The 72,089-nt window shown below is 35.0% G+C and overlaps 1 protein-coding gene across 1 annotated transcript; it reads left to right on the top strand.

Annotated features, from left to right (window-relative positions):
• The first annotated feature begins 14,098 nt into the window (after positions 1 to 14,098).
• LOC135103622 (piggyBac transposable element-derived protein 3-like) lies at positions 14,099 to 38,423 on the top strand. Its single transcript, XM_064010157.1, has 2 exons — positions 14,099 to 14,207; positions 36,748 to 38,423. Exons 1-2 carry the CDS (start codon positions 14,099 to 14,101, stop codon positions 38,421 to 38,423), a joined length of 1,785 nt encoding a protein of 594 aa, XP_063866227.1.
• Positions 38,424 to 72,089: the final 33,666 nt, after the last annotated feature.

Below are 72,089 nucleotides of genomic sequence, written 5' to 3'. Positions count from 1 at the left end.
TTATTTATTTATTTATTATTTATTATTCCAGCAAGTAGAGATGACTTGTGTAAGGAAAATACATACGAGTACATAGTAATTGTAATTATGTTATTCCATTAACAGTAAATGGAAATTCAGGTAGTTTGAATTCCTTCCAGTGAAAAAGAGAGAATATGGCTATTATTATTTTTATTATTCTTCATCCACATCTTATAATGATTATGATTGGTACTATTTTTAATATAGTTTTTTCTTCTTTTTTTTTCTTCTTCTTCTTCCTCTTCTTCTTCTTCTTCTTCTTCTTCTTCTTCTTCTTCTTCTTCTTCTTCTTCTTCTTCTTCTTCTTCTTCTTCTTCTTCTTCTTCTTCATATTATTATTATTATTATTATTATTATTGTTTATTATTATTATTATTGCTGTTGTTATTAATATTATTATTATTATTATTATTATTATTATTATTATTATCTGAAGAAGCACAAAAAAAAAAATTTCCAAAAACGTGTATTGTAAGTGTGTTTGAGCTCGTTAAGTACTAAAACGTCAAAATGCATGCAAGACATTACGAGAAGCGTGTATTATGAGTGCTTTTGAACTTTTTAGGTACCAAAACTGTAAAACGCGTGAATAGCACTTTATAAGGGGAAACACATCATCATCAAAAACATTTATTTTCATTTTTTTTTTTCAAATTCTTAGATACCAAAACGCCAAATTCCATGCAATGCACTATATTGAGGAAACGAAATGACATTACCAGAAAAGTGTCTTTTGAGTATCTTTGAGTGTGTTAGGTACGAAAATGCTTAAAAATATGTAAAGCACCCTGCATTAAAATGGAAAACATAAACAAAAACGTGTTTTTTGAATTTTTTTTTTTAGCTTCTTCCGTATCGCAACACTAAACGCATGCAAAAGAGCCTTTATGAGGAAACACAATAACATCAGTAAAAATTCATGTTTCCAGTATTTTTGAGCTTATTAGGTAGGGAAACATCAAAATACGTGGATATTACTCTATATTATGATGAAATAAATGATATCAGAAACGTGTATGTATGTTTTTGAGATTCTTAGGCAACAAGAGTAAAAAACGCGTGAATAATATTATATATGGAGAAACAGAACACCTTTACCAAAAACATGCATTTTGAATTTTTTTTTTTTTTATTGTTTTGACAATGTTAAGAATCAAAACGTCAAAATCCAGCACTGTATATGGGGAAGCGAAACGACATTACCAGACCAATGTCTTTTAGTGTTTTTTTTTTTTTTTTTTAGCGTGTTAGGCAGCAAACAGTAAAATCATGGAAAGCACCCTATATTGGAATACAAAACAATATTTCCAAAAAAGTTTCTTTTCATTGATGAGAAGCTTCTTACGTATCAAAATGCTAAAACGCATGTTAAAAACACTTTATGGAAAAACAGAATAACGCTACCAAAAATGTTTATTTTTAGTGTTTTTGAGCTTATTAGGTACAGAAGCGACAAAATGCATGCATATTACCCTATATGGTGAAAAGAACGTAATTACCAGACGCGTGTATTATGAGTGTCATTGACCTTAAGGAACTAAACTCTAAAACGCATGAAGAGCAATCTACATATAGATTGCACAGAAATGCAAAAATACATAGAAAACACCATATATTCTAATGCAAAAGAACATTACGAAAATTAAAATTTGAGTGTTATGTGTTTATTGACTTCCTACGTAGCAAAATGCTAAAAAGCATGTAAAACACTGCTCATATATAACAGGTGTTTGTGAACTTAATATTTAAACATGCATAGCAAAACAATAAAATGCGTGTAAACCACACCATATGGAGAAAAACATTGCCAAAGTTACCAAAAACTTCTCTTGTGAGTGTGTTTGTGCACATTACATACTAAAACGACAAAATGCACGCAAACAACCTTACATGGGGAAACGAAGGGACATTATGAGAAACGTGTATAACGAGTGTTTTTTTTTTTTTTGAGCTTCTTAGGTGCCAAAAAGTTACAACACATGAATAGCTCTCTATATCTAGCAAAAGAATACCACCAAAAACATTTTGTGTGTGTGTGTGTGTGTGTGTTTTAGTGGTATCAAAACGCCAAAATGCTAGTAAGGCCTCCTATATGGGGAAACAAAAAGACATTACCACAAACGTGTCTTTTACGTGTTTAAGAGTGAGCTAGGCAACACGATAAAAAGCATGGAGGGTACACTCTTTGGAAAAAAAAAAAAAAAAGATTACCAAATATGTCTCCTTTTAGTGTTTTCAAAAATGTATGCAAAAAAAAAAAATCTCGATGGAGAAACAGCATAACTTCACAATCAAAACGCCAAAATGGTTGTAAACCCTTCTATATGGGGAAACGAAAAGACATTACCACAAACGTGTCTTTTACGTGTTTAAGAGCGAGCTAGGCAACAACACGATAAAAAGCATGGAGAGTACACTCTTTGAGAAAACAAAACAGTATTACAAAAAAACGTCTCCTTTTAGTGTTTTAAAAAATGTAAACAAAATAAAAAAAAAAAACTCTATGGAGAAACAGTATAACTTCAGAAGAAGCGTGTATTTTGAGTATTTTTGAGCTAGTTACTACAAAAACGCCAAAATGGATGCAAGTAACTCTATATGGGAAAACGAAAAAAAAAAACACTAGAAACGTGTATTATGATTTTTTTTTTTTTAGTTCCTTAGGTGCTATATTGCTAAAACATATTAATATACTTCATATCGAGAAACAGAAGAACATTAACAAAAACGTGTATTTTGAGTGTTTTTCACATTTTTATGTATCAATACACAAAAAAGCATGCAAAGTTCCCTATATGGATAAAGGAAATAACATTACTAGAAATGTGTCTTCTGACTGTTTTACAGCGTTGTAGCCATCAAAACCCTAAAAAAAAAAAAAAAAAACATGGAAATCGCCGCATGTGGTAATACAAAACATTACGAGAAAAGTGTCTTTTGAGTGTTTTTGAACTTATTACTTACCAAAACGCTAAAACTGATGCAAAACACCCTTTGTAGAGAAAATAGAATAACATTACCAAAAACAAGCATATTTAGTGTTTTTGAGCTTTCTACGTACAAGAACGCCAAATTGCTTGCAAAGTACCCTGAATGGGGAAATGAGAAAACATTACAAGAAACATGTATTATGAGTATTTTTGGATTTCTTAGGAACCGAAACCCCAAAACTTATAAATAGCACTCTTATATGGAGCAAAAAAACATCACCAATAATGTGTACTTTGAAATTGTTTCATATTGTTTGGTAATATAACGCAAAAATGCATGAAAAACAACCTATATGGGAAAAAATATATATATATTTCCAGAAACGTGTTTTTTGAGTGATTGTGAGTGTGTTGGGCAGCAAAAACGCTAAAAAGCACCAAAACCATCCTATATGGGAAAAGAAAACAATATTACTAAAAACGTGTCTTTTTAGTATTTTTCAGCTACTTACGTACCAAAACACTAAAACACAGGCAAAAAAAAAAAACTTTTATGGAGAAACACAATAAATTACAAAAAATAAACATTTTGAGACGTTTTAAGCTTTTTTGAAACTAAAACTCGAAAACTCTGTATGGAGAATCAGAATAACATTACAAAAAACGTGTGTTTTTTTAGTGTATCTCACATTGTTAGGAAACAAAAAACCAAAATCAGTGAAAAGCACCCTATATGGAGTAAGGAAACGAGGTTTACAAAAAAATAAAACTTCTTTTGTGTGTTTATGAGCGTGCTGGCACCAAAACACTGAAAAGCATGGAAAGCAATGTGCATGAAAAAAGAAAACATTTTTCAAAATTGTTTCGTTTTTTTAATGTTTTTGAGCTACTTACGGAAAAACGTAAAAACGCGTGCAAAACACCCTTAATGCAAAAATGGAATAAAATAACGAAAAACAAGGTTTCGAATGTTTTTGTGCTCGTTACGTAAAAAAAATAAAAAAAAGACAAAATGCACGGAAATTACCAACTATGGGGAAACGAAAAGACATTAGTTGAAATATGTATTATAATTGTTTTTGAGCTTTGTAGGTACCAAAACGATAACGATCAAAACTCTCTTTGGAGAAGCAGAATAACATTACAAAAAAACGTTTTATTGATCTTAGTTACTAAAACGCTAAAACGCATGAATCTCTATATAGAGAAACAAAAAAGCATTACCAAAAAACGTAAACTTTGAGTGTATTTCACATTGTCAAGTAACAAAAACTAAAATACATGCAAAGCACCCCATATGAGGAAAGGGAACGGAATTTCCAGAAACGTGTATTTTGAGTTTTAATAATCGTGTTAGGCATCTAAACGATGTAAAAATAAATAAACAAATAAATAAATAAATGAAAAACACCCCATATGGGAAAACAAAACAATATTCTAACCTACTTATGTACCAAAACGCTGAAAAGCATGCAAAACTTTTTATGAAGAAACATTATAACTTTACCAAATACATATATTTTCAATGTTTTTGAGCTTGCTACGTCCAAAAATTACAAAATGCATGAAAACCACTCTATATGGTGAAACGAGAACAAGAAACGTGTATTCTGAGAGTTTTGAGCTTCTTAGTTATCAAAATGGTAAAACGCTTGAATAGCACTTTATTCGAGAAACAATAACATTACCAAAAACGTGTATTTTGAGTGTTTTCCCATTATTAGGTACCAAAACGCCAAAATGTTTGCAAAGCCGACGAAATGAAGTAACAAACAACTTTACAAAAAAGTGTCTTTTGAATGCAAAAACACACTTTAAGGAGAAACGGAGTAACAACACCAAAAACAAGTATTTTTGCGTGTGTTTCAGCTTGTTACGTACAAAAACTCCAAAATGCATCCAAAATACCTTGTAAGAGGAAACGAAAAGACATTACGAGAAACGTTTATTATGGGTGTTTTTGAGCTACATAGGTATCCAAACAATGAAACCGATAGCATTCTATCTGAAGAAACACAATACCATGACCAAATACGTGCATTTTGAGTATATTTCACGGGTATCAAGACCCTAAAATGCATACAAAGGATCCTGTATGGGAAAAGGAAACGAGATTTTCAGAAACGTGTCTTTAGAGGGTTTTATGAGCGTTCTAGGCACCAAAAAGATTAAAAAAAAATCATGGAAAGCATCATATATGTTAAAAGAAAACAATATTACCGAAAACGTCTCTTTTTAATGTTTTTAAACTAGATATGTACCAAAACGCTGTAAACCATGTAAAAAAAATCATGAAGAAACAGCATAACTTTACAAAAACGTGTATTTCTAGTGTTTTTGAGCATGTTACGTAGAAAAATGTATGGAAGCTACTTAAAGGAGGAAACGAAACGATATTCCAAGAAACATATCTTTTGCGTGTTTTTATGCATGTTAGGCACCAAAACGCAAAAAAAAAAAAGAAAATAACGCGAAAATGCATGCAAAATACCCTATATGAGTAAACGAAAACACATTACAAGAAAAGTATATTATAAGAGTTTTCGAGCTTTTTTATTACCAAACCCCTAAAACTCATGAATAGCTCTCTATATGAAAAAAAAAAAAAACATTACCAGAAACTTGAATTTTGTGTGAATTCGCAATGATAGATGCCAAAACACCTTATGTGTGCAGAGGAGTGTTTATGAGCGTACTAGGCACCAAAACACTAAAAAGCATGAAAAGCATCCTATGTGGGAAAACAAAAAAAACATTACCAAAAACGTCCCTTTTCAGTGTTTTTGAGCTGTTTATGTACCAGAACACTAAAATGCATGCAAAACACCTTTTATGGAAAAACTAAAAAAACATTACTCAAAACAAATATTTTGAGTGTTTCGGATTTTCGTATGTAGAAAAACGTCGAAATGCATGGAAGGTACCCTGTATGGAGAAACAAAAAGACATTACAAGAAACATGTACTGTAAGTGTTTTTGAACTTAGGAATCAAAACGCTAAAACGTATGAATAGCTCTCTATATTGAGAAACAGAGCATCACCAAAAACATGAATTTTAAATGTTTTTCACATTATTAGGCACAAAAACACCAAAATGCATGTAAAACCCCCTCTATGGGAAAACGATGCAACATAGCAAAAAAGAAGTCTTTTGAGTGTTTTTCAGTCTTAGGCAAAAAAAAAGGTTTAAAGCATGGAATTCATCCTTTATGGGTATAGGAGGGGGCAGTAGACACCTGCCGAAACGATAATTACTCCCAGTGAGGTCTAAAGCACTGTTCTGGTGGTGCTGTGAACTTATCTTTAAACCCAGCTGTGACCTCACTGAACGTTTCCCTTTGTGTCTCACAACACAAGGGAGCAGTCACAACCTGCCCTCTAAAGACAACTCTCTTCCTCCACACAAAACTACAAGCACCAAATAACACACACACCCTTCACTCAAAAATTTTAAAATCAACATGGCGACTCCTACACCAGCCTCGGAGTCCCCATCTGGGGAGGGGACCATAAATGTCCCTAGGTCGGACTGCCTTTCTGTCGACGACCCTAAGTGTCTTGACACCCCCCTCAACTTTTTCTTCATTAACTTCTGCAACATTCGCGGTCTAAGATCTAATTTTCAATCTGTAGAACACCACCTCTCCTCTTCTAAACCTCATCTTCTTTCCCTCACTGAAACTCAGGTGTCTGAGGCAACTGACAGTAGCCTCTTTTCTGTTCCCTCCTACTTTCTCTATCCTCATTTTCTATCCAAAGCTGGATGCTGCGTTTATGTGCACAATGACTTAGCCTGCTCTCGTGCCCACGCTCTTGAATCTTCCGAGTTTTTCACCATCTGGCTACGACTACAGAGTCACTCTCATACTAAATTTATCCGTGCTGTATATCTCTCACCTAACTCCTCTGACTATAAGAAATTCTTTGACTACTTAACTTCCAAAGTGGAGCACATTCTGACCCTTTTCTCTCTTGCAGAGATATCCATTCTTGGAGACTTCAATGTTCACCACCAGCTTTGGCTTTCCTCTCCCTTCACTGACCATCCTGGTGAACTAGCCTACAACTTTGCTATCCTCCATGACCTACTGTATTTCAACCAGATGGCACCACTGCTATCACATCTATTTCTAAAGCTGAGCTCTTTGCTCAAACCTTTGCTAAAAACTCTACCTTGGACGATTCTGGGCTTTTTCCTCCCTCTCCTCCACTTTGTGACTACTTCATGACACCTATTAAAATTCTTTGCAATGATGTTTTCCATGCCCTTGCTGGCCTAAACCCTCGGAAGGCTTATGGACATGATGGGGTCCCTCCTATTGTTCTCCGAAACTGTGCCTCCGCGCTTGCACCTTGCCTAGTCAAACTCTTTCAGCTCTGTCTGTCAACATCTACCTTTCCTTCTTGCTGGAAGTTTGCCTACATTCAACCTGTTCCTAAAAAGGGTGACCGTTCTAATCCTTCAAACTACCGTCCTATTGCTTTAATTTCCTCCCTATCTAAAGTTTTTGAATCTATCCTCAACAGAAAGATTCTTAAACATCTATCACTTCACAACCTTCTATCTGATTGCCAGTATGGGTTCCGTCAAGGGCGCTCTACTGGTAATCTTCTGGCTTTCCTTACTGAGTCTTTGTCATCCTCTTTTAGAGATTTTGGTGAAACTTTTGCTGTTGCCTTGGACATATCAAAAGCTTTTGATAGAGTCTGGCACAAAGCTTTGATTTCCAAACTACCCTCCTAACGTTTCTATCCTTCTCTCTGTAACTTCATCTCAAGTATCCTTTCTGACCGTTCTATTGCTGCTGTGGTAGACGGTCACTGTTCTTTTTCCTAGATCTATTAACAGTGGTGATCCTCAGGGTTCTGTCCTGTCACCCACTTTCTTCTTATTATTCATTAATGATCTTCTAAACCAAACTTCTTGTCCTATCCACTCTTACGCTGATGATACCTCCCTGCACTTTTCCACGTCTTTTCATAGACGTCCAACCCTTCAGGAGGTAAACATATCATGCAGGGAAGCCACAGAACGCCTGGCTTCTGATTTTTCAAGAATTTCTGATTGGGGCAGAGAAAACTTGGTATTTTTCAATGCCTCAATAACTCAATTCCTCCATCTATCAATTCGACACAACCTTCCAGACAACTATCCCCTCTTCTTCAATGACACTCAACTGTCCCCGTCTTCTACACTGAACATCCTCGGTCTGTCCCTTAATTATAATCTGAACTGGAAACTTCACATCTCATCTCTAGCTAAAACAGCTTCTATGAAGTTAGGTGCTCTGAGACGTCTCCGCCAGTTTTTCTCACCCCCCCCAGCTACTAACTCTGTACAAGGGCCTTATCCATCCATGTATGGAGTATGCTTCACATGTCTGGGGGGGTTCCACTCATACTGCTCTTCTAGACAGGGTGGAATCAAAAGCTTTTCGTCTCATCAACTCCTCTCCTCTAACTGACTGTCTTCAGCCTCTCTCTCACCGCCGCAATGTTGCATCTCTAGCTGTCTTCTACCGCTATTTTCATGGTAACTGTTCTTCTGATCTTGCTAACTGCATGCCTCCCCTCCTTCCGCGGCCTCGCTGCACAAGACTTTCTTCTTTCTCTCACCCCTATTCTGTTCACCTCTCTAACGCAAGAGTTAACCAGTATTCTCAATCATTCATCCCTTTCTCTGGTAAACTCTGAAACTCCCTGCCTGCTTCTGTATTTCCACCTTCCTATGACTTGAATTCGTTCAAAAGGGAGGTTTCAAGACACTTATTCATCAATTTTTGACCGCTGCTTTGACCCTTTTATGGGACTGGCATTTCAGTGGGCATTTTTTTTATTGGATTTTTGTTGCCCTTGGCCAGTGTCCTTCCTACTTAAAAAAAAAAAAAAAAGTTTCCGAAATTTTTTTTTTTTTTGTTTCAGTTTTTGAAGTTCTTATGTACCAAAACGTAAATGGCATACAAAACACACTTTATGAAACGCTAAAATGCATGGAAAGTACCACATGTGGAAACAAAAAGACATTACAAGAAACACGTATTACTCCTATGAGAGTTTTTCAGCTTCTTAGGTAACAAAACGCTAAAAGGCACGAATAGTATGTTATATTGAGAAACAGAACCACTTTACCAAACACGTGTATTTTGAGTGTATTTAACATTGTTAGGTACTAAAAAGCAAAAAATGCATGCAAAGCACCCTCTATGGGGAAAGGAAACTAGATTTCAAGAAACGAGTCTTTTGAGTGTAAGCGTGTAAGGCACCAAAACGCTAAAAAAAAACATCTAAAACACCCTATATGGAAAGAAAAAGATTATTACCAAAATAGTGTATTTTCAGTGTTTTTGAACTACTTACGTACCACTAAAACGCATGCAGATCACTCTATATAGAGTAAGACAATAACATTAAAAAAAACAGGTATTTTGTATGTTTTTTTTTTTTAGCTTGTTATGTACAAAAACGTCAAAAACGTACTTCTATATGAGGAACCGAAAAGACATTACAAGAAACGTCCATTATGAGTGTTTTTGAGCTTTTTAGGTACTAAAACACGAAAACGCATGAGTAATACTCTATATGTAAAAAAAAAATAATAAAAGGAAAACAGAACATTACCAGAACCGTGTAATTTAAGTGTATTTCACTTTGTTAGATACCAAAATGCCAAAATGCATGCAAAGAACACGTTTTTTGGTCATGTTCTGTTTCCTTTTATAGAGTGTTGTTCATGTGTCTTAGCCTTTTGATACCTAAGAAGCTCTAGAAAACTTTTAATACACGTTTCTCGTGATATGTTTTCGTTGCCCTATCTAAGGTACTTTCTATGCACTTTGGCGTTTATCTATGTAACAATCTCAACAGAAATAATATTTATTTTTTTTTCATAAAGGGCGTTTTACACGCATTTTAGCATTTTGGTAAAGACACTTTCTTGTTTTTTTTCCCCCTATATTGGGTGTTTTTTCAGCATTTCAGCATTTGAAAACGCTCATAAACACTCAAAAGATACGTTTTTTTTTTTTTTTTTATATCTTGTATCCTTAGCCCTTATAGGATGCTTTGCAAAACACCCTTTATAGAGGGACACAATAACTTTACCAATAACGTGTATTTTCAGTGTTTATGAGCTTTTTACGTACGAAACCGCTACAAAAGAACACTTCGAATGACGTGTATTTTGAGTGTTTTTGAGCTTCTTAGGCACCAAAACGCTAAAACGTGTAAATAGCGCTATGTGGAGAAACAGAAGAACATTACAAAAAAATATGTATTTCTAGTGTTTTTCACATAGCTAGAAAAAAAAAAACGCCAAAATGCAAGCATAACACCCTCTATGTTGAAATAAAACGACATTACAAGAAACGTATCTTATAATTATTTTTGTTCATGTTAGACAACAAAACGCGAAAAAGTATGGAAAGCACGTTATATTGGAAAACAAAACATTATGAAAAACGTTCCTTTTCAATGTTTTTGAGGTACTTACCTACCAAAACGCTAAAACGGATGTAAAACCCTCTTCATTGAGATAATTAGGTAGGCATGAAAGTGTTTTCCGCATTTGACTTACTTACTAGAGCTTTATTTATTTACTTTATTTATTTATTTATTATTTATTATTCCAGCAAGTAGAGATGACTTGTGTAAGGAAAATACATACATAGTAATTGTAATTATGTTATTCCATTAACAGTAAATGGAAATTCAGGTAGTTTGAATTCCTTCCAGTGAAAAAGAGAGAACATGGCTATTATTATTTTTATTATTCTTCATCCACATCTTATAATGATTATGATTGGTACTATTCTTAATATAGTTTTTTCTTCTTTTCTTTTCTTCTTTATTTTTCTTCTTTTTTTTCTTCTTCTTCTTCTTCTTCTTCTTCTTCTTCTTCTTCTTCTTCTTCTTCTTCTTTTTCTTCTTCTTCTTCTTCTTCTTCTTCTTCTTCTTCTTTTTCATATTATTATTATTGTTTTATTATTATTATTATTGCTGTTGTTGTTATTATTATTATTATTATTATTATTATTATTATTATTATTATTATTTTTATTATTATTATTATTATAATTATTATTATTATTATTATTATTATTATTATTATTATTATTATTATTATTATTATTATTATTATTATTATTATTGTTATTAAAAAAGCATGGAATCTATTTTATATTGGAATACAAAACAATACTGCCAAAAACGTGCCCTTTCAGTGTTTATGAGCTTTTTGCATACTTAAACGCTAAATCGAATGCCAAAAAAAAAATAAATAAATTATTGCAAAACAGAATAACATTACCAAAAGCGTCTTTTTGAGATTCTTACCTACAACAAAAACGGCAAAATGCATGAAAAATACACTGTATGGGAAACGATACGATATTATAAGAAACATGTATTACAAGTGTTTCTGATTTTCTTAGGTACCAAAACGGTAAAACACGTGAATAGCACATTCTATTTACTAGAAAAGAACAGCATTGACAAATATTTTATTTATTTATTTATTTATTTATTCTTTACGTTGTTTTGTATCAAATCGACAAAATGGATTCAAAACACTCCTTATAGAAAAACAAAAGGGCATTACGAGAAACGTGTGTTTTTGAGCTATTTAACTACCAAAACTCTAAAATGTGTTAATAGTACCCTATATGGTGAAACAAAACTACATTATCAAAAACGCTTATTTTGAAAGATTCTTTTTCACATTGTTAGGTACCAAAGGGACAAAATGCATTTAAAACACTCTGTATTGGGAAATGAAATGACATTACAAGAAACATTTCTTTAGAGTGTTTATGAGCTCGTTAGGCATCAAAATGCTATAATGCATGGAAAGCACTCTATATTGGAATACAAACGCACATCACGAAAAGCGTGCCTTTTGAGTGGTTTTGAGCTTCTTATGTATCAGATCGCTAAAATACATACTAAATATCCATTGTGGAGAAACAGAATAACATTACCAAAAATGTGTGTTTGTATGGTGAAACAAAACGACATTACCTGAAACGTGTATTATTGTTTTTGACCTTCTCAGGTACTAATATCCTAAAACGAGTAAATAACAATCCATATGTAGAAACTGATCAACATTACCAAAAGCGTGTTTTTAGGTATTTTTCACAATGTTAGGTACCAAAACGCCAAAATACCTATATACCCCATATAAAGTGATTTCACTTTATGTGGGGAAAGGAAACGTTACCAGAAAAGTGTCTTTTTAGTGTTTTAGGCAACAAAACGCTAAAATGCTTAGAAAGCACCCTAGCAGCTGGAAGGGGAAAAAAAAAAAAAAACTGGCAGAGACATCTCAGAACACCTAACTTCATAGAAGCTGTTTTAGCTAGATATGAGATGTGAAGTTTCCACTTCAGATTAAAAGTAAAGGACAAACCGAGAATGTTCAGTGTAGAAGGGGGGACAGTTAATTGTCACTGAAGAAGATGGGATAGTTGTCTGAAAGGTTGTGTCGAGTTGATTGGAGGAATTTAGTTTTTGAGGCATTGAACAATACCAAGTTTGTTCTGCCCGAATCAGAAATTTAAAAAAAGATCAGTAGCCAGGCGTTTTGTGGCTTCCCTGCGTGAAACGTTTACGTCCTGAAGTGTTGGACGTCTATGAAAAGACGTGGAAAAGTGCAGGGTGGTATCATCAGCGTAGGAGAGGATAGGACAAGAAGTTTGGTTTAGAAGGTCATTGATGAATAATAAGGAGAGAGTGGGTGATAGGACAGAACCCTGAGGAACACCACTGTTAATAGATTTAGGTGAAGAACAGTCACCGTCTACCACAGCAGCAATAGAACGGTCAGAAAGGAAACTTGAGATGAAATTACAGAGAGAAGGATAGAAGCCGTAGAAGGATAGTTTGGAAATAAAAGCTTTGTGGTAAATTCTATCAAAAGCTTTTCATATATCCAAGGCAACAGCAAGAGTTTCACCAAAATCTCTAAAAGAGGATGACCAAGACTCAGTAAAAAAAGCCAGATCACCAGTAGAGCGGCCTTGACTGAACCCATACTGGCGATCAGATAGAAGGTTGTTTTAGAATCTTCCTGTTCAAAAACTTTAGATAGGCAGGGAATTAAAAGAATAGGACGGCAGTTTGAGGGATTAGAACGGTCACCCTTTTTAATAACAGGCTGAATGTAGGCAAATTTCCAGCAAGAAGGAAAGGTAGATGTTGACAGACAGAGCTGATAGAGTTTGACACAGTTTCGGAGAACAATAGGAGGGACCCCATCAGGTCCATAGGCCTTCTAAGGGTTTAGGCCAGCATGGAAAACATCATTGCGAAGAATTTCAATGTGAAGCATGAAGTAGTCAGAGGATGGAGGAAAGGGAGGAACTAGCCATGAATCGTCCAAGGTATAGTTTTTAGGAAAGGTTTGAGCGAAGAGTTCAGCTTTAGAGATAGATGTAATAGCAGTGGTGCCATCCGGTTGAAATAAAGGAGGGAAAGAAGAAGAAGCAAAGTTATTGGAGATATTTTGGGCTAGATGGCAGAAGTCTCGAGGGGAGTTAGATTTTGAAAGATTTTGACACTTTCTGTTAATGAAGGAGTATTTTTAGGTTGTTGGAGAGCAGACTTGGCATGGTTCCGGGCAGAAATATAAAGTGCATGAGATTCTGGTGATGGAAGGCTTAAGTACCTTTTGTGGGCCACCTATCTATCATGTATAGCACGAGAACAAGCTGTGTTAAACCAAGGTTTGGAAGGTTTAGGTCGAGAAAAAGAGTGAGGAAAGTATGCCTCCATGACAGACACTATCACCTTTGTTATGCGTTCGGCACACAAAGATGGGTCTCTGACACGGAAGCAGTGGTCATTCCAAGGAAAATCAGCAAAATACCTCCTCAGGTTCCCCAACTAACAGAGGTAAAACTCCAGAGGCACCTACGCTTAGGGGGATCCTGAGGAGAGATTGGAGCGATAGGACAAGATACAGATATGAGATTGTGATCGGAGGAGCCCAACGGAGAAGAGAGGGTGACAGCATATGGAGAAGGATTAGAGGTGAGGAAAAGGTCAAGAATGTTAGGCTTATCTCCAAAACGATCAGGAATACGACGAGGGTGTTGCACCAATTGCTGTAGGTCGTGGAGGATAGCAAATTGAAGGCTAGTTCACCAGGATGGTCAGTGAAGGGAGAGGAAAGCCAAAGCTGGTGGTGAACACTGATGTCTCCAAGAATGGAGATCTCTGCAAAAGGGAAGACAGTCTGAATATGGTTCACTTTGGAAGTTAAGCAGTCAAAGAATTTCTTGTAGTCAGAGGAGTTAGGTGAGATTTATACAGCACATCTGAATTTAGTTTGAGAGTGACTCTGAAGTTGTAGCCAGATGGTGGAAAACTCAGAAGATTCAAGGGCGTGGGCACGAGAGAAGGTTATGTCGTTTCGCACATAAACGCAACATCCAGCTTTGAATTGAAAATCAGGATAGAGAAAGTAGGAGGGAACAGAAAAAGGGCCTACTGTCACTTGCCTCAGATACCTGATTTTCAGTGAGAAGATGAGGTTTAGAAGAGGAGAGGTGGTGTTCTACTGATTGAAAATTAGATCTTAGACCGCGAATGTTACAGAAGTTAATGAAGAAAAAGTTGAGGGGGGTGTCAAGACACTTAGGGGCATTATCAGAAGAGCAGTCCGCCCTGGGGACATTTGTGGCTCCAAAAAACGTATATTTTCAGTGTTTTCAGCTTGTTACATACGAAAATGCTAAATTGCATGAAAAATAATCTATTTTGGAAATTAAATGATATTAAAAGAAATGTTTATTATTAATGTTCTAGAGCTTCTTAAGTACCAAAAGGCTAAAACGCGTAAATAGCACTTTATATTGAGAAATAGAAAATTACCAAAAACGTTTGTTTTGAGCGCACTTTCCATTGTTAGATACCAAAACGCAAAAGTATATACAAAGCACCTTATTCGAGGAAACGAAAAAAAATATTACGAGAAACGGAAATTATTATTTTATATATATATATATATATATATATATATATATATATATATATATATATATATATATATATATATATATATATATATATATATATATATATATATATATATATATATTTTTTTTTTTTTTTAGGTTCCAAAACTCTAAAACGCATGAATAACACACCATCTGAAGAAATAGAACTTTAGTAAACACATTTATTTTATTTTTATTTATTTATTTATTTACTACGTTAGGTACTAAAACGCCAAAATGCATGCTGTATATGGTGAAACGAGATGACATGTGTCGTTTGAATGTTTTTGAGCATGTTAGACACCAGAACATTAAAAAAAGCATGAAAACCACCCTATATGGTAACAAAACATTACCAAAAACGTTGCTTTGGAGTGTTTAGACCTTCTTACATACCAAAATAATAAAACGCATGCAAAACATTCTAATGGAGAAACAGAATAACATTTCCAAAAATGTGTACTTTGAGTATTTTTAACTTCTTAGGAACACAAACGTCCAAATGCATGAAAGATACCCTCTATGATGAAACAAAACGATATTATCAGAAACGTGCTTTATGAGTGCTTCTTTTTAGATTCTTAGATACCAAAATGCTAAAACGCGTGAATATCATTTAATATAGAGAAACAGAACATTACGAAAAACGTGCATTTTGAGAGTATTTCACATTATCAATAATCAAAACTCCAAAATGCATCAAAAGCTCTCTATATGAGGTAATGAAAACCAGAAACGTTTCTTTTGAGTGTTTTTGAAAATATTAGGCACGAAAACGTTAAAAAGCATGGAAAGCACCCTATATTTGAATAGAAATCAAGAATAACAAAAACATTGCTTATATGTTTTAAGCTTCTTCCATACCAAAATACTCAAACGCATGCAAAACACCCTTTATGGTCAAACGGAATAACATTATCGAAATCGTGAATTAAGTTTTTTTTTTTTTTTTTTTTTTTACTACTTACATAGAAAAACGCCTTTATTGGGAAACGAAATGATATTAGCAGAAACGTGAATAATGAGTATTTCTGAGCTTAGGTACCAAAACACTAAAACGTGTGAAAATAAGAATAAAAAAACTATAGGGAGATACAGAACATTACCAAAATCGTGCGTTTTGGGTGTTTTTCACTTTATTAATTAACAAAACGCCAAAATGCATACAAAACAACTGATCTGAAGAAGCACAAAAACAAAAAGTTTCCAAAAACGTGTATTGTAAGTGTGTTTGAGCTCGTTAGGTACTAAAACGTCAAAATGCATGCAAACCACTCTATATGGGTAAACGAAAAGACATTATGAGAGACGTACATAATGAGTTTTTCTGAGCTTCTTTGGTACCCAAACACAAAAATGCTTGAATATTACTCTATATATAAAAGCAGAGCAACATTACAAAAAAAGTATATTTTGAGTGTTTATTTTTTCTCATTGTTAAGTAACAAAACGTTAAAAAGCATGCGAAGCATTCTACACAGGTAAACAATGCGGCATTACCAAAAAACGTGTCTTTTCAGTTTTTTGAGCTTGTTACGTATAAAAACGCCAATATGCATGCAAACAACCCTATATACAAAATAAACCGATATTATAAGAAACCTGTATTATAAGTGTTTCTTAGCTTCTTTGGTACCAAAACGCTGAAACAGAACAAAATTACCAGGTACCAAAACACCAAATGCATACAAATTACCCTATAAACAGAAAGAAAAGACATTACGAGAAGCGTGTATTATGAGTACTTTTGAACTTTTTAGGTACCAAAACTGTAAAACGCTTGAATAGCACTTTATATGGAGAAACACATCATCATCAAAAACATTTATTTTCATTTTTTTTTCAAATTGTTAGATACCAAAACGCCAAATTCCATGCAATGCACTATATTGAGGAAACGAAATGACATTACCAGAAAAGTGTCTTTTGAGTATCTTTGAGTGTGTTAGGTAGGAAAATGCTTAAAAATATGTAAAGCACCCTGCTTTAAAATGGAAAACATAACCAAAAACGTGTATTTTTTTTTTTTTTTTTAGCTTCTTCCGTATCGCAAAACTAAACGCATGCAAAAGAGCCTTTATGAGGAAACACAATAACATCAGTAAAAATGCATGTTTCCAGTATTTTTGAGCTTATTAGGTAGGGAAACATCAAAATACGTGGATATTAGTCTATATGATGAAATAAATGATATTATCAGAAACGTGTATGTATGTTTTTGAGATTCTTAGGCAACAAGAGTAAAAAACGCGTGGATAATATTATATATGAAGAAACAGAACACCTTTACCAAAAACATGCATTTTGAGTTTTTTTTGTTTTTTAATGTTTTGACAATGTTAAGAATCAAAACGTCAAAATCCAGCACTGTATATGGGGAAGTGAAACGATATTACCAGAGAAGTGTCTTTTTAGTGTTTTTTTTTTTTTTTTTTAGCGTGTTAGGCAGCAAACAGTAAAATCCATGGAAAGCACCCTGTATTGGAATACAAAACAATATTTCCAAAAAAGTTTCTTTTCATTGATGAGAAGCTTCTTACGTATCAAAATGCTAAAACGCATGTTAAAAACACTTTATGGAAAAACAGAATAACACTACCAAAAATATTGATTTTTAGTGTTTTTGAGCTTATTAGGTACAGAAGCGACAAAATGCATGCATATATGGTGAAAAGAACGTAATTACCAGACGCGTGTATTATGAGTGTCATTGACCTTAAGGAACTAAACTCTAAAAAGCATGAAGAGCAATCTACATATAGATTGCACAAAAATGCAAAAATACATAGAAAACACCATATATTCTAATGCAAAAGAACATTACGAAAATTAAAATTTGAGTGTTATGTGTTTATGGACTTCCTACGTAGCAAAATGCTAAAAAGCATGTAAAACACCCTTCACATATAACAGGTGTTTGTGAACTTAATATTTAAACATATATACCAAAACAATAAAACATTGCCAAAGACTTGTTTTTTAAGTGTTTTTCACATTGCTCGGTACCAACACATCAAAATGCATACAAAGAATGTGGTTTGAATATAATTAACAAAGTTACCAAAATCTTCTCTTGTAAGTGTGTTTGTGCACATTACGTACTAAAACGACAAAATGCACGCAAACAACCTTATATGGGGAAACGAAGGGACATTATGAGAAACGTGTATAACGAGTGTTTTTTTTTTTTTTGAGCTTCTTAGGTGCCAAAAAGTTACAACACATGAATAGCTCTCTATATCTAGAAAAAGAATACCAACAAAAACATTTTGTGTGTGTGTGTGTGTGTGTGTGTGTGTGTGTGTTTTAGTGGTATCAAAATGCCAAAATGCTAGTAAGGCCTCCTATATGGGGAAACGAAAAGACATTACCACAAACGTGTCTTTTACGTGTTTAAGGGCGAGCTAGGCAACACGATAAAAAGCATGGAGGGTACACTCTTTGAAAAAAAAAATAAATAAATTTTACCAAAAACGTCTCCTTTTAGTGTTTTCAAAAATGTATGCAAAAAAAAAAAATCTCGATGGAGAAACAGCATAACTTCACAATCAAAACGCCAAAATGGTTGTAAACCCTTCTATATGGGGAAACGAAAAGACATTACCACAAACGTGTCTTTTACGTGTTTAAGAGCGAGCTAGGCAACAACACGATAAAAAGCATGGAGAGTACACTCTTTGAGAAAACAAAACAGTATTACAAAAAAACGTCTCCTTTTAGTGTTTTAAAAAATGTAAACAAAATAAAAAAAAAAACTCTATGGAGAAACAGTATAACTTCAGAAGAAGCGTGTATTTTGAGTATTTTTGAGCTAGTTACTACAAAAACGCCAAAATGGATGCAAGTAACTCTATATGGGAAAACGAAAAAAAAAAACACTAGAAACGTGTATTATGATTTTTTTTTTTTAGTTCCTTAGGTGCTATATTGCTAAAACATATTAATATACTTCATATCGAGAAACAGAAGAACATTAACAAAAACGTGTATTTTGAGTGTTTTTCACATTTTTATGTATCAATACACAAAAAAGCATGCAAAGTTCCCTATATGGATAAAGGAAATAACATTACTAGAAATGTGTCTTAAGACTGTTTTACAGCGTTGTAGCCATCAAAACCCTAAAAAAAAAAAAAAAACATGGAAATCGCCGCATGTGGTAATACAAAACATTACGAGAAAAGTGTCTTTTGAGTGTTTTTGAACTTATTACTTACCAAAACGCTAAAACTGATGTAAAACACCCTTTGTAGGGAAAATAGAATAACATTACCAAAAACAAGCATATTTAGTGTTTTTGAGCTTTCTACGTACAAGAACGCCAAAATGCCTGGAAAGTACCCTGAATGGGGAAATGAGAAAGCATTCCAAAAAACATGTATTATGAGTATTTTTGGACTTCTTAGGAACCGAAACCCCAAAACGTATAAAGAGCACTCTTATATGGAGCAAAAAAACATCACCAATAATGTGTACTTTGAAATTGTTTCATATTATTTGGTAATATAACGCAAAAATGCATGAAAAACAACCTATATGGGAAAAAAATATATATATATTTCCAGAAACGTTTTTTTTTTGAGTAATTGTGAGTGTGTTGGGCAGCAAAAACGCTAAAAAGCATCAAAACCATCCTATATGGGAAAAGAAAACAATATTACTAAAAACGTGTCTTTTAAGTATTTTTCAGCTACTTACGTACCAAAACACTAAAACGCAGGCAAAAAAAAAAAAAACTTTTATGTAGAAACACAATAAATTACAAAAAATAAACATTTTGAGACGTTGTAAGCTCTTTAGAAACTAAAACTCGAAAACTCTTTATAGAGAATCAGAGCAACATTACCGAAAACGTGTGTTTTTGAGTGTATCTCACATTGTTAGGAAACAAAAAGCCAAAATCTGTGAAAAGCACCCTATATGGAGTAAGGAAACGAGGTTTACAAAAAAAAAAAAACTTCTTTTGTGTGTTTATGAGCGTGCTGGCACCAAAACACTGAAAAGCATGGAAAGCAATGTGCATGAAAAAAGAAAACATTTTTCAAAATTGTTTCGTTTTTTTAATGTTTTTGAGCTACTTACGGAAAAACGTAAAAACGCGTGCAAAACACCCTTAATGCAAAAATGGAATAAAATAACGAAAAACAAGGTTTCGAATGTTTTTGTGCTCGTTACGTAAAAAAAATAAAAAAAAGACAAAATGCACGGAAATTACCAACTATGGGGAAACGAAAAGACATTAGTTGAAATATGTATTATAATTGTTTTTGAGCTTTGTAGGTACCAAAACGATAACGATCAAAACTCTCTTTGGAGAAGCAGAATAACATTACAAAAAAACGTTTTATTGATCTTAGTTACTAAAACGCTAAAACGCATGAATCTCTATATAGAGAAACAAAAAAGCATTACCAAAAAACGTAAACTTTGAGTGTATTTCACATTGTCAAGTAACAAAAACTAAAATACATGCAAAGCACCCCATATGAGGAAAGGGAACGGAATTTCCAGAAACGTGTATTTTGAGTTTTAATAATCGTGTTAGGCATCTAAACGATGTAAAAATAAATAAACAAATAAATAAATAAATGAAAAACACCCCATATGGGAAAACAAAACAATATTCTAACCTACTTATGTACCAAAACGCTGAAAAGCATGCAAAACTTTTTATGAAGAAACATTATAACTTTACCAAATACATATATTTTCAATGTTTTTGAGCTTGCTACGTCCAAAAATTACAAAATGCATGAAAACCACTCTATATGGTGAAACGAGAACAAGAAACGTGTATTCTGAGAGTTTTGAGCTTCTTAGTTATCAAAATGGTAAAACGCTTGAATAGCACTTTATTCGAGAAACAATAACATTACCAAAAACGTGTATTTTGAGTGTTTTCCCATTATTAGGTACCAAAACGCCAAAATGTTTGCAAAGCCGACGAAATGAAGTAACAAACAACTTTACAAAAAAGTGTCTTTTGAATGCAAAAACACACTTTAAGGAGAAACGGAGTAACAACACCAAAAACAAGTATTTTTGCGTGTGTTTCAGCTTGTTACGTACAAAAACTCCAAAATGCATCCAAAATACCTTGTAAGAGGAAACGAAAAGACATTACGAGAAACGTTTATTATGGGTGTTTTTGAGCTACATAGGTATCCAAACAATGAAACCGATAGCATTCTATCTGAAGAAACACAATACCATGACCAAATACGTGCATTTTGAGTATATTTCACGGGTATCAAGACCCTAAAATGCATACAAAGGATCCTGTAGGGGAAAAGAAAACGAGATTTTCAGAAACGTGTCTTTAGAGGGTTTTATGAGCGTTCTAGGCACCAAAAAGATAAAAAAAAAATCATGGAAAGCATCATATAAGTTAAAAGAAAACAATATTACCGAAAACGTCTCTTTTTAATGTTTTTAAACTAGATATGTACCAAAACGCTGTAAACCATGTAAAAAAATTCATGAAGAAACAGCATAACTTTACAAAAAAACGTGTATATCTAGTGTTTTGGAGCATGTTACGTAGAAAAATGTATGGAAGCTACTTAAAGGAGGAAACGAAACGATATTCCAAGAAACATATCTTTTGCGTGTTTTTATGCATGTTAGGCACCAAAACGCAAAAAAAAAAAAAGAGAATAACACGAAAATGCATGCAAAATACCCTATATGAGTAAAGGAAAACACATTACAAGAAAAGTATATTATAAGTGTTTTCGAGCTTTTTTATTACCAAACCCCTAAAACTCATGAATAGCTCTCTATATGGAAAAAAAAAAAAAACATTACTAGAAACTTGAATTTTCTGTGAATTCGCAATGATAGATGCCAAAACACCTTATGTGTGCAGAGGAGTGTTTATGAGCGTACTAGGCACCAAAACACTAAAAAAACATGAAAAGCATCCTATGTGGGAAAACAAAAAAAAAACATTACCAAAAACGTCCCTTTTCAGTGTTTTTGAGCTGTTTATGTACCAGAACACTAAAATGCATGCAAAACACCTTTTATGGAAAAACTAAAAAAAACATTACTCAAAACAAATATTTTGAGTGTTTCAGATTTTCGTACGTAGAAAAACGTCGAAATGCATGGAAGGTACCCTGTATGGAGAAACAAAAAGACATTACAAGAAACATGTACTGTAAGTGTTTTTGAACTTAGGAATCAAAACGCTAAAACGTATGAATAGCTCTCTATATTGAGAAACAGAGCATTACCAAAAACATGAATTTTAACTGTTTTTCACATTATTAGGCACAAAAACACCAAAATGCATGTAAAACCCCCTCTATGGGAAAACGATGCGACATTGCAAAAAACAAGTCTTTTGAGTGTTTTTCAGTCTTAGGCATCAAAAAAAGCTTTAAAGCATGGAATTCATCCTTTATGGGTATAGGAGGGGGCAGTAGACACCTGCCGAAACGATAATTACTCCCAGTGAGGTCTAAAGCACTGTTCTGGTGGTGCTGTGAACTTATCTTTAAACCCAGCTGTGACCTCACTGAACGTTTCCCTTTGTGTCTCACAACAGAAGGGAGCAGTCACAACCTGCCCTCTAAAGACAACTCTCTTCCTCCACACAAAACTACAAGCACCAAATAACACACACACCCTTCACTCAAAAATTTTAAAATCAACATGGCGACTCCTACACCAGCCTCGGAGTCCCCATCTGGGGAGGGGACCATAAATGTCCCTAGGTCGGACTGCCTTTCTGTCGACGACCCTAAGTGTCTTGACACCCCCCTCAACTTTTTCTTCATTAACTTCTGCAACATTCGCGGTCTAAGATCTAATTTTCAATCTGTAGAACAACACCTCTCCTCTTCTAAACCTCATCTTCTTTTCCTCACTGAAACTCAGGTGTCTGAGGCAACTGACAGTAGCCTCTTTTCTGTTCCCTCCTACTTTCTCTATCCTCATTTTCGATCCAAAGCTGGATGCTGCGTTTATGTGCACAATGCCTTAGCCTGCTCTCGTGCCCACGCTCTTGAATCTTCCGAGTTTTCCACCATTTGGCTACGACTACAGAGTCACTCTCATACTAAATTTATCCGTGCTGTATATCTCACACCTAACTCCTCTGACTATAAGAAATTCTTTGACTACTTAACTTCCAAAGTGGAGCACATTCTGAGCCTTTTCTCTCTTGCAGAGATATCCATTCTTGGAGACTTCAATGTTTACCACCAGCTTTGGCTTTCCTCTCCCTTCACTGACCATCCTGGTGAACTAGCCTACAACTTTGCTATCCTCCATGACCTACTGTATTTCAACCAGATGGCACCACTGCTATCACATCTATTTCTAAAGCTGAGCTCTTTGCTCAAACCTTTGCTAAAAACTCTACCTTGGACGATTCTGGGCTTGTTCTTCCCTCTCCTCCACCTTGTGACTACTTCATGACACCTATTAAAATTCTTCGCAATGATGTTTTCCATGCCCTTGCTGGCCTAAACCCTCGGAAGGCTTATGGACCTGATGGGGTCCCTCCTATTGTTCTCCGAAACTGTGCCTCCGCGCTTGCACCTTGCCTAGTCAAACTCTTTCAGCTCTGTCTGTCAACATCTACCTTTCCTTGCTGGAAGTTTGCCTACATTCAACCTGTTCCTAAAAAGGGTGACCGTTCTAATCCTTCAAACTACCGTCCTATTGCTTTAATTTCCTCCCTATCTAAAGTTTTTGAATCTATCCTCAACAGGAAGATTCTTAAACATCTATCACTTCACAACCTTCTATCTGATCGCCAGTATGGGTTCCGTCAAGGGCGCTCTACTGGTAATCTTCTGGCTTTCCTTACTGAGTCTTGGTCATCCTCTTTTAGAGATTTTGGTGAAACTTTTGCTGTTGCCTTGGACATATCAAAAGCTTTTGATAGAGTCTGGCACAAAGCTTTGATTTCCAAACTACTCTCCTAAGGTTTCTATCCTTCTCTCTGTATTTTCATCTCAAGTATCCTTTCTGACCGTTCTATTGCTGCTGTGGTAGACGGTCACTGTTCTTTTCCTAGATCTATTAACAGTGGTGTTCCTCAGGCTTCTGTCCTGTCACCCACTCTCTTCTTATTATTCATTAATGATCTTCTAAACCAAACTTCTTGTCCTATCCACTCTTACGCTGATGATACCACCCTGCACTTTTCCACTTCTTTTCATAGACGTCCAACCCTTCAGGAGGTAAACATATCACGCAGGGAAGCCACAGAACGCCTGGCTTCTGATTTTTCAAGAATTTCTGATTGGGGCAGAGCAAACTTGGTATTGTTTAATGCCTCAAGAACTCAATTCCTCCATCTATCAATTCGACACAACCTTCCAGACAACTATCCTCTCTTCTTCAATGACACTCAACTGTCCCCGTCTTCTACACTGAACATCCTCGGTCTGTCCCTTACCTATAATCTGAACCGGAAACTTCACATCTCATCTTTAGCTAAAACAGCTTCTATGAAGTTAGGTGCTCTGAGACGTCTCCGCCAGTTTTTCTCACCCCCCCAGCTGCTAACTCTGTACAAGGGCCTTATCCATCCATGTATGGAGTATGCTTCACATGTCTTGGGGGGTTCCACTTATACTGCTCTTCTAGACAGGGTGGAATCAAAAGCTTTTCGTCTCATCAACTCCTCTCCTCTAACTGACTGTCTTCAGCCTCTCTCTCACCGCCGCAATGTTGCATCTCTAGCTTTCTTCTACCGCTATTTTCACGGTAACTGCTCTTCTGATCTTGCTAACTGCATGCCTCCCCTCCTTCCGCGGCCTCGCTGCACAAGACTTTCTTCTTTCTCTCACCCCTATTCTGTCCACCTCTCTAACGCAAGAGTTAACCAGTATTCTCAATCATTCATCCCTTTCTCTGGTAAACTCTGGAACTCCCTGCCTGCTTCTGTATTTCCACTTTCCTATGACTTGAATTCGTTCAAAAGGGAGGTTTCAAGACACCTCCCTTATATATATATATATATATATATATATATATATATATATATATATATATATATATATATATATATATATATATATATATATATATATATATATATATATATATATATATATATATATATATATATATATATATATATATATATATATATATATATATATATATATATATATATATATATATATATATATATATATATATATATATATATATATATATATATATATATATATATATATATATATATAACGAAAAAAAATTTTTTTTTTTTCAGTTTTTGAAGTTCTTATGTACCAAAACGTAAATGGCATACAAAACACACTTTATGAAACGCTAAAATGCATGCAAAGTACCACATGTGGAAACAAAAAGACATTACGAGAAACACGTATTACTCCTATGAGAGTTTTTCAGCTTCTTAGGTAACAAAACGCTAAAAGGCACGAATAGTATGTTATATTGAGAAACAGAACCACTTTACCAAACACGTGTATTTTGAGTGTATTTAACACTGTTATGTACTAAAAAGCAAAAAATGCATGCAAAGCACCCTCTATGGGGAAAGGAAACTAGATTTCAAGAAACGAGTCTTTTGAGTGTAAGCGTGTAAGGCACCAAAACGCTAAAAAGCATCTAAAACACCCTATATGGAAAGAAAAAGATAATTACCAAAATAGTGTATTTTCAGTGTTTTTGAACTACTTACGTACCACTAAAACGCATGCAGATCACTCTATATAGAATAAGACAATAACATTAAAAAAAACAGGTATTTTGTATGTTTTTTTGTTTTTTTTAGCTTGTTATGTACAAAAACGTGAAAAACGTACTTCTATATGAGGAACCGAAAAGACATTACAAGAAACGTCCATTATGAGTGTTTTTGAGCTTCCTAGGTACTAAAACACAAAAACGCATGAGTAATACTCTATATGTAAAAAAATAATAAAAGGAAAACAGAACATTACCAGAACCGTGTAATTTAAGTGTATTTCATTTTGTTCGATACCAAAATGCCAAAATGCATGCAAAGAACACGTTTTTTGGTCATGTTCTGTTTCTTTTTATAGAGTTCTGTTCATGCGTCTTAGCCTTTTGATACCTAAGAAGCTCTAGAAAACTTTTAATACACGTTTCTCGTGATATGCTTTCGTTGCCCTATCTAAGGTACTTTCTATGCATTTTGGCGTTTATCTATGTAACAATTTAAACAGAAATAATATTCTTTTTTTTTCATAAAGGGCGTTTTACACGCATTTTAGCATTTTGGTATGTAAGGCGTTAAAAAAAAAAAAAAAACTAAAAAGACACTTTCTTGATATTTTTTCCCCTATATTGGGTGTTTTCCAAGTTTTTTTTTTTCAGCATATCAGCATTTCAACACGCTCATAAACACTCAAAAGATACGCTTTTCTATTTTTTTTTTTTTTTTGGATATCTTGTATCCTTACCCCTTATAGGATGCTTTGCAAAACACCCTTCATAGAGGGACACAATAACTTTACCAAAAACGTGTATTTTCAGTGTTTATGAGCTTGTTACGTTCGAAACCGCTACAAAAGAACACTTCGAGTGACGTGTATTTTGAGTGATTTTGAGCTTCTTAAGCACCAAAACGCTAAAACGTGTAAATAGCACTATGTGGAGAAACAGAAGAACATTACAAAAAAATATGTATTTCTAGTGTTTTTCACATAGCTAGAAAAAAAAAAAAAAAACGCCAAAATGCAAGCATAACACCCTCTATTTTGAAATAAAACGACATTACAAGAAACGTATCTTATAATTATTTTTGTTCATGTTAGACAACAAAACGCGAAAAAGTATGGAAAGCACGTTATATTGGAAAACAAAACATTATGAAAAACGTTCCTTTTCAATGTTTTTGAGGTACTTACCTACCAAAACGCTAAAACGGATGTAAAACCCTCTTCATTGAGACACAGAGTAACATTACCAAAAACAAGTATTTTGGGTGTTTATTAGCTTATTACGTATATAAACGCTAAAATGCATGCAAAGTACCCGGTATGTGAAAACGAAAGAACATTACGAGAAACGTGTATAAGCAGTGTTTTTGAGGTTCGCGAGAATGCGTTGAATAACCCTCTATGTGGAGAATTAGAACATTACCAAAAACGTGTATTTTGAGTGTTTTTTACATTGTTAGATACCAAACTGACAAAACGCATGCAAAGCACTCTATATAGGAAAACGAAGCGACATTACCAGAAACGTGTTTTTTTTTTTTTTTAGCGTTTTATGCAGCAAAACAATAAAAATGCTTGGAAAGTATCCTACAAAACAACATTACAAAAAAGGTGTCTTTTGTGTGTTTTTGAGCTTCTAATGTACCAAAACGGTAAAATTCATGCAAAACACTCATTATGGAGAAACAGAATACCATTACCAAAAATGTGTATTACGATGATTTTTCAGATCGTTAGGTACAGAAACAGCAAAATGCATGCAATGGACCTTATATGATGAAAGAAAACAATATTAATTACAATAATATTGTATTATTAATACACACGTATTATGAATTATTAAACCTTAGCTAACAAAATTCTCAACAACACTCTATATGTAGAAACATGAAAACGCATGAATAGCACTCTATCTCGGATAGAGAACAACATTATCAAATGTTTTTTTTTACATTCTTAAATACCGAAACGCCGAAAAACCATGCAAAGCACCCTCAATTGTGAATTGAAATTTCGGTTACATAAACATGTCTTTTTGAATGTCCTTTGAAAGCACGAAAACACTAAAAAGCATGGAAAAAACTCAATATGGGAAAAAAAAATACTAAAACGTGTCTTTTGAGTGTTTTTAGGTACTTACGTATCGAAATGCTAAAACACTTGCAAAACACCTTTTATAGGGAAACAATAACAACTTTAATAAAAACGTGCATTTTCTGTTTTTTTTGTTTTGTTTTTGCTTGTTACGTAAAAAACCGCAAATATATATTAAAAGTGCACTTCATTGCAAAAATAAAGAACATTACGAGAGACGTGTATTTTTAGTGTTTTTGAGCTTCTTTTTGAGCTATGTACCAAAACGCTGAAACACATGAAGAACACTCAATATGGAGAAACAGATTAAGAATACAAAAAAAAAAGTCTATTTTGTGTGTTTTTAACATCATTAGATAACAAAACGCCAAAAAGCATGCAAGGCAACCTCTACGGTGAAATGAAACGACTTTACAGGAAACGTATCCTATATGTGTTTTTGTGCATGTTTGACAATAAAACGCTAAAAAGCATCGAAGGCACCCGATATGGGAAAACAAAATAACATTACCAAAAAACGTTCCTTTTGAGTGTTTTTGGGTTACTTAACTAACAACACCCTAAAACGCATGCAAAACCCCTTTATTGAGATACAGAGTAACATTACCAAAAACAAGTATGTTAAGTGTTTTCAGCTTGCAAAATACACTACATCGCGAAACTAAAGAACATTACGAGAAACGTGTTTTTTTTAATACTTTTGAGCTTCTTAGGTACCAAAACACTGAAACGCACGAATAACACTCTATACGGAGAAACAGAATAACAATACAAAAATGAAACAGGGGAAGAATGGGGAAACAAGAGGACCCTACGAATAACTTGTTTTAGGAGTGTTTTTGAGCTTCATAGTACCAAAAAAAAAAAAAAAAGCAGAAAAGCATTGAATAACTCTTCATATAGAGAAACAACAATATTACCAAAAAACGTGTATTTTGTGTTTTTTTTTCTTTACACTGTTAAGTACCAAAACGCCAAAATGCATGCAATGTGCCCTATATGAGAAAAAGAAACGACATTAAGTGAAACGTATCTTTTGAGTATTTTTTGTATGTTACACAGCAAAACTCTAAAAATCTTGGAAAACATCCTATATGGGAAAACAAAAAAAAAGTCTTTTGATATTTTTTAAATTTTTTTGGAGCTGCATATGTACCAAAATACTAAAACGCACGGAAAATACCCTTTGTGGAGACACAAAGTAACATTACCAAGTATTTTTACTTAAGAAAAAATTAGAAGTGTTTTTAATGTTTTTGAGCTTGTTGCGTACATGAACGTCAAAATGCATGCAAACAACCTATATGGGGAGACAAAATGACATTACGAGAAACGTATATTAAGAATATTTTTAAGCTTCTCAAGTAGCAAACGCTAAAAAGCATGAATAGCTCTCTACATGGACAAATAGAGCAACACTACCAAAAAAACATATATTTTGAGTGCATTTCCCATTGTCATATACCAAAATGTCAAAATGTATGTAAAGCACCTTATATGGGGAAAGGAAACAACATTTTAAGAAACGTGTTTGTTGAGTGATTATGGCATGTTTAGATACCAAAAAGCTAGATAGCATTGAAAGTATCCTATGTGGAAGAACACTACATCATTATCAAATTCTTCTCTTTTCGATGTTTTTAAGCTACTTACGTACCAAAAAGCTAAAACGCAGGCAAAACACCCTTTATGGAAAAACAGTATAAGTTTACCAAAAAAAAACGGTATTTTCAGGTTTTGAGCTTGTTACGTACAAAAATTCTATAATGCATGGAAAGTACTCTATATGGGGAAAGAAAATAATATTAAGAGAAACGTGTGTAATGAGAGTTATTAAGCTTCTTAGGTACCAAAACGTTAAAAGGCATCAATAGCATTCTCTATAGCGAAATAAAACTTCATTACCAAAGACGTGTATTTTGAATGTTTTTTCCCATTGTTAGTTACCAAACTCCAAAATGCATGCAAAGTCACCTACATGGGGAAAGGAAACGGCATTAACAGAAACGTGTCTTTTGTGATTTTATTAAGTGTGTTAGACACGATAAACGTTAAAAAGCATAGATACCACCCTGTATGGAAAAATGAAACAATATTAGGAAAATCGTGTCTTTTGAGTGTTTTTGAACCACTTATGTACGAAAACGCTAAAACGCATGCAAAACACCTTTTATAGTGAAACAAAATAACGTAACCCAAAAAGAAGTATTTTGAGTGTTTTCACTTTGTTAGTTAGGTACTAAAACGTCAAAAAAAAGCATACAAAACAGCTTATATTGGGATACTAAATGAGATTTCCAGAAACATTTCTTTTGAGAGTTTATGAACGCGCTAGGAACTAAAATACTAAAAAGCATGGAAAACACCTTATAAGTAAAAACAAAATAACTTCAACAAAAATTTCTCTTTTAAGTGTTTTGAGCTACTTATCAAAACGCTAAAACGTATGTAAAACGCCCTTCATGGAAAAACCTTATATTTCTACTAAAAACGTGTATTTGGAGTGTTTTTGAGCTTGTTACGTAGAAAAATGCCAAAAATGCGTGGAAAGTACTTTACATGGGGAAAGGAGAAGACATTACGAGAAACTTGTGTTAAGAGAGCTTTTGAGCTTCTCAGGTACCAAAACGCTATAAAGCATGAATAGCACTCTTCATGGAGGAGCAACAACAAAAAAAAAAAAGGTGTATTTTGAATGTGTTTCACATTGTTAGATACCAAAACGCCAAAATGCATAGAAAGCATCCATATGGAGAAAGAAAACGAGATTTCCAGAAACGTGTCTTTTGAGTGTTAACAAGCGTGCTAGGCATCGAAACGCTGAAAAGCATGGAAGCCACCCTATATGGGAAAACAAAAGAACATTACTAAAAACGTCTCTTTCCAGTGTTTTGAGTTTTTTATGTAAGAAAACGCTAAAACGCATGTATCTCTATGGAAAACAAAATAAATACCAAAAACAATTGTTTTGAATGTTTTTGAGCATGTTACTTACAAAAGGCCAAAATATTTCAAACTACTTTAAATGCGGAAACGAAAAAAAAAAAACGAAAAACGCGTATTACGAGTGTTTTTGAGCTTATTAGGTACCAAAACATTCATATGCATGCATGTTTCTCCATTTGGAGAGACAGAAAAAAATATTACCAAAACATGTATTTTACGTGTATTTCACATTGTTAGTTTCTTTTGAGTGTTTTTTGACCTACTTACATTCCAAAACGCTATAACGCATGCAAAACACCTTTTATGTAGAAACAGAATAACATTATCAAAAACAAGAGTTTTGATTTTTTATTTGAGCTTGTTACGTAGACAAACGCCAAAATACATGCAAAGTACCCTCTATGGAGAAACGAGAAAAAGAAAAAAAAAGTTACCAGAAACGTGTATTAGCAATGGTTTTGAGCTTCTTGGATACCAAAACAGCAGCACCAAACGCATAAATACCACTCAATATGGAGAAACAGTACAACTTTAACAAGAATGTGTATTTTGAGTGTATTTCACTTTTGTAGTACCAATACGCCAAACTGAATGCAAAGCACCCTTTATGGGGGAAAGGAAGCGAGATTTCCAGAAACGTGTCTTTTTAGTATTTATGAGCGTGCTAGGTTCTAAAACGCTAAAAGGCATGGACAAAACATAAGCAATTTAACACAGGATTAGCGATCCTACAATACCCCTTTCAGTGTTTTTGAGTTACTTACGCACCAAAACGCAAAATCGCATGCAAAAACATCCATAATGGAGAAACAGAATAACATTACCAAAAACAAGTATTTTGAATATTTTTTTTTATGCTCATTGAGTACATAAACGCAAAAAATACATAAAAAGTACCCTGTATGGGGAGAGGAAAAAAAAAAGAAAATTTCAAGAAATGTGTATTATCAGCTCCTTAGATACTAAAACGCTAAAACGTATATATGGAGAAACAAAACAATATTACCAAGAGGATGTATTTAGAGTGTATTTCACAAAATTTCACAAAACGACAAATTCAAAGCAAAGCACATTATATGGGAAAGGATACAAGATTTCCAGAGACTTGTCTTTTTAGTGTTTATAAGAGTGATAGGCATAAAAAAAAAAAGCATGGAAAGCACCATATATGAGAAAACAAAAGTATTGCCAAAAATGTCTCTTTTTCAATGTTTTTGGGTTACCTACGTACCAAAACGCTAAAACGCAGTCAAAACACTCTATATGGAGAAGCAGAATAACATTACCACCAACAATTATTTTGTGTATTTTTGGGCTTGTTACTTAAAAAAAACGCCAAAATGCATGCAAAGTTCCCTATATATGGAAGCAATACTATATTACGAGGAATGTGTATTATGAGTGTTTTTTTTTGTTTCTTAGGTAATAAATCATGTACAAAATCGCCAAAATGTATTCAAAATACATGCTAAACAAAACGCCATTATAAGGAACTTGTCGTATGAGTGTTTTTGAGCTTCGTAGGTACAAAGATCCTAAAACTCTTTATGAAGAAACAGAACAATATTACCAAAAATGTGTATTTTGGGTGTATTTCACATTGTTAGCTCCCATAACGCGAAACTACATGCAAACCTCTCTATATGAGAAAACGAAAGGAGATTTCAAAAAATGTGTCTTTTGAGTGTTTGTGAGCGTGCTAGGCATGAAAACGATAAAAAGCATGGAAAGTACCTTATATGGGAAATTGAGAAAAAGAAAAAAAAACATTACTAAAAACGTCTCTTATCTGTGTTTTGAGCTACTTACGTAACAAAATGTTAAAAGGCATGCAACCCTGTATAGAAAGCAGAATAACTACCAATAAAACAAGCATTTTGAGAGTTTTTGAGCATGTTACGTAAAAAAAAAAGGCAACATAATGTGAACAACTTTACATGTCGGAAAAAAAAAATTCCAAGAAATATTTATTATTAGGTACGAAAACACTAAAATACATGAACAGAATTCCTTACGAAAAAAAAAAAAAATACAGAAAACGTGCATTTTGAGTGCATTTGACATTCTTAGTTGCCCTAACCCAATATGCATGCAAACCACTCTATAAGATGAAAGAAAACGGCATTTACAGTAGCGTGCCTTTTGAGTGTTTGTAAGGTTGTTAGGCACAAAAAACCTAAAACCCATGAAAAATATGCTATATTGGAAAAGAACACAATATTACCAAAAATGTGTCATTTGAGTGTTTTTTGGAGATATTTACGTATCAAAACGCTAACACGTAAGTAAAACACACAAATAGAGAAACAATAACATTAAAAAAAAAAGTATATTGAGTGTTTTCATACATGTTACGTACAAAAACCTCAAAATGCTTGGAAAGTGCCCTGTATGGGGAAATAAAAAGACATTACGAGAATCTTGTATTATGAGCGTTTTTGAGCTTCATTGGTGTCAAAATCCTAAAACGCATAAATAGCACTCTATATGAAGAAACAGATCAACATTAACAAAAACATATATATTGAGTATATTTCACATTGTTAGGTACCAAAACGACAAAATGCATGCAAAGCACCCTATCTGGGATAAGGAAACGAGGTTTCCCCCCCCAAAAAAAAGTGTCTCTTAGCGTTTATGAGCGTGTTAGGCACGAAAATGCAAAAAGAGAAAAGGAAAACACTCTATATGGGAAAAGAAAACAAAACATCTCTTTTCAGTGTTTTTGATATCCTCACCTACCAAAACTCTAAAACGCAAACAAAACGCGCTTTATGGAGAAACAGAATAACATTACCAAAATCAAGTATTTTCATTGTTTTTGAGCTTTTCACGTATAAAACGCCAAAATGCATTGAAAATACTCTATATGGGGTAACGAAAGAACATTACGAGAAACATTATGAGTGCTTTTAAGCTTCTTAGGCACAAAAAAAAATGTTAAAGCAAAAAATGTGTTTTTCAGAATATTTCACATTCTTAGGTACCAAAATGTCAAAATGCATGCAAAAACCCTTCATAATGGAAAACCAAAGGAAATTTCTAGAAACATTTCTTTTGAGTGTTTATAAGCGATTTATGTATCGAAACGATATATTTGAAAAGGAAACGAGATTCCCAGAAACGTGTCTTTTCAGTGTTTGTATGAGTGCTAGGCACAAAACGCTAAAGAGCATGGAAATCACCCTATATGGAATACAAAACTACATTACGAGAAACTTGTCTTTTGTGTGTTTTTTTTTTTAGCTTCTTCCGTACCAAAACGATAAAACGCATGCAAAATACCCTTATTAAAAAAAGAAAAAGCATTTTGAGTGTTCTGAGTTCGTAACGTAGGAAAACGACAAAATGCATGCAAAATAACTTGTATGGGGTAACGAAAGAACATTACGAGAAACGTGTTCTATGAGTGCTTTTAAACTTCTTAGATAAAAAAAAAAACGCGAAAACGACTAAATATCCCTCTATATTAAGGAACAGAACAACATTACCAAAAACGTGTATTTTGAGTGTTTTTTTTCACATTCTTAGGTACCAAAAAGCTAAAAACGCATGCAAAATCCCCTATATGAGCAAACGAAACGAAATTTCCAGAAACTTGATTTTTAGGGAATTTATGAGCGTTCTATCTATCAAAACGCTTGAAATCATGGAAATCAACCTATATTGGAATACGAATGAACATTACCAAAAATGTATATTTTGAGAGTCTTTCACATTGTTAGGTACCAAATTGGCAAAATGCATGTAGAGCCCAAAATATGGAGAAACAAAACGAAATTTACAGAGACGTTTCTTTTGAGTATTTATGAGCTTGTTAGACACAAAAACACTAAAAAGCATGGAAAGCACTCTATACTGGAAAAAAAAAAAAACATTACCAAAAACTTTTCTTTCAGGTGTTTTGAGCTACTTTCTTAACAAAACGCTAAAACACATGTAAAATATGTGGGAAAGAGAATAACTAACAAAAACAAGTATTGTGAGGGCTTTTGAGCTTGTTATGAACAGATACGCCAAAATACTGCAAACTACCCTATATGAGGAATAGAAAAAAAAAAAAAAAACGAAAAACATGTATTATGAGTTTATTTCAGCTTCTTAATTACCAAAACCCTAAAACTCATGAATAGCACTCTATATGGAGAAATAGAATAACATTACCAAAACGCCAAAATGCAGTCAAAGCATCATATATGGGGTAAGGAAACAAGATTTCCAAAGAATAAATGTGTCTTTTGAGTGTTTATGAGTGTAATAGGCATCAAAACACTATAAATTATACAAAATACTCGATATTGTTAGGCACCAAAGCGGGAAAAGGCATGGAAATCATCCTTCATGGGAATATAAAACGGCATTACGCAAAACGTGTGTATCGAGTGTTTTAGAAATTCTTATGTTCCAAAATGCTAAAGTGCATGCAAAAATAAATGTTATGGAGAAACAAAATAATATTACCAAAATCAAGATTTTTTTTTTCTAGTTTTTCAGCTTGTTACATAGAAAAATGTCAAAATGCATGCAAAGTACACTTAATGCGGAAAAGAAAAGACATTACATGAATCGTGTATTATGAGTGTTTTTGTGTTTTTTTTAGGTTTCAAAACGTTAAAACACATGAATAGCACTCTATATAGAGAAACAGAATAATATTGCCAAAAATGTGTATTTGCATGCAATGCACCTTTCATGGGAAAAGAGAATGAGATTTCCAGAAACGTGTCTCGAGTGTTTATGAGCGTGCTAGGCACCAAAGCGCTAAAAAGTATTAAAAGCACCTCCTATGGGAATAGAAAACAGCATTACCAAAAACGTGTCTTTTGAGTGTTTTTCAGCTGCTTTGGTATCAAAACTCTAAAACGCATGAAAAAAAAAACCCTTTATGAATAAAAAATAACATTACCAAAAAGCAGTATTTTCAGTGTTTTAGGACTTGTTACGAAAAAAAAAAAACTATATTCATGTAAAGTATCCTATGAGGAAAGGAAAGGTCATTACGAGACACTTTTATTATAAATGTTTATCAACTTTATAGGTTCCCAGACGCTAAAACGCATTAACATGTCTCTATATGGAGAAACAGAACCACATAACAAAAAAAATAAAATAAAATATGAAAAAAAACGACATATCCAGAAACGAGTCTTTTTGATTGGTTGGTTATGAGCGTGTTAGGCAAAACGCATGGAAAACCCCCTATAAAGGAAAACAAAACAGTAATATATGGGGAAACTAAAAGACATTACGAGAATAGTGTATTATGGGAGTCTTAAGCCTCTAGATATTAAATGCTAAAACGCATGGCTAGCATATCTATATCGAGAAACAGAACAACATTGCCAAAAACGTGTATTTTGACTCTTTTTTCACATTATTATTATTATTATAAGTCCATGTAAAGCTCACTATATGAGGAAACGAAACATTACTTTTCATTTCAGCGTTATTCAACTTATAATAAACCAAACGCTGAAACGCGTGCATCTACTCTGTGGCGAAAAACAAAATAAAAACATTACGAAAACAACATATATATAATATGGGGAAATGAAAGGACATTACCAGAGACGTGTATTATGAGTGTTTTTAAGTTTCTTAGGTACCAAAACACTAAAATAATATTATTAAAAACGTTTATTTTCAGCGTATTTCACATGTTTTGATACCAAAACGCCAAAATCCATGCAAAGTACCTTATATGGCGAAGAGAAACGACAGTTCCATAAATGTGTCTTTTGAGTGTTTATAAACGTGTTAGGCACCAAAACGCTCTAAGGCATGGAAAACTCTCTATATGGGGAAACAAAGAAATTTACAAAACACGTTTTTTGACATACTTCCGTACCAAAACGCTAACATTTTTGCAAAAAACATACTTTAAGGAGAAAGATAATAACTTTACCAAAAACAAGTATTATGAGTGTTTTCAGCTTCTTTCGTACAAAAACGAAAAAAATGCTTGGAAGGTACCCAATATGGGGAAACGAAAAGACATTACGAGAATTGAGCATTTTAAGTGTATTTGAGCTTGAAAGCCTATTGAAAGATAAAATACTAATAGAAAAATAAATATTTTCTTATAGATACTGGCAGCACTACTGACGAAGGAGATGGTGAAGAAACAGTTGTTCTAGTTGTGGATGATGCAGAAATTATTCCAGCTCCTCAGTTTCCATCTCATCCTAAAAGAAAGAAACGCAGACGCACCATTTGGAAACATGTCACTGAACAAAAAGAACCACCTTCAGTTCCTGTTTTTGATATTCCAGAGCAAACAGAGGACGAGGTGCTGTTGACACCTTTGCAATACTTCAAGAGGTTCATGTCTGATGAATTCCTCAGTGAGATTGTTGAACAGAGCAACTTGTACGCTCTACAGCAAAATCCTAACAAGCCTCTGGGTCTTACATGTGATGAGTTTGAACAATGGCTAGGATGTGCTTTCTTCATGTCAGTTAGCAAAATTCCTAATACACGTCTGCACTGGTCTACTTACACAATGACTGAGGCTGTATCATGTGTTATGAGTAGAAATAGGTGGGAAGAAATCAAATCCCATTTGCATTTTGTGGATAACAGCAACACTGACACCACTGACAAGTTATGCAAGGTGAGGATGTTGATAGACCACCTGAGACAGGAGTTTAGAAAAGTTCCTATGACTGAGCATCTAAGTGTAGACGAGCAAATTGTTCCCTTCAAGGGAGTATCAAGCTTGAAACAGTACAATCCAAAGAAACCCTCTAAATGGGGATATAAAATATTTGTCCTAGCAGATGACAAAGGTTATGTTTATGACTTCAGGCCTTATACAGGTAAAATTTGCCCTGTAAGCACCAGTGATGTGCCTGACCTTGGGCCAAGTGCTAATTCGGTTTTACACTTGGCAGAAGTGATACCTCATCACAAGAACCATAAATTATATTTTGACAATTGGTTCAACTCTCTTCCTTTAGTAGAGTACTTAGCGACTAAAGGGATTTGGTGCTGTGGCACAGTTCAGAGTAGGAGACTTCCAGATTTGTCATTCCAGTCTGATAAGCAACTAGACTCCAAGGGTAGAGGTAGTTACGATGAATGGATGACAACGAGTGACAGTGGTGTTACTACATATGCAGTCAAATGGTATGACAACAAAGCAGTGTGCCTAAGTTCAACATTTGCTACTTCTCAACCACAACAGACTTGTGTGAGATATGACAGGAAGAGAAAGGAAGAAGTTGAAGTCCCTAGACCTAATATTGTCAAATTGTACAATGAGCACATGGGGGGTGTGGATCTTCAAGACCAACTCCTGGCGTACTATAGAATGTCTTTTCGTTCTAGGAAATACTACTTGAGGCTTGTTTTTCATCTTTTTGACATGGCAGTAGTCAATAGTTGGCTACTTTACAGGCGCTCAGCTGTCTCACTAGAAATTCCTGAGAAGAAGCAATATGCCCTCTGTGATTTCAAACTAAAACTAGCTTTCTCACTCACAGCTAGTGGAAAGGATTTGAGAAAGAAAAGAGGGAGGCCATCAACTGATGCTGTAAAGGTAAACTTTGAGAAAAAGAAGAAATGTGGCAGAGCAACTAAACCCATTCCTGAAGATGACATCCGCAAGGATGGAATAGGACACTTCCCTGCTTTCTCAGCAAACCGTGCAACATGCAAACTCCCAGGGTGCAAAAGCAAAGTGCGTATGTATTGCCTAAAATGTAATGTGTACTTGTGCTGTGATCAGAAGAAAAACTGCTTCCTGGACTTTCACCAGTAGGAATAGAAAACAATGTGAGATAAAGGGAAACATTGTGTTACAAAAATGAAATCAAATGTATTTTATGTTTTTTGGAGCTCTATGTTATGTTTTGAACAGTATCAAGATATGGAATAATTTATTGTTTGTGTAGAACATAGAAAATACCTTACAGAAAAATTATTTTTTGTTTTTGCATTTAAAGTGCTCAAGTGCCCAATGGACCCAATTGGTCACCTTTTGGTTAAATGCCCACAAACATTTAAATTTAACAATTTTTGTAATAAATAATTTCTTCTGCATGTTTTTATTTTATTTATGTCCTTAAATAATTTTTCTTTTGTGTTGTTAATAATTCGGGCAAGAAAGGGTTAAAGGGTATGAATAGCATTCTATATGTGGTGAAGGGCATTACCAAAAATTTGTATTTTGAGTATTTTCATAATGTTAGGTACCAAAACGCCAAAAAAGCATATGGCGAGGCGAAACTACTTTACCAGAAAAGTGTCTTTTAATTTAATTAATTAATTATTATTATTATATTTTTTTTTTTTTACGCCCCAAAAGGCTAAAATACATAGGAAGCACCATATATTAGGTACTAAAACTTAAAAAGGCATGAATAGCACTCTATGTGGAAACATAGACAGAACATTACCGAAAACCTGTATTTTGACTGTTTTTCACATTATTAAATTCCAAAACGCAAAATCCATGCGAACCACCTTATATGGGGTAAGGAAACAAAATAAAAAAAAGAATCTTTTCAGTGTTTATGAGCGTGTAAGGCACGAAAATGATAAGAAGCAAGGAAAGCTCCTTATATGGGAAAACAAAACAACATTACATTTGAATGTTTTGAGTGTTTTTGAATTTCTTGCTTACAAAGATGCTAAAACGCATTTAAAACACCCTTTGTGGAAAAACAGATTAACATTATCAAAACAAGTCTTTTAGGTATTTTGGAGCTTGTTACATACAAAAACGCCAAAATGCATATAAAAAAAAAAATACCATATATATGCAAAAGAAAGGACATTGCCAGAGGTGTGTATTTTAAGTATCTTTGAGTTTCTTAGATACCAAAACGTTCATACGCATGAATAGCACATGGTATGGGAAAAATATATATATATATATATTACCAAAAATGTGTATTTTAAGTGTTTTCACATTATTAGGTACAAAAATGCCAAAATTCACACAAAGCATCTTATATGTGGAAACAAAACGACTTTACCAGAAATCTGTTTTGAGTGTTTTTGAGCGTGTTAGCTACTAAAACGCTAAAAAGAATGGAGTTCACCTTATATGAAAAAAAAAAAAAATAACGAAAAACGTATGTTTTGAGTGTTTTTCAACTTCTTACGTACCAAAACGCTAAAAAGTAACCAGAACAAACTTTATGGTGATATAGAATAACATTATTAAAGATAACTCTTATAGTTTTTTTGTTTTTAATTTTTACATAGAAAATGACAAAATGCAATTAAAGAACTCTATATGGTGAAACGAAAATACATTACGAAAAACGTGAATTATAATTTTTTTTTTATCTTTTTTGGTACTAAACGCGAAAACAGGTCAATTCCACTCTATGTGGCGAAATAAAAAATAGGAAAAACTTGTACTTTGAGTTTTCCTCACATTGTTAGGTATCAAAACGGCAAATTGCATAAAAAGCCTCCTTTATGGAGAAACGAAACGACATTCCAAAAAACATATGTTTTCAGTGTTTTTGTGCGCACATGTTAGGCACCAAAATGCAAAATAAGCATGGAAAGCACCCTATATGGGAAATGAAAACAAAATGACCAAAAACGAGTGTTTTTGATTGTTTTTAGCTTCTTGCGTACCAAAAAAAAAAACACAACAAAAACACCCTACATTGAGAAACAGTATCAAATTATCAAAACAAATATTTTGAGAGTTTTTGAGCTTGCTATGAAAAAAGACACAAAAATGTATGGAAAATATCCTATATGGGAAAAGTAAATTAAATTGAGAAACGTGTATTATGAGTGTTTTTGAGCTTCTTAGTTACCGAAACAGCTAAAACCCAATAAGAGCACTCTATATTGAGATACATAACAAAAATACAAAAACTTTGTATCTTGAATGTATTTTAAGATACAAGATTTTGTATCTTGAATGTATTGAATGGTATCAAAACGCCTAAAATGCAAACAACATTTCCAGAAACATAGGTTTTAAGTGTTTATGATGTGTTAGGCACCAAAACACTAAAAAAAAAAGCATCGAAAGCACCCTATATGGGAAAAAAAAAAAAACGTGTAAGAGACTCGTTTTTTGTATTTTTGTATTTTTTTCACCTTCCTACGTTCGAAAACGGTAAATGGATGCCCCCCACCAAAAAAAAACAAAAAATAAATAAATCAGAAACTGAACAAACACAATTTATTTATTTATTTTTTTTTTATGGAGAAGACAAGTAATATTACCAGAAACAAAAATTTACAGTTTTTATTTACTTGGTACGTAGAAAAAATTCCAAAATGCATGCATGAAAATACCCTATACAGAAATAAAAAGACGTAAATAGAAGTGTAATAAGAGTTTTTTGAGGTTCTTAGGTACCAAATTCCTACAACGCATGAATATCACTCTATATGGAGAAACAGAAAAAAAAAAAATAAAATAACATTACCAAAAATGTGTATTTTCAGATTATTTCACATTGCTAGGTACGAAAACGCAAAAAATTCATGCAGAGTACCCTATATAGGGATAAGAAACGACATTTCCAGATAAGTGTCTTTGGTATTTATGAGCGTGTTAGGTACCGAAACGCTAAAAAGCATGGAAAGTACCCTATATAGGAATAAAAGAACTTTACTAAAAAACGTGTCTTTTCTATGTCTTTGAGCTACTTAAGTATTAAAACGCTAGGATAAATGGAAAACACACGTTATGAAGAAAGAAAATAACATTACCAAAAACCAATATTTTGAGTGTTTTTGAGATTCTTAGGTATTAAAACGCCAAAACGTATGGATAGCACTCTCTATGGATAAATATAACATTACTATAAATTATATATTATATTATCTACTATATTATATAATATATATTATATATTATATTATGTATTTCAGTTTCTTAGGTAACAAAACGGCAAAATGCACGCAAAGCACCCTATATGGGGGAAAGGAAATGAGATTTATAGAAAAGTGTCTTTTTAGCATTTATGAGCGTGCTAGGCGTCAAAACGCTGAAAAAAATGCAAGGAAAGCATACTATACGGAAATATATATATATATATATATATATATATATATATATATATATATATATATATATATATATATATATATATATATATATATATATATATATATATATATCTTTTTTTTTCATCTTCTTGATTTCCAAATCGCAAAAACGAGTGAAGAAGCTCTCTTTAAGGAGAAATAGAACATCACCAAAAACGTATATTTTGATTGCTTTTCACATTCTTAGCTACCAATACGGCAAAATCCATGAAAGCACTCATGTTAGGTACAATAACGGCAAACTGCATGCATAGTGCCCTATTTGGTAAAACAAATATTGATTGCCAGAAACGTGTTTTATGAGTGTTATTGATCTTAAGTAAATAAACGCAAAAACGCGTGAATAGCCCTCTATATGTAGAAACTGACCAATATATATATATATATATATATATATATATATATATATATATATATATATATATATATATATATATATATATATATATATATATATATATATATATATATATATATATATATATATATATATATATATATATATATATATATATATATATATATATATATATATATATATATATATATATATATATATATATATATATATATATATATATATATATATATATATATATATATATATATATATATATATATATATATATATTTAAAGCTGTGTTTTGAGTGTTTTTTTAGTGTTAGGTACCAAAATACCATAATGCATGCAAAGCTCTTTTTATAGACAATGGAAACAAGATTACCTGAAAGGTGCTTTTTTCACTGATTTACTGCGTTTTAGGCATCAGAAAACTAAAATGATGGAAAGCATTGTATATTGGAAGACAAAACATTACCAAAAACCGTGCTTTTTTAATTTTTTGAGGTATTATGTACCAAAACGCTAACACGCATGCAAAACACCCATTAAGAAGAAACAGAATAACTTAAAAAAAAAAAAAAGTGTATATTCAGTGTTTTGAGCTCCTTACGTAAAAAAATACGATAAAATGCATGTAAAGTATCCCATATTGAAAAGGAAACGATGTAGCAAGAAACGTGTGTTTTTTTTTAACATCTTAGGTAACAAAGCGTTAAAACACATGAAAACACTTTATATGGAGAAACAGAACAACATTGCCAAAAAACGTCTGTTTTGAGGGTTTTTTACATTGTTATGTGCCAAAACGCCAAAATGAATGCAAAACACTCTATATGGGGAAATGAAAGAGCATGACGAGGAACATGTATTGTGAGTGTGTTTTTGAGCTTCTTAAGTACCAAAAGTCTAAAATGCGTCAATAGCACTTTATACGAAGGAAGAAAACAAAATTACGAAAAACGTTTATTTTGAGTGTTTTCATATTGTTATGTACCAAAGCAACGAAATGTATGCAAAGCATTTTATATGGAGAAACAAAATGACAATACCTGAAACATGTCTTTTGAGTCTTTTTTAACCTATTAGGCACCAAAATGCTAAAATACATGGAAAACACTTAATATTGGACCACAAAAATATAAAAAAAAAGGGTCTTTGGAGTGTTTTTTTTTTCTGTTTTGTATGTACCAAAACACTTAAACGCATGGAAAACACCCTTTCTGTAGAAACAAAATAACATTACCAAAAGTATGCATTTCCAGTGTTTTTGAGTTTGTTAGGTACAAAAACAGGAAAATGCATTTAAAGAACCTTATGTGGTGAAACAAAGTAATATTACCGGAAACGTGGATTAAAAGTGTTTTTGACATTCTCAGGTAACAAAATGCTAAAAATGCGTGAATTCATATGTATATAGCACTTCATCTGTTTTTAGTGTTTTAGGCACCCAAAACGCTAAATTACATAGAAAGCACCCTATACTGGGATACAAAAGAACAATACAAAAAATGTGTATTTTTGGGTGTTTTGTGTTTTTGAGCTTCTTATGTATCAAAATGCTAAAAAGTAAGTAGTAGGGAAATTGCCATGGGAGTTGCCCATCTTAAATTGGCATGCCATGGGAGTCCCCATTCCATGGGGACTCCCACTGCAATGCCAAATTAGGATGGGCGACTCCCATGACAATTTTCCGGAGGCCTCAGTGGCAATCCATTTCCGAATGGCGACCCTGGCTATAAATTAACGCGGGGGGGAGGAGCGGATCATTCACGACGACGTCACCAGGGCCCATGTTAAGGGGGGGGGGCGGGAAGGCGATGGCGGAGGGGTGGGGGGGTGTGTCCTTATCCTTCAGCGGCTATGGAATGACTAAATCAATCAATGATGGTGGGTGGGAAATAATTGAATGGGAAGGGGTTGGGGGGACTGAACGCATCAGGCACGGCAGGCAACTGGGATCACTGACAGCTACACGTTAGGGTCGCCATCATACGCGTGGTCTGGGAGACTCTGACGACATTGCCATGGAGGCCTCCCTTTCACTGGCGTGGATCCTGGACAGCCAGGGTGGTTTGAATCTTGCCATCACATGTTCCTTCCGATATCTCAGTACATTCCAATGTCTCCACCACTCAATGGTCAAGGTTGACGGAAGGGAAGAGGGTGGGGGAGGTCTGAATGCGTCAGGAAAGTGGGTGGCAACGCCACCACGCAGCTGCCATGCGCTAGTCGCACACGCGGGTCCTGGACGGCCTGGGTGGCGAGTCTTGCCATCACGTGTTCCCTCTGACATCTCAGTACATTCCAATGTCCTGCCTCTTCCAGATGGCCAAGGTCGTCGTGACTACCCATGTGGTTCCGTTACCTGCGATCCCTTTACCTTGGACGAAGCATCTGTGACAGCGGGGATGGCGGCTGTCACCTTCACTTTCACTGACCGCCTGTCGATGGGACATTTTATTTTTATTAGGGCAAATACAGCTCATTGATTTATTAGGACAAATACATCTCATTCATTCAAAACATTTGCAAAATGAAGGCAAACAGATCATCATCATCGCTGTGAATGACGGGGCGTAGTTTTAATATATCTAGGAATCAGCTTCTTATGAGGGGCAGGTGGGGCATTAAGGAGTTTTGGTGTGCTGACATCCTCTGGCATGTTAGGGGGTATATATATATATATATTTTTTTTTTCAGTTTTCCTGCGACTTCTTCTTCACCTCCTGACCCTCATTGCCGCCTACAGCTGACTCATCTGACTGCCGCGGCTATGTTTCGGCGGGCGGCAGCATCAGCGACTCCGGAGGTAGCGGTCACGATTGCTGCAGCGGGTGCCACTGTGGTTGTGGCTGCTGCTGCGACTGCTGCGACTCCTGTCCTGATGGGACATCAGGAGGTGGGCTTGCTGGCAGCAGTGACATGTCGTTATACCTAAAGATCAATTTCTTCTTTGCAGGCTCTAACATTCTCTCCACATTGACATCCTCATGGTTGGCGCGGCTTAGCTTACCCCCAACATCACCCAGGTAGATATCAAAGCGGAAAGAGATACGTTCTGTAACAAAAAAAAAAAAAGATGCGAACAAAGGAAAAGTTTGTTTTTCTCCCCTCCTCTTCTTATTCATGTAATTTACAATGGCGAAGGTGCGTGATGGCATGCAAGGCAATGGTATATTTACCCAAGGTTCTCAAGATGAAATGCTTGTCAGCCTGCTTCATACTTGGAGATGAGTTCTCGACGTCCAACTGGGTTGAGAGGCGATGGCGAAGTGACACTTATCCATAAGCATTTACCCCATATTGACCCCTTTCTCACACCCCGCCCCTTTTCCCTCATCTACCTTATTACCACTTTACAGATATTATGATATCTCGCTCGGTTGCCGGCCGGGCAAAACGTAGGCATGCAATGTGGCATTTTACGAAATATTACGTAAGCCATACGAGTAATTTTTTTTTGTCATTATATAGATATTGATGCTTTTTGAAGCTGGTGTGAATAATGCACATTGCACGTTTTAATGTGTGCCAACTCAGTATAAGGCAAAAGAACATGCAAGTTTGCATGAAGTTTGCATGAAATGATGTAAGACGGCGGAATTGTATTTGGGATGTAAGTTACAGCTATCTTATTAGCCTATGGTCTGACTTTGAAAATTAAGATAAACAGTAATCCAGTGGCCCATGGTCTTTGAGTCACTCAATGTATTTAGAATGAAAACGCATGGCTTCTCCTGTTTTCTGGCAAGATTTATCAGCTCTGTCACACGGTGTTGGCTGTGACAGCCTAAAAAATAAACTCAACTGCCCAAGATGCCTGCTAGACCGCCTTATATTTCACGTGCATTCATGACAGCTTATGCGTGGACAATGCAGTGAAAATGACGATAATGATCAATTTCTATGATACCAGAAGTGTCAGCGAAAAACATGATGATGCGGTTATGATTACGTACCTTAGCAAAAGACAGATTAATTCTTAGATTCCCTAATTTATCCAGAGGGATGGCATTGTGCACGTCCTCTGTCACAAAGTTAAGGAAACATACTGTCCGACCTTTATTAAAAGCATCAAATGCTAGGGAATTACGTGTGTCCAATCCTAGTGACTCAAGGGTCCTGTAAAATAATTTTGACGCGTGATGCGGGAAAGAGCTGCGTACGTTATAAATGGTTTCCCCATTCACAGTGATATGTACATGTGACAGATCAGCGTGATGAAAATATAAACCGTTCTTATCAATTATGCCTTGTAAGCTGTCTATATCAAATATTGCCATGGTCAAATTTTGAGGTATGATTTGCGCATAAGGTAATTCGGCAATCAAAGATGTTTGATTGGCGTTTAACACATACGTCTTACTGAGTGTCCTATTGAAAGTGTATTGCATTGGATTTAGAGTCAAGGAGTTACTTAACTATTCTAAGGCGGGTGGATGCAACGTGATGTGGTCAACCCATAACTTAGCCATCTCGAGCTTAAATTTGAAACTGCTGGCATCTTGGTGTGAATTAAGAATCCATGTTTTGTTAGCCAATTCTAATTGAATTTTCACATCGACAGAGTAAACCAGGTAAGCGTCCAGACTTGATATATTCGAAAACAAAGGCGAAGTCATTGAAAGGCCTTGCGTTTTACAGTCTTTTATCATTTGTTTCTCATCTTTATTCCCCCCAGTGAAATAGTCTTCATCAAATTTATTGATTGTGCCTTTTGATCCATCATAATCGCGGTGGTAGAAGGCGACGCGACCAATAGAATCAATTTTATCCTGAGGGATTGTTGTAATTATTTTAATGAAGGCGTCATAGTTGAACAAAGAGGATGACTCCACAAGCTGTTCGTTAAAATAGCAAGTGCATGACTTAAACATCGAATTATTCAAGCCATTACTAAAAGCGATGTGATCGTCGTCGTCTAGTGGCGCGCCATCTGCCTTCGCTATGCTAACTCGCAATTCTAGAGACCGTGTTGATAGATCCAAAAATTGTCCTGGAATGCCAGGCAGTCTAAATTCAATGTAAGGGTCGTTAATCCCCGCATGATTATTAGCATTAGCGTCTAAATTAACGGGTAATGCGTCCAACTTTCGTCTCGCAGCGACTGACGATTCAATGGTATGCAGGCGATTCACCTACGGGAAGCTCTCACTCACAGCCGTCAGATAATTGCTCAGGGGGTGGAGGTCGCTCCACCCTGCACATCCAGCCTGTAATGAGTCATCTTCGCGACTAAGCTAAATATTGAAGATATCTGCTTTATAGCATGTCTTTCTTTTCAGTTGCCTGGTTGGCTGTTTTCTCTTTTTTTCTTTTCTCCGACTCCTACTTTCCTCTATTTCATTACTCATCCACCTCGAACTATCCTTTCACCCACACCCTTCACGGCGGCGACGCCTCTATTTCTTAATGATTTGCGAAGTTTTTTCCCCTCTAAAACATCTGTTAATAAACCTTTTCCCATTTGGAGTGCTTCGGGTGTCACAGTACGCATGATAAAGGGAATTGCTCTTTTAGCAAAGCCGCTCAAAACGGAAAATATGCCACCACCTCTTCTTGAATGGGGTGAAATAAAAACCTGAATGTCGTCTAACTGCTTTGCCTTTGCTTTGCGTAAAAAGCAAGTCATATTCCACTCAAGTGGGAGGTGTGAACGCTCTTGTCATGATGACCGCCATGTCACGAATATGGCACCGAGCATAATTACCGGCTTTTTATTTCTGTCTGATATGCAGTAAGAGTGTAATTGATTTACCCCTCCCAAAGTGAATGGGCTGGCCAACTTGATCCGCGAGTTGAATCGCAATCAAATCGATAATAGTTTTACTGAGCGATTTATATGCAGTGTGATGGAAACCTTTACCGCCAGCGGATTTCATACTAATGACTTCTAATAAGTTGACATTCTGACCACCATATATCGTCGCTGACACACAGTCCGTGTAAAATAGTGCAAAATCTATCCCCCCATCCATTCGAGGCGGGAAAGGGGCGGGAATGAAGGGGGAGTCGTTCTCGGCATATGGACTGTATAAATTATACTTGGCATACTAATCAAAGCCCAAGATGTGAGCCATCCTGGATCCAAATATCGCAGTCAAGTAGCAGATATGGCCATTGTTCTCGCACTGTGGGGCATTCTGAAGGACGTGCTCCACCCTTCACATTTTTTCATTATAGTTAAAAAATTGATCACCCTCAAAATACCGGTCATAGTCAGTCTTCATATTGCTTTTTAATTCTGCGGCCAATTCGATATTAATGACGTCAACCATATACCCATTATCGCCCACCTCCATGCTCGTTCGAGGTGTTAATGTATGGAGTTTATACATGCGTGTTTCATCGGTGTGGGTTATGGCCCAAATATCAATCTTGCAAGTATAAGCACCCGCCACTAGACCCATTAACTGTTTTGGATAAAAGCAGTTTATCAGACCTACTTCATATTCCTTATTTGGATCAAGATGGATGGGGGGAGTGATTCTATTTTCAAAGCGATGGGGCTGGTTATGGGGGTAGAGCTTGGAGTTGCCCAGACTCGTCAAATACAGATAATGCTCTGCTCCCGCCATGAACAAAATAAAGAATAACGATCATCCCAATTAAGGAATACATTTATACTCGATTTGTCAAACACACAACAAATTTATTTCAAAATTTTACATGATATAGTTTATTCAGACTTCCTCACGAGAATTGTTTCAACTCCAAAAGGTTGAAGTCGCTTCGCCAGCCCTTCCACCATAGGCAGGTAATTATTCGTCCACTCATCCCGGTAGCGACCTCTGCACCCCATTCCTTCTTGGATGATAATTTGCTCCACTTCAGTGTTCGCCATGGCTATCAAGGCAATCTTTTTCAGGCAATTCTGGAAGTGTTGACGTCAGTTCATGCTTGTATCCATCTTGAGTCCTTCCACGTAAAGCAAATCCTTCGATGTCGCAATTGCCTGTTGCACCTTCTCGTTACCCTCGACGGCCTTGCCCCAACCATACTGAGTCACGCAGGCCACCAGGTGAGGGAGATTTACGATTCCTGTGGGAGGCGAGCGGATAATGATACATCTTGGTTCATCTCTCGTGTCCGTCGTGGCCCAATGAAGCGAGTAGAGTCTTTTTCTAGCTGCATAAGTATTCTCGTATGGATAAATCGTTTTGAGGTCCCGCACAATCCCACATGGTACGGTGGAGACCGCATTTACTGCGTAAGCAATATAACAGCGACAATCATGGAACGCGCTGTCGGTCAGCCTACCCTTGACCACCTTCATCTTGATGACTAATTGGAGGGTAGATCCACACGTCAAACCCTCTGTGAGGGGAGTGAGGGGGAAATGTGGCATCGTGGATCTTTATTTGCACGTATTGGTCGATATTACACCTCTTGCATAGTAGAATTATTCGTTCAAATTGACGCATTTGTTATTTTTTTTCCTTTGTTGGTGGGAAGGGATGGAGGGTGGGGAACATATTATTTACTAGGGGATGTGGGTGATGGGACGAACCGTTTTAACCATAACCCTTATCAATTATCCATCCGTAGGTCTGCACCCCTGATGCGCTAACACGTGCACGTCAATGACATGACTCATTGATATACTTACTCGTTTACAGAGTAACACAGGGCCTTTCATTTTAATATGCTTCCCAGATGTGGCCGATCCCGCCGCCTATCAGTTTACTTCGTTGAGCTGTATTTCTGATGGCGCCCGCGGGGAGTTGCGCGAAGTGAAGTAGCATTGATAATAATGGACGCTCATCGGCTGAAATTCTTTTCACGTCCCCTTTCTGTTGCCGAGTACTCGTATGAGATCAAACATACTTATCCCCGAAAATGGCAGAAGTAAGTTACCATGATCATCCCATGAAATCCCAGGTTTATCCTCCAATAATTTCAAGAGAGATAAACCGTATTCTGTAAAGGAAGGTGGAACAGCAACTCGAATTAAATCATCCAAGGGCGGATTGACAGGCGCGAGTGACGGCAGTGCCACATTGGAGGCGACAGTGGTAGCGGTGGCCGGTGGCAGAAGTGAATTTTTTTTTTTTTTCTTGACTTGTTTTTTCGTGAATCGGTGCGGAGTTGCAACGTCGGCCAGTTTAAATTTACACCTCTCTTTAACTGAGATGGGAACTAAATAATATTCCTTCATCTCTGTAGTAAACTTGTTATTGCCGACACTGCTATCGGGAGTAACGCAGCCAATATGCTGCCACCTCGTTTGGAGATCAGAATGGCTTTTTTTCTTGTACACGAGCGTCTTCTTCAAGGCTACAGTGTGAATATCACTCTTGAATTTTTTCAGGCGGTTGATGGAATCATCGTCCGTCAGGCGTTTCTTCAAAAAGTTGGTGAATATTTCCAAGATGCAATTGACTTCGTGCTTATTCAAACTCTCCAAGACCTTCTTCCGCAATTTAGGGGAGACGTGAGAGAGGAGGAAAACAAAATCCTTGTACTTCTATATCAATGGTTTATCCTCATTCATATCTTACTAAGTTGTACGCATCTATCCAAATGTCAAATTTATCTGAATATCCACGCCAGTGAACGAAATACTTTCTTTTACCTCGCTCGACCTTTGATCGTAATATATCGACCTAATAATGTGTCAGAAGAGAGGACTTGATTAATTCTTCCTTGTAGAATGCACCAGTCACGTCCTCACCTAACAAATCCCTTATGTAATAAATAAGGATTTTATGTGAGTAATCCACATAACTTATCTTAAAAACCTCCTCAATATTGTTGAGGGTATAACCCTTATTGAATTTAAATTGCGTTCGGGAAGCACGTTGTAAGTGTACGATGTCTCCCACGTCTAACTTGTGACTGACAACTTTCTCTCCTCTTGGCCAATTTATATACATTTGTTTAAATTGCTTTCTGACTTGTAACAAGTGGTGGAGGTGGTGAACCCGGGCCGGTGTTTGGTTATCATCCAAACTGCGGTGTGGGGTGTGAATGTACGTGTTTATTAAGGTGGGCAAGACGTTAATATACATCAGTGTATTGTTATGTGTGAGATATTTATTTATTTTCGCCTTTATGGTTCGGATGACCCTTTCTGCCAAACTTGCTTTCGAAAGCAAGTTTGACTGTATTCTAATTACTCGCGCGAAACTTTGTTTCGCGCGAGTAATTAGAATACAAGGTAATACCTTTCAAAGTTAGATATTTTTTCACTGCTTGATTATATAATTCGGATCCCTGATCGGTAAAAAAGACGCGACACACCTGTAAAACTTCCCGACTCTAAAATTTTTTTCAGCGCTTGCAGGCTATTGCGTCCAGATTTACTTGTCAGCGTTGCTACTTTCAAGTACCTGCTGGAAACGTCCAGGCAAAACATGATGTATCGAAAGCCGCCACTGTGTCTGTGCAGCTTTGTAAAATCTGCCAAATCACAAGTTAAAATGACGGACGGTTTAGGAGCGAGAATTTTTCATTGCGGAAAACGTTTCAGTGTCAGCTTGTGAGGCGTATAAGTGCGGACACCCTGCAAAATGCCCTCACATCGCGGAGTGTTAGATTCTTATCGCTTTTCTTCCCCTCTCTGTAGAGTGCTTGCACGCCTCCTAAAGCCGCCGTTAAAATTTCGTCCAAAACTGCGTTCATAGCAGATAGACTTTCTTACAGGGCGGCTCATCCACAATATTTGTGCGCAGTTGAATTTCTTTGGGTACGTTCGGGGATGAATCGCACTAAAATTAACCGTGATCTCGTCTAAGCACGACATTTTTATGAATTTCCATAAAGTGTTTGGCGTGCTCCTTTCCATAAAGTTGCCTGCCCAGACATTCGATTTGATATATATCTCTGTTTTTCATAAAAATGTAATGCGAGGCATTTAAAGTTATCGTTCTAGCATACTTTCCGGGGAAAAAGACATTCTGCGCTATCATTATTACTGACAAATTTTTATGTCTCCCTTTGGTAAAGGCCTCTGCTATCGTTTGAGAATTGCCAGCCATGTGCCAATGTGAGAATGTGCCAAACGCGTGTGCGTTTGTGGATCAGCATATGGATTGTCATCATCCATCACGGGATCAATAATTTTCTCATGCACTTTGACCTTATCTTGAAAAGGAGAATTCTGCTGCAGCGAATGCAATGAGACGCCACAAATAATAATTCTGTTAAATCCATGCTGATATTTCTCTATAATTTTATTGCAGAGGTGTGTTTTGCCGGAATTTGTATAACCTGCGATAATTATGCGTGTAGGATATCTGAAGAGAATCAGCATCTCTTTGCTAAATGTCTTGTCCATGTTAAGTTCAGAGGGTCACTAAAAGACGCTTCGATATGTTTACAGTATTTATTGCTTAACCTTTATTTACATGGTCATGTAGGTAACAGCATAACTAGCCTCCCCAGCTGCATCCTCATCCCTGCCCTCTAATTATGGCATGGATCTCTCCCGACTCACGCTTCTTCCTCAACCTCCTCTTCTCTCTCCTTAACCTAAGTACATATGTTCTTACTTTACCTCCTTCTCCTCCTCTTCCTCCTCTTCCTCTTGCTCCTCGTTATCCCACGTGGACAGTACAAATGTTCTTACATTACATGAACAATTCCCCTCATCCCCCTCCTTAACCACGTGGTCAATACAAATGTTCATACATTACATGAATGGCAGCTGCTAGCCAACGCAGTCTGTCTCCACCCGTTAATTATGATGTGAATAATGTCGTGGAAAGTCTCTCCCGATCACGCCACAGTCCACTCATTATCCCATCCTCCCCCTCCCCCTCATCCTCCTCCTCCTCCTCCTCCTCTTCCTCCTCCTCCTCCTCCTCCTCCTCCTACTCCACATCCTTTGCCACCTCCTCATCAATATCATTTCCCGCTGATCATTGTCGGGGTGGTGATACGTGAAAGCGTTTGTCGTCAAAATGTGACAATGTACGCTTTTGCATGTGAGTGGTACAAATTTACCCTTTGACATTCCTGATATTATAGCAATACACCATCCCACATGCGACATTATTAAGTGTTTCCCTATACTGCTGATCCAATATATTTTGCTGATGGTGAGTTGGAATGCCTTTACCTCGAGATACTTGCTTGTCATCTTCCAACAGTAGCGAATATTTGGTTTTAATATCATTGCCTCTTTGATGAGCGTGGATCTGGTTTTAGATTTCAGCAAGCCTAGTTGACCCTTCCGCTCCCCATTAAAACACATGTGATCTGAAGCAAAGTTACTGGTGTCGAGAAAATTTGCCATGTGTCCATGTTTCAGTTCATCATTTAAGTTTGTAGGTATGTTTAGACTGAATATGAAAGTGTCAGTATCTTCACAAGCTAATTTAGCTCTCTCCCCATAATTAGCTTTGATGACACGATACCAAAAGTTGTACATGTACTTCTTTGCCACTTCTAAAATATGGTATCCCAAGTAATTTGGCTGACTGATTTTAAACACTTTAAACACTTTAAACACTTTATTATGTTTGTCTGTAATACATATATAAGCTTAAGGTACAATTAATTGAAAGACAAACAGCCCCTTATGAAGCACAAGCTTTTTGGGCACACTTAATATCTACTTAATACTGAAATGTAAAACAACACTAAACTAAAAATCTAATTGAAGAAAATGTAAAAAAAAAAAAATAATAGCAATAACAAAAGATTTAGGGATAAATGGCTTTGCAAGAACAGGAAGGAAAGGAGAAAAATCATAATTATACATGAGAAATAGAGAAAATTGAAGTGGAATCTGATTATAAACAAGCAAATATTAGTTTTGAGAATAATTAAACAAACAGAAATAAATATGTATATATACTAGAGGTTATAAACTATTTTAGTTACAGAGGATATGAACTATTTGGTTACAATACCAAGAAGCAAAATAATTGATATTGATAAAAATTGATTGAAGTACAAGATGTGTCAGTATTGAGACAATAAATATTCTTTTAGTTTTCTCTTAAAGATATTTACGCTTAATGAATTTTTTATGTGTGACAGGGTGCTATTCCATATTTTGGGACCTTTATACATTAGAGAGTGTTGATAGAGAGTTAAGGTATGATGGGGAATATGTAGAGAATGCCTGTAGCGTGTGGAGTGGTTATGAGTTAGGGTCAGGGTATTGTTGTTGTTGGAATTTATCAATTTGAACATGTATGATGCAATAGAGAAGTTTGATAAGTCAGAGAGTTGAAGGATTTTCATAGATTTAAAGAGTGGAGGTGTGTGTTGGAGGAAGTCACTATTAGTCATGATTCTAATAATTTTCTTGTGGAGGATGTTTAGATTTTGTAAATGACATGGGTAGGTAGTGGACCAAAATTGGATTACAGTAGGTTAAGTGTGGGTATATATGGGCATAATACATGATTTTCATAATTTCCACTGGAACAAAGTTTTTTTTTTTTTTTCAGCAATAGAGCTATTGATCTAGATAATTTTAGGCAAAGGTTTGATATGTGATATTTAAAGGTAAGATTATTGTCAAATGTGAAACTTGCGTGATATCTTTATCTAATATGGTAAGTCTAGGTAAGGGTTGGTATTTGGTGGTGGTATTTGTAAATAACATGTAGAAAGTTTTAGCTGTGTTAATTGTTAGGCGATTTGCAAGACACCATTCAGAAAAGGCAGATAATTCTAGGTTGGCTCTGTAGATTAGGTCAGTGGGATTATCACCAATCATGTACAAGGTGGAGTCATCAGCAAACTGTATAGTGTTGAAAGCAGTAGAGGCATTGCTGATATCGTTGATATATATCAGGAAAAGAATAGGGCCTAAGATGCTAATATGTGGCACGCCAAGATGTATAGGTTTGATGGTTGATTTAGAGTTATTGTAGGATGTAAAATGAGATCGGCCAGTTAAATATGATTTGAACCAATTTTCCACACAACCGCGAATACCATAGTGACGTAATTTGTCTATTAGAATGTCTGGGTCAACTGTGTCCAAAGCTTTGCTGAAATCAATGAAAATGGATATTATAGACTTATGTTTATTCAAGGCATCGTGTAGGTCAGAGGTAAACACATTTATAGCGTCAAAAGTATTTAGTCCGGGGCGGAAACCAAATTGCCTATTATTTAAGAATTTTTGTGAATTGAGGTAGTTCATGAGGAAGTTCTTCATAATGATTTCAAATATTTTAGAGAACACTGGTAAAATAGAGATTGGTCGGTAGTTTGAGATATTAGTTTTACTTCCCGATTTATGGATAGGGATAATTTTTGCCAGCTTGAATCTATTAGGGAAAACTCCATCTTTTATTGAATCATTGAATAATTTTGAGAGTGGCTCTGCTAGAAGATTTTTGTTCTCTTTGATTATTTCCACAGGTATTTCATCCGGAGGGTATTTTTTATTTTTTAAGGCAAAAATAGCTTTTACTATGTCATTTCCTGTCACTATGGGAATATTCATGGAATTTAGGAAATTACCTCTGAGATAAGAAATGTGTGAGTTTTGAGCTCTAGGAAGCTGGGAGCTAAGTTGAGGTGCAATTTGTGAAAAATAGGTGTTGAATGCATTTGAAATTTCATGTGGAGTGTGTAGGACTGTGTCATTATAGTCTAGTGTGTGGGAGACCGTCTTGTTATTATTATTAATGTTTTCTATTTCGGTAATTAGTTCCCAAACTTTTTTTGTGTTAAGTCTAAAATTTTCAAACCTTTGTAGGTAATATTCAAATTTGTTGCGTTTTATTAAGTTATTTAGATAATTTCTGTAATGTTTGTAGTGGTCCATTGTAATTGACCCTAGTTTGTATAGCTTGTACAGCTGATATTTATGTTTTGTTGAATTTATTAACCCCTGTGTTAACCAAGGCTTACTTAGTCTTTTGGATGTGATAGTTTTGGTTATTTTGGGGAAGCAGGAATAGTATATTTTATATGATTTATCCAGAAATATGTCGCAGTTTGTGTTTGTGTCACTGCTAGTGAGGTAGAGATTCCAGTCTGTATTTGATAGGGTCTGTGTGAATTTCAACCGATTTACTCTATTTTCTAGCCTAAAATCAACTTTGTGGTGAATATTGCACACTTTATCAGAGACTGGAATATTGATAAACACTGGAAGGTGGTCACTGATAGGAAAGTGGAAAATTCCAGAAGAGACTGGTTCATTGAAGTTTGTCCAGACGTGATCCAATAAAGATGGGGCTGCAGTTGTATTTATGTCTGAAAATCTTGTTGGTCGAGATATATGTGGGAAGTAATTGTTTGATTGCATAGTTGTAATGAAAGAGTTAGTAGGAGGGTGTGACACATGTTCAAGAAGGTTTATATTGAAGTCACCTATGAGAATATTCCTGTTGTTTGTGAAAAAGTTATTTGAAAGAAGATTATCAATATATGCATTAAATTCATTTACTTTAGCATGTTTACTATTTGGTCTGTAAATACAAGAAACAGAGTAGGAGGTAGTAGGTAGAATAATTTTCACACTACATAGTTCAGCATTTTCATCACACATGCAAAAATCCTTAATATTTTCACTTTGTAGGTCAATATTTACATAAATTGCAACACCCCCACCTGGAGAGTATAAAGGCCTGTGAACATGATATGACTTATAGCCATCAATTTCGTGAAGGTGAACATTATTTGCATTGAGCCAGGTTTCACTTATACATAAGATATCAGGGAGTTTGGGAAGAGATTTGATAAAAGAGATTACTTGGTCATAATTTTTGTTTAGTGAGCGGGCATTTATATGGAGAATATTGATATAGTCAGCGCTACTTCTTGGTATAACATTCATGTATGAGGTAAGGTCATGATAATTACAGATATCATCTAACTCAAGAGATAAGTACATGGAATTTATTATTTCTATGCCGATGCTATCAGATTCATTGTTGTCTTCTAAGTCGTTGAAAAGTGTATTGAGGAGATTCTCACTAGTAAAGTTCATGATATAGAAAGGGGAATTAAAGAAAGGCTAGTAGAAAAGGGGGCAAGTATGGGTAGCAGAGAGGGAGGAGGGAGTGGAAGGGATTTGGAAAAGTTTAAGGGAGAGGAAAGGAAGGATATGATAAGTAGAGATAGAGAAGAATAATCAAAGAATAAGGAAATACATAATAAAAAATTAAAATTAAAATTAAATAAAAAGAAATTGGAAGGCTTACCAGGTATGTCATAAAAAGGGTGGAAGGTAGATTGCAAAATGTCTGCAGAATTTGGTGATCAAAAGGATTAAGTTGATAAAACTATAAATGTTCAAGATATTGGCAAAGTAAAGATGATAGAATAAAGCTTCATACCCAAGATATTGGCAAAGTAATAGATAAATAGGCAAAGTAGTAGATGATAAAAGAAAGTTTCATATGATGAAATCTAGAAAAAAATTAAGATGAATAATAATAAGTTGGAGACATGCATAGGATATGACATATAAAATATATACACAGGAAAGGATAATGAATACATTATATATATAAATTAAATAGACATAAAGATTTCTAGAATGTTTGGTAGGAAATATTGCATCATGTTGAGTTGAGAGCACATTTAAGACTGGGTCAGAACAGGATATTTATCTAGGAAAATGTTCAAAGACTGTTCAGTGGTTATCATGTGTTTTTGACTAGATGTTTTTAATTTAACAAAGATATTTCCATCCCTTGTGTAGCACTGTTGGAAAAGCTCCTTGTTTTTTTTCCTGATACCCCAAACTGTATTGAAGATATTGCGTCGTTTTGGAGTGAGACTTTCATTAATATAGAGGCTAGGTTTTACTTTTACACAGGCATCCATTATTTCTGGCTTCTTTGATCTATTTAGCAGCTTTACAATTATTGGTCTCTCTTTGTTTTGACTTTTTGAACCTAACCTGTGAGCAACATTGATGTCAGCATGACTTAAATTGATGTGCAGATTATCTTTAATTGAATTCACAACAAGGTCAGTTGAGTTTTCATGGTTTTGTTCTCTGGGCAATGCAGGACCACTAATTATTATAGTATCTCTTCTTTCATATTGTTCTACATCATCTAGTTGATTTTCAAGTTTGCTGACTGTATCCTCAAGTGAGGTCACTTTGTCCTGCAACTTTTCAATTTTTTCATCTTTCTCCTTGGAAAGAATAGACAGAGCTTTCACTATTGTGTTCACTATCACTTTACCTTCTTCGGACAGACGAGCAATGTCACTGGAGATGAAGTCAAGGATGTTTGTTGTGGGTGCTTGTCCCATGGCTTGAGTTGGTGTCTTGACCATCTCGGCTATGGCTGTCCCCTGCTTCTGTCCAACTGGAGTAGATACCACAGCTGCTACGTCAGACCCTGCCGCACTCCTTGTTTGCACCATTTAGCTTGCGAGAATCCAAGTAGTAGACTACGTGCAGGTATAATGGAGTAAACAGGTACAGGGGCGAATCTGCGACGAGCCGGGGTTTGTTTACGTTTGGCAAATATTGTTGGAACAGTCCAGCGGCGGAGGCAGGGGACTTGTTTTGCTGGCTTATTCTTCCTTCACATCCTTCTATGTACTGGTTCTTGTATGGATCTTATGGCGGAGACATACCCGGAGCAGCCCGTAATGGTTCTTGGATAATAAGCGGGTGTAGCAAGCAGAAAACATGTGGAAAGTGAAGAGCTCCAAGGCACACATGCATACTTCAGGAGAGACTTTCTTTTTGTCACTAATTTCTGTTAGAGGCCATACTTCACTTCAGATAACATGGATCTGCCATAAACTGCGTTTGACATCAGTTTGCAAATGCGATTTTTAATGGTGCACGTCTCATTTTTATGCTGAGTAACATTCCTTTCTATGAAAGGTTTCAGGTATGGAGCCTGTCTAAAGCTATATATAGCATGGACACATTATATTTTGCAGTCCAAGTGAGAGTAAAAGTTGCAGCAATTCCAGACTGATGAGATGATCTTTCAGCCCCTTATGACTTGCCACGAGTTTACGATTTTTCCTCTCCAGCTAACGACCCTCAGCTTCTAACAGTCTTTTACTGTATGGCAAGATGTCATCTTCTGTAATAGTCATGTGTGCGAGGCACAGAGAGAACTCGTCCATAACCCGGGCCACGTTGGGGGAAACATCGCAGGCGTCCAAATGCAGCCAGTAACCGATGTCACCATCTGTCGCATGATTCTGGATGCCAACTTCAAAAAAATCATCCATCTCTGACTGAGAAAGTTTTTTGATATTGCCCATAGGCAGGGGGGAACACATAACGGTTGCATATAATGAAATATAGTCCAGATAGAACACATAGGTGCCGGATCCACCGTTGGGTTCGTGGTTTGACTGCAGGTGTGGTCTGACACAAGTTACAAAGCCTCCTCGTACATTTCTTTTGATCAGGTGATACATGTTAGGATCGTAAGGCGGATCAAATTGAACGCCTGTCGACTTTAAAAAAAGCGTCATAAGCATAAGAAGACAGTGACACATAATGTGCCACGTCCAGTCCATAAAATTCATGCAGATATGATCTCTATTTGAGATATGTGTCGGCTAATAACCCCACATCAATCTCACAATAGAGTTTTATGTAATCACCTACAGTGTGACAGGATGCCATACTCCACACGCTTTCAGCGTGTTCATATTCTCCAGGTGACAGAGCCTTCTCCTTGAGCGTGTCATGAAATGTTTCGCGGGGTAGCAACTGCTGATCTTCTAAGCGGGCAAAGTCGGTGATGTACTCATAACAAAGAAACTGTTTGAGTCCAAATTACACGTCTTACATTCTCGGGGAGGTAATTCAGCATCTCCTGGGCGTAACGCGTGTCATAGCCCGCCTACATGTGACTCTGAGCGAGATGACTGAGGCCGGCATTCATAATGGAAAGCATGTCCTGAAACTGCAATTCCTTAATCCTTACTTTCAATAAATGCGATTCTGACTTGGCAAGGATGTCCAAGTGTGACTCTGGCAACTGAAGGTCTTTTATGATTAAGGAGACGTCAAAGCTCATATTATGCGCCAGAGAAATGAGATATTTCCTCATGTCACGACATTGAAGGTTGCATCGTGCGCACAATGCCCCCTTGTAATTATTTTGTGGTAATGAGTGGTCGTGATGTTTATGAAGTGGGGTTTTCACATTAAAGGGTTGACGGAAGAGTTCGCAGTGGCGCTGACGTTAGAAGTGGACTTCATCCTCTGCAGACATGCTAATTTTATAGCTAACTACACTTTCCTTGATGATTCAGCAAGCTTCGGATAGACTATCAATGAAATTATTCACGGGATCTTCGCCGAAATAACTTCTCTTTTCCACGGCATCTCCATGCCTATTGATAATGAGATACGAGTATCCAATTGGCTCATGTTCAGCTATTACACTCCTATTCTCCTTAGGTTTTATCATAGTTTCAAAATAAAAAAGATGCTAAGTAGGCAGGCTGATAGGTGTAGGCAATGTTTTTGAATTTTACTTTTCTCAGCATCACCTGGAAAAAGAAGAGTTTGAGTGAAGTCGCAATGGCACTCGTAATCGCTCAAAATGACAGACTTGGGAACTGAGCTGAAACATATTTTGCAGAACTGATGGCCCTCTGGGGTGGGAGACCTACTCGACAATTTCTGGTGCAGCTTCTCCACATCTTTAATGAGCGTCATATGTCTTCCGCCTAGTAAAAATATGTATTATAAATGTTTTTGAATTTGCTATGTACTAAAACGTCAAAATGCATGTACACTATATTTGAAAAAGAAATAACATTACCGAAAAACGTGGGTTTTGATGGTTTTCAACTGTTTACGTGCTGAAACGCTAAAACGCATTCAAAACATGACTCATTTATGGAGAAATCGAACAACTTTATTTTAAATGTATTTTTAGTTATTTTTGAGCTTGTTAGGTAACAAAAACCCAAAATGCAAGCAAAACACTCTATATACAATAATGAGATGACAGGTCCAGAAACGTGTCATTTGCGTATTTTTGAGCATATCAGCCACGAAAACACTAAAAAGCATGGAAAACACCCGATATAAGAAAATTAAAGAATATTACCAAAATTGTATATTTTGATGGTTATTAAGCTTGTAACATACCAAAACTCTAAAATGGAAGCAAAAATACACTTCCTGGTGAAAAAGAACATTACAAAAAAGGGATGTTTTGAGTCTGTTTGAGTTTATCAAAACGCCAAAACACATGGAAATATGCTAATATGTGGATACAATGATAGTATTACAAACGTATTTGACAAATGTTTTTAAGGTTCACTGGTGCTAAAACGCTAAAACATGTTAATATTACTTTATGTTTAGTAACAGAATGTAATTAACAAAAATGTGCATTATGAGTCTTATTTACCGTGTTAGGCACTAAAACGACAAAATGCATGAAAAGAAATCTATATGAAGAAACAGAACTAAAATACCATTAACCTGTATTATGAATGTTAGGTACCAAAACGCCAAAGTGCATACAAAGCACACGAAATTAGAAAAGAAAACATAACCAAAAAAGTGTCTTTTTAGTGTTTTCAAACTAGTTACGTACCAAAACACTACAACGCACGCAAAAAAAAAAAAAAGTAAATAAATAAATAAATAAATAAATAAATAAACAAAATGGATAAAACAGAACAATTTCATCAAAAGAGTGTATTTTAAGTGTTTTTTTTCGTCTTGTTAGATACCAAACCTACAAAATGCATGGAAAGCATCCTATATCGAGTAATGAAACAACATTACCAGAAACCTGTCATTTTCTTGTTTTGAGCATACAAGGCACCAAAAAGCTAAAAGCATGGAAAACATTTCATTTGGGAAAACTAAACATTACTAACAAATCATGTATTTTAAATGATTTTGAGCCTCTTACTTACCAAAACTCTAAAATACATGTAAAACACCATTTCTGGAGGAACAGAACAATATTACCAAAAAACTTGTGTTTAGGGTGTTTTCGAGTTTATTAGGTACCCAAACCACTCCATATGGAGTGGTTTAAAGCATTCTATTGTTTTGTTATGTATGTTTAAATATTAAGTTCAAAAACACTTATTATATGTGAGCGGTGTTTTACATGCTTTTTAGCATTTTGCTACATAGGAAGTCCATAAACAAATAACACTCAAATTTTAATTTTCGTAATGTTCTTTTGCATTAGAATATATGGTGTTTTCTATGTATTTTCGCATTTTTGTGCAATCTATATGTAGATAGCTCTTCATGCCTTTTAGAGTTTAGTTCCTTAAGGTCAATGACACTCATAATACACGCCTCTGGTAATTACGTTCTTTTCACCATATAGGGTACTATGCATGCATTTTGTCACTTCTGTACCTAATAAGCTCAAAAACACTAAAAATAAACATTTTTGGTAATGTTATTCTGTTTTTCCATAAAGTGCTTTTAACATGCGTTTTAGCATTTTGATATATAAGAAGCTTCTCATCAATTGAAAGAAACTTTTTTGGAAATATTGTTTTGTATTCCAATATAGGGTTCTTTCCATGGATTTTAGTGTTTGCTGCCTAACACGCTAAAAAAAAAAAAAAAAAAAAAAAAAAACACTAAAAAGACAGGTCTCTGGTAATGTCGTTCCGCTTCCTCATATACAGTGCTGGATTTTGACGTTTTGATTCTTAACATTGCCAAAACAATAAAAAAAAAAAAAAAAACTCTAAATGTATGTTTTTGGTAAAGGTGTTCTGTTTCTCCATATATAATATTATTCACACGTTTTTTACTCTTGGTGCCTAAGAATCTCAAAAACATACATACACGTTTCTGATAATATCATTTATTTCATCATATAGAGTAATATTTACGTTTTTTGATGTTTCCCTACCTAATAAGCTCAAAAATAAAGGAAACATGCATTTTTACTGACGGTATTGTGTTTCCTCATAAAGGCTCTTTAGTATGCGTTTACTGTTGCGATAAGGAAGAAGCTAAAAAAAAATTAATTAATTAAAAAACACGTTTTTGGTTATGTTTTCCATTTTAATGCAGGGTGCTTTACATATTTTTAAGCATTTTCGTACCTAACACACTCAAAGATACTCAAAAGACACTTTTCTGGTAATGTCATTTCGTTTCCTCATTATAGTGCTTTGCATGGATTTTGACGTTTTGGTATCTAACATTTTGAGAAAAAGAAAATGAAAATAAATGTTTTTGATGATGATGTGTTTCTCCATATAAAGTGCTATTCATGCGTTTTATAGTTTTGGTACCTAAAAAGTTCAAAAGCACTCATAATACACGCTTCTCGTAATGTCTTTTCTTTCCGTTTATAGGATACTTTGCATGCATTTGGTGTTTTGGTACCTGGTAATTTTGTTCTGTTTTAGCGTTTTGGTACCAAAGAAGCTAGAAAACACTTATAATACACGTTTCTTATAATATCGGTTTATTTTGTATATAGGGTTGTTTGCATGCATATTGGCGTTTTTATACGTAACAAGCTCAAAAACACTGAAAGGACACGTTTTCTGGTAATGCCGCATTGTTTACCTGTATAGAATGCTTCGCATGATTTTTAACGTTTTGGTACTTAACAATGAGAAAATAAAAACACTCAAAATATACCTTTTTTGTAATGTTGCTCTGCTTTTATATATAGAGTAATATTCAAGCATTTTTGTGTTTGGGTACCAAAGAAGCTCAGAAAAACTCATTATGCACGTCTCTCATAATGACTTTTCGTTTACCCATATAGAGTGGTTTGCATGCATTTTGACGTTTTAGTACCTAACGAGCTCAAACACACTTACAATACACGTTTTTGGAAACTTTTTTTTTTGTGCTTTTTCAGATCAGTTGCTTTATATGCATTTTGGCGTTTTGTTAATTAATAAAGTGAAAAACACCCAAAACGCACGATTTTGGTAATGTTCTGTATCTCCCTATAGTTTTTTTTTCACACATTTTTGTGTTTTGGTACCTAAGCTCAGAAATACTAATTATACACGTTTCTGCTAATATCATTTCGTTTCCCAATATAGGCGTTTTTCTATATAAGTAGTAAAAAAAAAAAAATTCAATTCACGATTTCGGTCAATGTAACACTGATGTCTCCATTCTTGGAGACATCAATGTTCACTACCAGCTTTGGCTTTCCTCTCCCTTCACTGACCTTCCTGGTGAACTAGCCTTCAATTAGCTATCCTCCACGACCTAGAGCAATTGCTGCAACACCCTACTCGTATTCCTGACCGTTTTGGAGATACGCCTAACATTCTTGACCTTTTCCTCACCTCTAATCCTTTTCCATTTGCTGTCACCCTCTCTTCTCCGTTGGGCTCCTCCGATCACAATCTCACATCTGTATCCTGTCCTATCGCTCTAATCTCTCCTCAGCATCCCCCTAAGCGAAGGTGCCTCTGGCGTTTTGCCTCTGCTAGTTGGGAACCTGAGGAGGTATTTTGCTGATTTTCCTTGGAATGACTACTGCTTCCGTGTCAGTGACCCCTCTTTGTGTGCCGAGCACATAACAGAAGTGATAGTGTATGTCATGGAGGCATACATTCCTCACTCTTTTTCTCGACCTAAACCTTCCAAACCTTGGTTTAACACAACTTGTTCTCGTGCTATGCATGATAGATAGGTGGCCCACAAAAGGTACTTACCTAAGCCTTCAATCACCAGAATCTCATGCACTTTAGATTTCTGCCCGAAACCATGCCAAGTCTGTTCTCCAACTACCCAAAAATACTCCTTCATTAACAGAAAGTGTCAAAATCTTTCAAAATCTAACTCCCCTCGACACTACTGCCATCTAGCCCAAAATATCTCCAATAACTTTGCTTCTTCTTCTTTTCCTCCTTTATTTCAACCGGATGGCACCACTGCTATCACATCTATCTCTAAAGCTGAACTCTTCGCTGAAACCTTTGCTAAAAACTATACCTTGGACGATTCATGGCTAGTTCCTCCCTCTCCTCCATCCTCTGACTACTTCATGCTTCACATTGAAATTCTTCGCAGTGATGTTTTCCATTCTGGCCTAAACCCTTAGAAGGTCTCTGGACCTGATGGGGTCCCTCCTATTGTTCTCCGAAACTGTGCCTCCGTGCTTGCACCTTGCCTATTCAAACTCTATCAGCTCTGTCTGTCAAAATCTACCTTTCCTTCTTGCTGGAAATTTGTCTACATTCAGATTGTTCCTAAAAAGGGTGACCGTTCTAATCCCTCAAACTGCCGTCCTTTTGTTTTAATTCCCTGCCTAACTAAAGTTTTTGAACAGGAAGATTCTTAAACAACCTTCTATCTGATCGCCAGTATGGGTTCGGTCAAGACCGCTCTACTGGTGATCTGGCTTTCTTTACTGAGTCTTGGTCATCCTCTTTTAGAGATTTTGGTGAAACTCTTGCTGTTGCCTTGGATATATGAAAAGTTTTTGATAGAATTTGGCACAAAGCTTTTATTTCCAAACTATCCTTCTACGGCTTCTATCCTTCTCTCTGTAACTTCATCTCAAGTTTCCTTTCTGACCTTTCTATTGCAGCTGTGGTAGACGGTGACTGTTCTTCTCCTAAATCTATTAACAGTGTTGTTCCTCAGGGTTCTGTCCTATCACCCACTCTCTCCTTATTATTCATCAATGACCTTCTAAACCAAACTTCTTGTTCTATCCTCTCATATGCTGATGATACCACCCTGCGCTTTTCCACGTCTTTTCATAGACGTCCAACACTTCAGGACGTAAACGTTTCACGCAGGGAAGCCACAGAACGCCTGGCTACTGATCTTTTTTTAAAATTTCTGACTCGGGCAGAACAAACTTGGTATTGTTCAATGCCTCAAAAACTAAATTCCTCCAATCAACTCGACACAACCTTTCAGACAACTATCCCGTCTTCTTCAGTGACACTTAACTGTCCCCCCTTCAACACTGAACATTCTCGGTCTGTCCTTTACTTATAATCTGAAGTGGAAACTTCACATCTCATATCTAGCTAAAACAGCTTCTATGAAGTTAGGTGTTCTGAGACGTCTCTGCCAGTTTTTTTTTTTTTTTTTTTTCATCCCCCCCAGCTACTAGGGTGCTTTTTAAGCATTTTAGCGTTTTGTTGCCTAAAACACTAAAAAGACACTTTTTTGATAACGTTTCCTTTCCCCATATAAAGTGAAATCACTTTATATGGGGTATAAAGGAATTTTGGCGTTTTGGTACCTAACATTGTTAAAAAAATACCTAAATACACGCTTTTGGTAATGTTGATCAGTTTTTACATATGGATTGTTATTTATGCGTTTTAAGATATTAGTACCTGAGAAGGTCAAAAAACAATAATACACGTTTCAGGTAATGTCGTTTTGTTTCACCATATAAACACACATTTTTGGTAATGTTATTCTGTTTCTCCACAATGGATGTTTAGTATGTATTTTAGCGATCTGATGCATAAGAAGCTCAAAACCACTCAAAAGGCACTCTTTTCGTAAAGTGCTTTTGTATTCCAATATAGAGTGCTTTCCATGCATTATAGCATTTTGATGCCTAACGAGCTCATAAACACTCTAAAGAAATGTTTCTTGTAATGTCATTTCATTTCCCCATACAGAGTGCTTTAAATGCATTTTCTCCCTTTGGTACCTAACAATGTGAAAAAAGAATCATTCAAAATAAGCGTTTTTGATAATGTAGTTTTGTTTCACCATATAGGGTACTATTAACACATTTGAGAGTTTTGGTAGTTAAATAGCTCAAAAACACACGTTGCTCGTAATGCGCTTTTGTTTTTCCATAAGGATTGTTTTGCATCCATTTTGTCGTTTTGATACAAAACAACGTAAAGAATAAATAAAAAAATAAAAAAAGATATATTTGTCAATGCTGTTCTTTTCTAGTACATAGAAAGTGCAATTCACGCGTTTTACTGTTTTGGTACCTAAGAAATTCAGAAACACTTGTAATATATGTTTCTTGTAATATCGTATCGTTTCCCATACAGTGTATTTTTCATGCATTTTGCCGTTTTTGTTATAGGTAAGAATCTCAAAAAGACGTTTTTGGTAATGTTATTCTGTTTCGCAATAATTTATTTATTTATTTTTTTTTTTGGCATTCTATTTAGCGTTTCAGTACGCAAAAAGCTCACAAACACTGAAAAGACACGTTTTTGGCAGTATTGTTTTGTATTCCAATATAAAATAGATTCCATGCTTTTTTAATAACAATAATGATAATAATAATAATAATAATAATAATAATAATAATAATAATAATAATAATAATAATAATAATAATAGGAAGAAGAAGAAGAAGAAGAAGAAGAAGAAGAAGAAGAAGAAGAAGAAGAAGAAGAAATAAGAAGAAAAGAAAAGAAGAAAAAAACTATATTAAGAATAGTACCAATCATAATCATTATAAGATGTGGATGAAGAATAATAAAAATAATAATAGCCATGTTCTCTCTTTTTGACTGGAAGGAATTCAAAATACCTGAATTTCCATTTACTGTTAACGGAAAAACATAATAAACTATGTATGTATTTTCCTTACACAAGTCATCTCTACTTGTTGGAAACGTGTAAGACGATAAGTTGTGCCAATGCGAAGCTAACTTACAAAAAATAATAAATAATAAATAAATAAATGAATAAATTAAATAAATAAATAAATAAAGTAAATAAATAAAGCTCTAGTAAGTAAGTCAAATGAGGAAAACACTTTCATGCCTACCTAATTCTCTCTCTCTCTCTCTCTCTCTCTCTCTCTCTCTCTCTCTCTCTCTCTCTCTCTCTCTCTCTCTCTCTCTCTCTCTCTCTCTCTCTCTCTCTCTTTCTCTCTCTCTCTCTCTCTCTCTCTCCCTCTCTCTCTCTCGTCAAAACTCACCCTCATTACTGATTATGGGACCTCGAGACACACAGAGTACCGCACACTTCGGGAAAACACTGCTCGTCACGGGGACAGGAAGATACAAGTATCCAATTGGCTAATGTTCATCTATCACACTCCTATTCTCCTTAGGTTTTATTATAGTTTCAAAATAAAAAAAATGCTAAGTAGGCAGATTGATAGGTGTAGGCAAAATTTTTGAATTTTAATTTTAAGAGTTTGAGTGAAGTCGCACTGGTACACGTAATCGCTCAAACTGACAGACTTGGGAACTGAGCTGAAACATATTTTGCAGAAGTGATGACCCCCTGGGGTAGGAGAGCTACTCGACAATTTCTGGTGCAGCTTCTCCACATCTTTAATGAGCGTCATATGTCTTCCGCTTAGTAAAAATATGTATTATAAATGTTTTTGAATTTGCTAGGTACTAAAACGTCAAAATGCATGCAAAGCACACTATATTTGAAAATAAAATAACATAACGGAAAAACGTGGGTTTTGATGGTTTTCAACTGTTTACGTGCCGAAACGCTAAAACGCATTCAAAACATAAGACTCATTTATGGAGAAATCGAACAACTTCATTTTAAATGTATTTTTAGTGATTTTTGAGCTTGTTAGGTAACAAAACCCCAAAATGCAAGCAAAACACTCTATATAAAATAATGAGATGACAATTCCAGAAACGTGTCATTTGCGTATTTTTGAGCATATCAGCCACGAAGACACTAAAAAGCATGGAAAACACCCGATATAAGAAAATTAAAGAATATTACCAAAATCGTGTATTTTGACGGTTATTAAGCTTGTAACATACCAAAACTCTAAAATGGAAGCAATACACCTCCTGGTGAAAAAGAACATTACAAAAAAGGGATGTTTTGAGTCTGTTTGAGTTTATCAAAACGCCAAAACACATGGAAATATGCTAATATGTGGATACAATGATAGTATTACAAACGTATTTGACAAGTGTTTTTAAGGTTCACTGGTGCTGAAACGCTAAAACATGTTAATATTACTTTATGTTTAGTAACAGAATGTAATTAACAAAAATGTGCATTATGAGTCTTATTTATCGTGTTAGGCACCAAAACGACAAAATGCATAAAAAGAAATCTATATGAAGAAACAGAACTACAATACCAATAACCTGTATTATGAATGTTAGGTACCAAAACGCCAAAGTGCATACAAAGCACACAAAATTAGAAAAGAAAAAATAACCAAAAAAGTGTCTTTTTAGTGTTTTCAAACTAGTTACCAAAACACTACCAAAACGTACCAAAAACTACCAACGTACCAAAACACTACAATGCACGCAAAAAAAAAAAAAAGATAAATAAATAAATAAATAAATAAATAAACAAAATGGATAAAACAGAACAACTTCATCAAAAGAGTGTATTTTAAGTGTTTTTTTCGTCTTGTTAGATACCAAACCTACAAAATGCATGGAAAGCATCCTATATCGAGTAATGAAACAACATTACTAGAAACCTGTCATTTTCTTGTTTTGAGCATACAAGGCACCAAAAACCTAAAAGCATGGAAAACATCTCATTTGGGAAAACTAAACATTACTAACAAATCATGTATTTTAAATGATTTTGAGCCTCTTACTTACCAAAACTCTAAAATACATGAAAAACACCATTTCTGGAGGAAGAGAACAATATTACCAAAAAACTTGTGTTTAGGGTGTTTTCGAGTTTATTAGGTACCCAAACCACTCCATATGGACTGGTTTACACGCATTTTATTGTTTTGTTATGTATGTTTAAATATTAAGTTAAAAAACACCTATTATATGTGAGCGGTGTTTTACTTGCTATTTAGCATTTTGCTACGTAGGAAGTCCATAAACACATAACACTCAAAATTTAATTTTCGTAATGTTTTTTTGCATTAGAATATATGGTGTTTTCTATGTATTTTCGCATTTTTGTGCAATCTATATGTAGATTGCTATTGATGCCTTTTAGAGTTTAGTTCCTTCAGGTCAATGACACTCATAATACACGCATCTGGTAATTACGTTCTTTTCACCATATAGGGTACTATGCATGCATTTTGTCGCTTCTGTACCTAATAAGCTCAAAAACACTAAAAATAAACATTTTTGGTAATGTTATTCTGTTTTTCCATAAAGTGTTTTTAACATGCGTTTAAGCATTTTGATACATAAGAAGCTTCTCATCAATGAAAAGAAACTTTTTTGGAAATATTGTTTTGTATTCCAATATAGGGTTCTTTCCATGGATTTTAGTGTTTGCTGCCTAACACGCTAAAAAAAAAAAAAAAACACTAAAAAGACACGTCTCTGGTAATATCGTTTCGCTTCCCCATATACAATGCTGGATTTTGACGTTTTGATTCTTAACATTGTCAAAACAATAAAAAAAAAAAAAACTCAAAATGCATGTTTTTGGTAAAGGTGTTCTCTTTCTCCATATATAATATTATTCACGCGTTTTTACTCTTGGTGCCTAAGAATCTCAAAAACATACATACACGTTTCTGCTAATATCATTTATTTCATCATATAGAGTAATATCCACGTATTTTGATGTTTCCCTACCTAATAAGCTCAAAAATACTGGAAACATGCATTTTTACTGACGGTATTGTGTTTCCTCATAAAGGCTCTTTAGTATGCGTTTAGTGTTGCGATACGGAAGAAGCTAAAAAAAATAAATTAATAAAAAAACACGTTTTTGGTTATGTTTTCCATTTTAATGCAGGGTGCTTTACATATTTTTAAGCATTTTCGTATCTAACACACTCAAAGATACTCAAAAGACACTTTTCTGGTAATGTCATTTCGTTTCCTCAATATAGTGCTTTGCATGGATTTTGACGTTTTGGTATCTAACAATTTGAGAAAAAAAAATGAAAATAAATGTTTTTGATGATGATGTGTTTCTCCGTATAAAGTGCTATTCACGCGTTTAATAGTTTTGGTACCTAAAAAGTTCAAAAGCACTCATAATACACGCTTCTTGTAATGTCTTTTCTTTCAGTTTATAGGGATTGTACTTTGCATGCATTTGGTGTTTTGGTCACCGTGTAATTTTGTTCTGTTTTAGCGCTTTGGTACCATAGAAGCTAAAAACACTTATAATACACGTTTCTTATAATATCGGTTTATTTTGTATATAGGGTTGTTTGCATGCATATTGGCGTTTTTATACGTAACAAGCTCAAAAACACTGAAAAGACACGTTTTCTGGTAATGCCGCATTGTTTACCTGTATAGAATGCTTCGCATGCTTTTTAACGTTTTGGTACTTAACAATGAGAAAATAAAAACACTCAAAATATACCTCTTTTGTAATCTTGCTCTTTTTTTATATAGAGAGTAATATTCAAGCGTTTTTGTGTTTGGGTACCAAAGAAGCTCAGAAAAAACTCATTATGCACATCTCTCATAATGACTTTTCGTTTACCCATATAGAGTGGTTTGCAGGCATTTTGACGTTTTAGTACCTAACGAGCTCAAACACACTTACAATACACGTTTTTGGAAACTTTTTTTTTTTGTGCTTTTTAAGATCAGTTGCTTTATATGCATTTTGGCGTTTTGTTAATTAATAAAGTGAAAAACACCCAAAACGCACGATTTTGGTAATGTTCTGTATCTCCCTATAGTTTTTTTTTTTTTCACACGTTTTAGTGTTTTGGTACCTAAGCTCAGAAATACTCATTATACTCGTTTCTGCTAATATCATTTCGTTTCTCAATATAGGCATTTTCCTTGTAAGTAGTAAAAAAAAAAAAAATATCAATTCAAGATTTCGGTAATGTTATTCCGTTTGACCATAAAGGGCGTTTTGCATGCGTTTGAGTATTTTGGAATGGAAAAAAGCTTAAAAACATATAAGCTACGTTTTTATTATTCTTGATTTCTATTCCCATATAGGGTGCTTTCCATGCTTTGTAACGTTTTCGTGCCTAATATTTTCAAAAACACTCAAAAGACACGTTTCTGGTTTTCATTACCTCATATAGAGAGTTTTTGATGCATTTTGGAGTTTTGATTATTGACAATGTGAAATACTCTCAAAATGCACGTGTTTCGTAATGTTCTGTTTCTCTAGGATAAATGATATTCACGCGTTTTAGCATTTTGGTATCTAAGAATCTAAAAAGAAGCACTGATAAAGCACGTTTCTGATAATATCGATTTGTTTCATCATAAAGGGTATTTTTCATGCATTTGGACGTTTGTGTTCCTAAGAAGTTAAAAATACTCCAAGTACACATTTTTGGAAATGTTATTCTG

The sequence above is a fragment of the Scylla paramamosain genome, chromosome 1 (assembly GCF_035594125.1).
Source record: "Scylla paramamosain isolate STU-SP2022 chromosome 1, ASM3559412v1, whole genome shotgun sequence".
In the NCBI taxonomy this organism is placed as follows: Eukaryota; Metazoa; Arthropoda; class Malacostraca; order Decapoda; family Portunidae; genus Scylla; species Scylla paramamosain.
Note: the sequence above shows the minus strand (reverse complement) of the source record. Positions and strands in the feature narration are given on the sequence as shown.

Coding starts and splice junctions, on each gene's coding strand:
- LOC135103622 (XM_064010157.1), top strand. CDS start 14,099: ATGGTCAGTGAAGGGAGAGGAAAGCCAAAGCTGGTGGTGAACACTGAT. Junction 14,208..36,747: donor GAATATGGTTCACTTTGGAA/GTTAAGCAGTCA, acceptor ATTTTCTTATAG/ATACTGGCAGCACTACTGAC.